A 72,089-nucleotide genomic window follows, 5' to 3' on the forward strand; every position below is an offset into this window, starting at 1 on the left:
CTGGGGGCTCACATGTATAAGCTTAGCTGCTCAAGAGGGGTTTGGAGTAGGAAAATCAGTGAGATTCTTACCTTCAACTAATCAGAAAAATGTTGGAAGTGAAGGTATGGTCAACTGAGAACTTGAGAATTCCAAGCCATGAGTTGAAACTCAGTTCTAGCACAGGAAAAAAAGAGATAGATTCTAGTATTAGTGGTAGTTGCACTGGGAATAGAATCATCAATCATGGCTATTGACATGAAAAATACAGAGAATACCTTTAATTGGTACAAAGAATGTGTATAGGAATTTGAGAGAATCAGCTTACTTTCAGTAAAGTTGAAAAAGTAACAATTCATGAAGAAAAATGCATTTGAGTAGGGTCCTAAAAAATGTGTTCCTTTTCCACTAAATCTGTGAAGAAAAATGCAATTTGCAGAATAGGGTGCCAGAGGGAACAAGGATATTGCTGAAGAAATTTGGTGAAATTTGACCTGAAATGCAGTGCCAATTAAGACAAATAGCAAGCTGATAAAAGTTATAAATGAGGGCTAGGGACTTGGCTCAGTATTGAGTGCTTGTTTAGCAATTACAAGAAGTTAATTCCAGCATCATGCACAGAAATCTTAAAATTGAGTAGTCTATGATTTATAAATAAATGACTGTGGTTCTTGTTTTGCTGTATGGGGAATGTGCTGTTCAGATGGGAGAGAACCTTGCCCAGGCCAGTGAGGAGCTGTTCAAAATTTGACCTCCTCTATCCTGAACAGGGAAGTGAAGAAGCTTTGAAGGGGGAGTTTATAGTTTCCTGACACTTTGAAGCACATGGATAGATTTATTTCTACTTCCTCTAAGGGAGAACTTCTCCTAACTCATTTTTCAGGACATAAGGAGTTAGAAATTACCCTGCTTATGGAACCAGACTTATTCTCACTTTTTATTTATTTCAGAGCCCAGTTTCTGACATTTGTATTTGCTCTTTATTTGAGGGCTTGTGAAATCTTATCTCTTTGGTTTGCTTGACTTAATCGCCCATTTTAGAACATGGATCTGCTTTTTCCCCCTGATTTTGAGGCTTCCTATGGAAGTTGACTCCTGCCTCATGGAACCTCTAGTCAAACAAAGCCCTGGATTCTCTTTTTAGCTTGATCCCAGGAGAACCTCAAGCGATGGAACTGTGGGATAATCTTTAAATGGGACAGACCAACTGTATCCAAATTTGTGTTTGTCAGCGAATGCTTGAATGACCTCATCTAGAACACTCAGTGTCTGTATATCTCAGACTGTCTTATTTGAAAATTGATTATAATAATCATAGTACCAGCCTCATGAGGTTATTGTTAGGATTTAATTGAGTAAAACTATGTCTAGAAAATCATTTCTTAATAATGTTAATGTGTTAGAATTTATTATCTATTGTAAGGGGTTCCTGTGGGTACAAGAAGATCAACATTAATTTGACCTAGGGGAGCAAAGAAGACCTCTAAAGAGATAATGATCTTTGAACATAAATTTGATCAACAGATCATTTCCTAAGGGATGCAATGAAGGGAAGGCAATCCAAGAAGAGAGAAAGCTGATGAAATGGTTCAGGTATGAAAAATTTAAGAAGTGTATTATGTGTGGAGCTCTGGATAAATTGTGGAAATGGGGTGAGGATGGAGAAGTTAGGGCAAATGATGTAGCTGAAGAGGGTGGGACAAAGGGAAACTGGGAAGGATTTTCAGGTTAAACCAGTGATTTGTAGTTTAGTTCTGGAGAAGCAGGATGCTAGTGACATTATTTAGGTAGGGAAATAACCATGATGAGGTTTGTAAGGTTCCCCTGGTTACAGTGTGAAAGATCGATTGCATTGAGCTTGAATGTTGGCAGGGAGTCACATTTAAGGAGTTATTTCATTTACTCATGGAGATAAATTAATGTGAGTTCTGTACAGTGGGTCATTAATATCACCTATGCTTTCTTTCCTTTGTTGTGGTGATAATTGCAATTCTCATACATTGCTTTTGTTCCACGTAGTCATTAGTCATTAGTTGACTTGAAAACCTTTATGCAAGCAAAGGATTTTAAAGTGTTGAAATGTATTTGACATGGTACTGAAGCTTTAATTGTGGCTATGATTCAAATCACCCCAGAATTAAGTCCATCCTTTGCTTTACTTGTCCCACCATTAGTAGTATCTCCGGGTGAGTGACCTCTTGGCATTTTTCTGCATGTGTTGGTTGGATTTAGACAGATTTCATTAAACATTTCGTTTTACTTGGCTTGCTTCAGGGTAAAGTCCAAAAGAACTCTCGATATTTGTTCCTTCCCCCCCTCTTCAGCTAACCTATGATTATTTTCTCAAATGGATCCTTTCACACATAGAGTCATTTAAAGAATTTTACCATCTTTTGATTCTATCAGTCTATCAAAAACTTTGTACAAGCTCTAAACAAGTCTGGAATTTGAAGTTACATGTCCTGTCAAAACATTTTTTTTATTTATAAACTCATTTTTCTTTGCTGTGTACTTCTGAAAAAATAGCATTAGCTCTCTATGGTTTTAGAAATTCCTTTTCTTTCAGAACAGCTAGGAAAAAACTACAAATAATAAAACAAAATAATCTGTAACAGACTGTTTTTTTTTTAATAAAAGGGGGGGGGAACCTCATTTCAGAGAGGTAAGGTTGGTCAAGCATTTTAGGTAATGAGAAAGGGAATTTTTCTTAGCCAAACAGAAATGAGGGTTTTAGTGCTTTTAAGGGACTTCCAGAAAGTATTGGTGACTCCTCTTCGTTTTGATGTCTTTTCTGAGTCTCTCTGAATATGTTAGAAAGATCCAAGTAATTAAAGATCTTCAGTGTCTCAGATGATAAGGATTATCACTAAACTTTCTTTTTCCCACCTATATTGCCAACTTCTTTTAGAAAAGAAATAGTATGTGCATCTAACCTTTAGAGGGTCTTAAAGGAATAGGAGGGATTTCTTCACAAATCTGGACAAATTTAAAATACGAAATACAAAGCTCTATGGAATATTACTGGGATAAATGTATAACTAAAGAAAAGAAGTAAAAATTTCCCCACGTTTCTGTAGGTCAGTGAAATGTTAATAAATGTTGAGGGTAGCCTGTGGAAAGTTAATATGGTTAGGTGAGTTAAGGAATGTTCTACCCATCTTAAACAGAAAGCTAATGAGGATTATAGACAAAGAGGATTATAGATACCCAAAAGGAATAGATTTTCTGCTTATTTGACCACACAATGTTTTTCATGGGGTAGGTCAGAGGACCAGAACTCCTCATTTGGAGCACTAAGAAAATGTTTGGGTACATAAAACTAACATGTTTTAACATTAGAAGTTAAGAGTTTTCAGGCATAAATTCTAGTTGAAATCAAATACAGTGGGATACTGCAAAGCCATTGAAATTCAGGTTATTTTTAAGACATAAAAAATGAATATTCTTGGGCTGGGAAGGTGGCTCAGTGGTAGAGCACTTGCCTTGCATGCATGAGGCCCTGGGTTCGATTCCTCAGCACTACATAAGCAAAAAGAAAAAAGACAGAAGTGGCGCTGTGGCTCAAGTGGTAGAGTGCTAGCCTTGAGCTGAAGAGCTGAGGGACCGTGCCCAGGCCTAGAGTTCAGGCCCCATGACCGGATTCCCCCCACCAAAAAAAATGAATAATCTTGGGGGACTTACTGGCTCTGAATTGCTGTGGATGGCTTTAGGATATATTGTACTCTGACTCTTCCCATCACACTTTAACTAGACCTTACTTGCTTGGCACAGAGCATGAAGACTTTATGCTGGTTGTTGAGTATTTATCAACGACTTCTAGAATCTTACCAAAAATCATATGTGTCTTCTGAAATTGAACATGACATTGTAATCATTAATATGATTTACATGATGAAGTTAATAATAGAACTAATTTTATTTCTATATATGTTGACATACTCTGCTAATTCATAGATTAATTCCAAAGAAGGTGTACATAGTTTTGTTAGATTAACAATATGTGACTAAATTTAGAATTTCAAAGGCTAATAGAGTCTTAATATTAAGATCCATAGCAGTTGAAAGCTACTTATTATTGTATTTTTAAAAATAGTATTTTTAGACATATATAATGGACTTTTAGAAAAGGCAAAAACCACAGAAAACCAATGTTTTCTAAAACACACACACACACACACACACACACACACACACACACACACGAATGTTTTACCTATTTATGCAAATCTAACTCCGTAAGTTTAAATAGTGACTTACTTATATTTTTAATGCTGGATTACGGAATTTGAATTTCAAGAAATTTGAACAGGATGAAATGACTAAATTTTGTAGAGGTAAATGTTATATTCTCTATTTAGAACTGTTAACTATCTCACTCACTGTGGAGCAGAATAATTTTACTTAGCACCAAGTATCAAAAATATCCTGGGCTTACCCATACAGTAAATGTGCACTCAAGTTACAAAAATGAGTCTAATAGGTGAAAGGGATGGCATCAGGTTCAACCCAACAATAGCTTTTAGTGAAGAAGTATAAGGTTGTCTCAGAATATTCAGAGGAATGAAATCAAGATAGGAAGAAATTTCCTATTGTGCTATAGGAAACGAAGCTAAAATTTTATGTTTTCTGAAACTCTAGGAAAACAAAGTTATAGAACACGATATATGCTTCAAATGGCAAGATTCAATCAGTAGATAGAAGCTCTCAGGGAATGGATTATATAGCTCTTTCAAAATAGTCTGACACTAGAACATTGAGGAAGTAATTAGGTTGGCAAAAGATTAGAGATTTCCCTGATATTATTGCTTCCATAGTGTGTAGTTCAATTTTAGGAAAATGTATTGAACATCTATAACATCTCTTCTAAATTTATGATTATAGGCTCGTAAACGTAGAATTAGGTGCATTAACTAATAGTTTTAATTAGGTGACAATCAAAGGACAAGGGAAAATTTTGGAAGGAACTTGGAAATAGTACTGAGGAGAAATGAAACAAAATATTATTAAAATGAGTTTTAAGAGTTTTCTTGAGCATAGTCTGACCTTGCTGTGGAATTTTCTTGAGAGCTATTTGCCTACTTTATGGATATCCACCAATGTGCAGCCATGGGTAAGGTTTTGAGGATAGATGTGTTTGAAATGGGATACATGAAGAAAAGTCTAACTACAGGACTATTAACACCATCTCTTATTTGTATACGCATCCTATGTGCCTTCTATATGTAACACCTAGGATATTATAGTAGTGAAATAATTCAGTGAGACTGTAAGAATTTCTTGTATGCCAGAAAAGTTCTACACTGAAATTGGCTTTGTCTTCTAGAGTAGTGTAGACAATAGTTTTCACTCATAATTTCTTTTGGGGGGGAGGAGAGGGTCCGGTCATGGGACCTGAACTCTGGGCCTGGACGCTGTCCCTCAACTCTTCAGCTCAAGGCTACTGCTCTACCACTTGAGCCACAGTGCCACTTCCGGCTTTTTTCTTTTTGCTTATGTGGTGCTGAGGAATCGAACACAGGGCCTCATGAATGCAAGGCAAGTGCTCTACCACTGAGCCACCTTCCCAGCCCCTTCACTCATAATTTCTTTGAGGTTGATTTTAATTCGTTTCATTAATCCGTCATTCTAAAAGGAAGGATTTTCTTTCTTCAATTGAGATATGTCACAGTGCTCTAATTTACTTGGTTTTTTATTAACTTGTGAAGAAAGAGGGCAAACAAATGTTTCAATATTAGTTTCAATAGTTAAACATTATTAAACTGGTTGCATTAATTTACATTCATTAATAGCAAATGCTTTTATTGCAAGCCATGCATTTTCTAATTAGGAATCTGAGGTTAATATGTTACTTAGGACTTAGGTAGGGATTTTAAATTTTATTAACTGCTTAATTCATCCTATTCTCTGGCTACAGTTGCCTTTCAAAGGTTTAGAACCAGAAGCTGTGACTGTTTTCTATGGAGGGACACTAGTCACTCACCTACTTAGAACGTCGAATAGAACTGTTTTCTATTGTGGTTGGAACAGTGTTGGCCTTTGATGCTGACATTACTGTGACCTTTGGAAATCATGTTAAGTGAGGTAAGGCAAGAACAAAAAAGCAAATGCTGCATAATCTCACTCGTGGTAGGACTTAAATGTTCAGAAATTGAGAATAGAACAGTGATTTTATAAGAAATAGAAGTTAGGAATGGGAATGGAGAGATGGAAAAATATTGCTCCGTATGTAGAGAGTTATAATTCAGTAGAAGTAACTTGTAGTGTTCATGGTAGACTGACTACGGAAATATATACATGTTTCCAAAAGAGCAATGAGAGGAGTTTGATTGCTTTAACAGAAAGAAAGTATAACTATTTGAGGATATAGGGTTACTCTCATTGTTGGCATACAGAAAAGCCACGGAATTTTGAGGGTTAATTTATATACCTTTCCATTTTGCCAAAGTTTCAGATCAGCTCGAATAACTTGAGGGTGGAGTCTAGGGGATTATTTAAATACAAGATCATGTCATCTACTAAGAGGAAGAGTTTTTCTATTTAGATCCCCTTAAAGTTTGCATCTTGTTTTATTGTTCTAGCTAGGTATTCTAATATTATACTGAAGAGGAATGGAGAGAGTGGACAATCTGTCTCCTTCCTGAAATTTGAGGAAATGGCTTTACTTTTGCCATTAAGTATAATACTAGTTATAGTATAAGTTATAATGTAAGTTTGTCATACACAGCTTTTCTTATATTGAGGAATGTTCATTCCATGGATTCCTAGTTTCTGCAGAGCTTTCTTAATAAAGTGGTGTTGGATCTTGTCAAATCTTTTTTCTGCATCTATTGAGATTACTATGTAATTCTTATCCTTGCTCCTGTTGATGTGATGTATTACATTTATTGTTTTGTGTATATTGAACCAACTTTGCATCCATGGAATGAATCCTGTTTGATCATAGTGTATGATTTTTTTGATGAATTGTTGAAGTTGATTGGCCAGGATTTTGTAGTTTTGCATTAATGGTCATCTGAGAAATGGGTCTTGAGTTCTGTTTCTTTGATGATTCCCTGTCTGTTTTGAGGATGAGGGTTGTGCAGGCTTCCTAGAATGAGATTAGTAGTGAACTTTCATTTGCATTGAAGAGTTGGAGTAGTATCAATTGAGTTCTGCTTCAAAGGCCTTGTAGAATTCAGCTGTGAATGCATCTAGTCCTGGACTTTTCTCTTACTCTCCAGTTTTGAATTTATTTATTTTTAACATCCTGCAGCATGGAGAGCTGCTGCTGCCATGCCGCAGAGGGTGGGGCCACCTCTGGCTCTGTTTACTCTGTGAAGAAAGTTGCCCTGCCTTGGATGGTCCTTCCCCCATCTGGAAAGGTCAACTTTCCCCAGTATGGAGCTGAGTGCCAGTGGTTGGGTTGCTTTGCACTGTTGAATGGCTCAGCAGTGTCTAATTCTAAGGCCTGAGGTATCTACTGGCTGCCCTGGCTCCGTCTTTGCCAATATGAAAGATGACATTCTTCTGGGATGATAGGGGAAGAGCTACCTTCCAAACTCTGTTTTGTGAGAAGGAATGGGAATGCCTTTTTGGGTACTTACCTTCCCTTGGTTTTTCAGGCTATCTGTGATCTGCATCCATCTGTGGTCAGCAGGATGAAGATTTTTGCTCCTGGTAAATTCAGACTGGTAGTGAATAGAAGCTGCTTGCACTCTGTTTCTGTCACCTTTTCCTCAGGCTCGGTCTACTGTTATGTTGGCAGCCACAGCCACTGCCACCTCGGTCACTGGTGTATGCTCAAATCTGCCTCCTTAAACAGGCTGCCTGAAATTTTCCTCTCTGGCCAAACTCTCTGTACTATGATGGCTCACTTGGGTGACTCTGAGCCTTGGATTTTTCACTGGAACACTAAAACTGGTTTCTTCATGATATCTCAGTTAGCTCCTAGGTGCGCCTCTGCAATCTTTGAAGTCCAAATTTTTTTTTAATTTTTTTATTGTGAAAATACTGTACAGAGGGGTTACAATTACATGGGTAAGATAGTGAGTACATTTCTTATCAATCATTGTAGCCTCCTCCTTTGTTTACCTTTCCCATCCATACCCATCCTCTCTCTCCCCCCAATTCTCCCCCCCCCCAAGTTGTAAAGTTCGTTTTCTACATGACGACTTGTACTTCTCATTGTTGCAACAGGTCCACCTGTATCCTTATTTAAACAACTTGTTTTTCCCCTTCCCCTCCACAAACTATACCGACATCAAATACAGTGAAAGCAGGGTTTATACTGTGGGGGAGGGACATACAAAGCAACAAAGAAATAATCTTATATATGCATTAGAAACAAATGGATGAAAGAAAAAAACATTAAAATACATATCTAAGGGTTCATTTTCCTCACATCATATTATCTGACCTTTTCTGCTTCACTCATACATATACTAGATATTACAAATAAGGGAAACCATGGGACCTATGTTTTTTTGGGCTTGGCTTACTTCACTTAATATAAGTTTTTTCCAAGTCTTTCCATTTCCTAACAAATGGGGCAATGCCATTCTTTCCGATGGAGGCATAGAATTCCATTGTGTATATATACCACATTTTCTTGATCCATTCCTCTGCTGAGGGGCATCTGGGTTGGTTCCATATCTTAGCTATGGTAAATAATGTTGCAATAAACATAGTTGTGCTGGTAGCTTTAGTGTGGTCTTGTTTGTGAGCATTTGGGTAAATGCCCAAATGTGGGATTGCTGGGTCATAGGGGAGCTCTATGTGAAGTCTTTTGAGGAACCTCCATACTGCTTTTCAAAGTGGTTGAACAAGCTTACACTCCCACCAACAATGCAGTATGGTTCGCTTCTGTCCACATCCCCTCTAGCATCTGTTGTTGTTAGAGTTCTTGATTTTTGCCATTTTAACTGGAGTGAGGAGAAAACCAGCAAGACCACAAAAAAGGCCAAGACATTGCACCCAAACTGAGAATCCAAGAACCATAGGAAGAACCCAGTTTTTGCAGCCCCCAAGAAGGTGGATAACATGGCAGGAACTCCCAAATACCTCTCAGTCCTATCTATCAACATTAACGGACTTAACGATCCAATTAAGTGACATAGACTGTCTAGTTGGATTAAAAAACAAGATCCTTCTATCTGCTGCCTTCAGGAGTCACATCTTGCCCATAAAAACAAACACATTTTCAATGTTAAAGGCTGGAGAAAAATCTACCAAGCAAACGGCCCCCATAAACAGGCGGGAGTTGCAATCCTAATATCAGATAAAATAGACTTAAAATTAAAATTTGTGAGAAGAGATAAAGAAGGTTGCCACATACTAATTAAGGGATCTCTCCTTCAGGAGGATATTACAATTTTAAATATCTATATGCCAAACAACGGAGCACCCAAATTTATCCAAGAAACACTACTTTCCCTCAAATCCCACATAGATCCAAAGACATTAATTGTTGGGGATTTTAACACACCACTCTCCTCACTAGATAGATCAACTTGGCAAACACTCAACAGAGAAACCACAGATCTAAACAACTGCATAGATCAACTAGATTTAACAGACATCTAACAAATATTTCACCCAACCGCATCAGAATACACGTTTTTCTCAGCAGCACATGGAACGTTTTCTAAAATAGACCACATTTTAGGCTACAAAGCAAACTTGTCTAAATTCAGAAACATTGAAGTTATTCCTTGCATTCTCTCAGACCACAAGGGAATAAAATTAGAACTCAACACCAAAAGCCACCAAAGAAAGTCCGGTAACACATGGATGTTGAACAACACACTGCTGAATCATGAGTGGGTCATGGAAGAGATTAGAAAGGAAATTCACAGGTTAATGCTATTCAACAAAAATGAGCACACAAATTACCAGCTCTTCTGGGACACAGGAAAGGCAGTACTCAGAGGCAAGTTTATAGCTCTGAGTTCCTACATCAACAAATTGGAGAGATCTGAAACCAACAATTTAATGAGACATCTGAACCTCCTTGAAAAAGAGCAGCAAGATAATCCCCAATCCAGTAGACAGAAAGAAATAATTAAAATTAAATTAGAATTAAATGAATTAGAATCCAAAAAAACTATAGAAAGAATCAACAAAACAAAGAGTTGGTTCTTCAAAAAAATTAACAAAATTGAAGTCTAAACATTTTTTTTGATTAAAAAGCAACTTCAGGAGAAGATATAGATGTATGAATATATGTATATGTATATATGTGTGTATACATGTATATATGTGTATATACACACATGTTTATGTATGTATGCACATATACACACGTTTATGCATGCATGTATATATGTATATAACATATATCCATGTATGTATAACATATATACATGTATATAACACATGCAACATATATGTAGATATACATACATAATATATAACATGTATATACATGCATATGTTGTATATGTATACATGTATATGTATATGTATGTATATATATGGAAGTGGTGCTGTAGCTCAAGTGGTAGAGTGCTATCCTTGAGCTGAAGAGCTGAGGGACAATGCCCAGGCCCAGAGTTCAAGCCCCACGACCGACCAAAAAAAAAAGAAAGAAAGTAAAAATGACTTGTACATTTACAGGACACTCACAGTCTGCAGTTTATGTTTATATATATCGAAATCCCCTTCTGAGAATATAGTGAAAGAACCAAGATATGGGAATTTAGTTTTCTTCTTTCTTCTGTTAGATAATATAGTAGCTTTCAAGTCTCTTACAGTTCAGAATACTCTGAATAAGTGAGAGAACATCTAAAGATAAAAATTACTAGAATGAAAGCAACTGGTTTTTCAATGTGTGTGTGTGTAAGTGTGTGTACTTGTGCACATAGTGGTGTGTATCATGCATTAAGCATGTTAGAAAGTACAGACATAGCTGGTGCTTGGACAGCAAGCCTTCTGACCTCTGAAATAACAGTGTTGCTGTGTTCGTTCACCTGACAAACTTCCTTCTGTTTGGTTTAAGAATAAGCACCTTGCTAGATTCGTTTAGGTCTTTCCATGTCACCTAGCTGTTTAATTTGTATCACTGGCTAAATGTCACGCTGAGCTGCTGAAACCTGCCTGTGTTGCATTACATTCTGTACCCTTTCATTCCATATACCTAGTTTATAAGTGGTTAGTAAATTTCAGGTACTACTGATTCATTCTGTGCAGCCAGAGGTGAAAAGTTTAAACTCTGGAATCTTTGTGAAATAGATGGTCATTCAAAAGGCAGTTTTAAATCTTTTATGCAAAGCTAAAAGATTAAGCCATTACTAGAATAGCATAAAATTGATAAAGGACCTCCCCAAACTGTAGTAAATAGCTTTTTCACTGTTTTATGATATAGGCGACTCTGAGTTCCTGTGTGTAGCCTGTGCTGACCTGGTAGATAGGTAAACATTTATTACTGGGTTTTTTTTCAGTTCCAATTAGGATGAAGAGACATTGATCTGTTAAGTTTATCTTAACCTGTCAAGTCTCCAGCTGACAAAGATATATCTGGATGGAAACTCTTTCCTCTGTTTATGTGAAGTTCTCACTTTGCATATTCTATAAACCAATACAGTCAACCCTATGTCACTTAGTTCCTGTTTCTTCTCTTTTTATTTTTATTTTTATTTTATTTTATTTGAGAACATACTGTACAGAGGGGCTACAATTACATGGGCAGGATAATGCATACATTTCTTACCAAGCATTGCAGCCTCCTCCTTTGTTTACCCTTCACCTCCCTTCCCCGCCTCCCCCCTCCCCCCACCCAATTATACCCCCCTCCCCCCACCCAATTATACCCCCCTCCCCCCCACACCGACATTGTAAAGCTGGTTTTGACATGACATTTTGTACTTCTCATTGTTGCAACAGGTCCACCTGAATCCTTAAACGACTTGTTTGTCCCCATCTCCTCCACATGTTATACTGACATCAAATATAGTGAAAGCGGGGGTTACACTGTGGGGGAGGGACATACAAAGCAACAAAGAAATAATCTTATAAATGCGTTAGAAACACATGCATGAAAGAAACGAAAACATTAAAATACATATTTAAGGGTTCATTTTCCTAACATCACATTATCTGACCTTTTCCGCTTGACTCATACCTATACTAGATATTGCAAATAAGGGAAACCATGGGACCTATGCTTTTTTGGGCCTGGCTTACTTCACTTAATATAATTTTTTCCAAACCTTTCAATTTCCTAACAAATGGGGAAATGTCATTCTTTCTGATGGAGGCATAGAAAAATTCCATTGTGTATATATACCACATTTTCTTGATCCATTCATCTACTGAGGGGCATCTGGGTTGGTTCCATAACTTAGCTATGGTAAATAATGCTGCAATAAACATAGTTGTGCTGGTAGCTTTAGTGTGGTCTTGTTTGTAAACATTTGGGTAAATGCCCAAAAGTGGGATTGCTGGATCATAGGGGAGATCTATGTGAAGTCTTTTGAGGAACCTCCATACTGCTTTCCAAAGTGGTTGAACAAGTTTACATTCCCACCAACAATGAAGTAAGGTTCCTTTCTGTCCACATCCCCTCCAGCATCTGTTGTTGTTAGAGTTCTTGATTTTTGCTGTTCTAACTGGAGTGAGGTGATATCTCAATGTTGTTTTGATTTGCATTTCTTTTATGGCTAGGGATGTTGAACATTTCTTCATGTGTCTATTGGCCATCCTTGTTTCTTCTTCAGAGAAGCTTCTCTTTAAGTCTTTCGCCCACTTATTTATTGGGCAGTTGTTTCTTTGAGGATTTGTTGTTGGGTGGTTTAATTTTTTGAGTTCCAAGTATATTTTAGATATGAGACCCTTGTCCGTTGTATGGCTAGTAAAGATCTTCTCCCAAACGGTGGGCTTTCTATTGATCTTGCTAGCTATGTCATTTGCCCTGCAGAAGCTCTGCAACCGTATACAATCCCATTTGTCCAATCTTTCTTTGATTTGTTGTGCTTCCGGGTCTCTATTCAGAAAATTTCGGCCTGAGCCAAGGAGACCTAAGGTTTCTCCTATTCCATCCTGTAATGTTTTCAGAGTGTCTGCTTTGAGTTCAAGGTCTTTGATCCATTTGGAGTTGATTCTGGTGCAGGGTGATATATAAGGATCTAGCTTTAGTTTTCTACATGTAGTTAACCAATTTTGCCAGCACCATTTACTGAAGAGGCTGTCTTTCTTCCATTCTATTGTTTTAGCTTCCTTATCGAAGATTAGATGGCTATAGGTCTGTAGGTTCATTTCTGGGTTTTCAATTCTATTCCATTGGTCCTGAGGTCTGTTCTTATGCCAATACCAAGCTGTTTTGATTACTATGGCTTTATAGTAGAGTTTGAAATTTGGTATTGATATTCCTCCAGCAGTGTTCTTTCCGTTGAGGAGCGTTTTTGCTATTCGGGGTCTTTTATTGTTCCATATGAATTTTTGGATTGCCTCCTCTATTTCCTTGAAGAATGAGGGTGTAATTTTGATAGGTATCGCATTGAATTTGTAGATAGCCTTGGGAAGTATTGCCATTTTCACGATGTTAATCTTGCCAATCCAGGAGCATGGGAGGTTTTGCCATTTTTTAAGTTCTGTGTTGATTTCCTTTTTCAAGATTTTAAAGTTTTCATCATAGAGGTCCTTCACTTCTTTGGTTAAGTTAATTCCTAGGTATTTTATTTTTTGTGGGGCTATTACAAATGGAGTTGCTTTCCTAATTTCAGCCACACTTTTCTCATTGTTGGCATATAGAAAAGCCATTGATTTTGGGGGGTTAATTTTATAACCTGCTACTTTGCCAAAGTTTTGAATCAGCTTGAGTAATTTGGGAGTGGAGTCTATGGGATTCTTTAAATACAAGATCATGTCATATGCAAAGAGGGAGAGTTTTATTTCTTCTTTCCCTATTTGGATCCCCTTTATGTCTGCATCTTGTCTTATTGCTGTAGCTAGGCATTCTAATACTAGATTGAAGAGAAGTGGAGAGAGTGGGCATCCTTGTCTTGTTCCTGAGTTAAGAGGAAATGGCTTTAGTTTTTCACCATTGAGTATAATGCTGGCTGTAGGTTTGTCATATACAGCCTTTATTGTATTGAGGAATGTTCCATGGATTCCTAATTTTTCCAGAACCTTCATCATAAAGGGGTGTTGGATCTTGTCAAATGCTTTTTCTGCATCTATTGAGATAACCATGTGGTTCTTATTCTTGCTCCTGTTGATGTGATGAATAATATTAATTGATTTGCATATATTGAACCAGCTTTGCATCCCTGAAATGAATCCTGTTTGATCATGGTGTATGATTTTTTGGATGAATTGTTGAAGTCGATTGGCCAAAATTTTGTTGAGAAGTTTTGCATCAATGTTCATCAAAGAAATGGATCTATAGTTCTCTTTCTTTGATGAGTCCCTGCCTGGTTTTGGGATGAGGGTTATGATGGCTTCATAGAATGTGTTCGGTAGTGAGCTTTCTCTTTCAATTTCATTGAAGAGTTGGAGGAGTATTGGTGTGAGCTCTGCTTTGAAGGCCTTGTAAAATTCCGCTGTAAAACCATCTGGTCCTGGACTTTTCTTAGCTGGGAGGTCTCTTATTGCTGTTTCTATTTCAATGCTTGATATGGGCCTGTTAAGCTGGTTTAACTCATCTTGGTTTAGTTTTGGCATGTCAATATTTGCTAGGAAAAGGTCCATTTCTGTCAAGTTCTCAAACTTATTAGCATAAAGTTTTGAGAAGTATTCCCTTATAATGTTCTGAATCTTGGTTGTTTCCGTGGTGATGTTTCCATTCTCATCTCTGAGTTTATTAATTTGGGTGTGTTCTCTCCTTTTTCTGATAAGGTTTGCTAAGGGTCTATCAATTTTGTTAAGTTTTTCGAAGAACCAACTCTTTGTTTTGTTGATTCTTTCTATAGTTTTTTTGGATTCTAATTCATTTAATTCTGATTTAATTTTGATTATTTCTTTCCGTCTACTGGATTGGGGTTTATCTTGCTGCTCTTTTTCAAGGAGGTTTAGATGTGTCATTAAATTGTTAGTTTCCGATCTCTCCAATTTGTTGATGTAGGAGCTCAGAGCTATAAACTTGCCTCTGAGTACTGCCTTTGCTGTGTCCCAGAGGAGCTGGTAATTTGTGTGTTCATTTTTGTTGAATAGCATGAACATTTGAATTTCCTTTCTAATCTCTTCCATGACCCACTCATGATTCAGCTGTGTGTTGATCAGCCTCCATGTGATACCGGACTTTCTTTGGTGGCTTTTGGTGTTGAGTTCTAATTTTATTCCCTTGTGGTCAGAGAGAATGCAAGGTATAACTTCAATGTTTCTGAATTTAGACAAGTTTGCTTTGTGGCCTAAAATGTGATCTATTTTAGAAAACGTTCCATGTGCTGCTGAGAAGAACGTGTATTCTGATGCTGCTGGGTGAAATGTTCGGTAAATGTCTGTTAAGTCTAGTTGATCTATGCAGCTGTTTAGATCTGCGGTTTCTCTGTTGAGTTTTTGCCGAGTTGATCTATCTAGTGGGGAGAGTGGTGTGTTAAAATCCCCAACAATTAATGTCTTTGGATCTATATTGGATTTGAGGGAAAGTAGTGTTTCTTTGATAAATTTGGGTGCTCCATTGTTTGGCGAATAGATATTTAGAATTGTAATATCCTCCTGAAGGAGAGATCCTTTAATTAGTATGTAGCGACCTTCTTTATCTCTTCTCACGAATTTTAATTTGAAGTCTATTTTATCTGATATTAGGATTGCAACTCCCGCCTGTTTATGAGGGCCGTTTGCTTGGTAGATTTTGTTCCAGCCTTTAACCTTGAAAATGTGTTTGTTTTTACGGGCAAGATGTGACTCCTGCAGGCAGCAGATAGAAGGGTCTTGTTTTTTAATCCAACTAGACAGTCTATGTCGCTTAATTGGAGAGTTCAGTCCGTTAACGTGAAGAGATAGGACTGAGAGGTATTTGGGAGTTCCTGCCATGTTATCCACCTTCTTGGGGGCTGTGAAATCTGGGTTCTTCCTAAGGTTCTTGGATTCTCAGTTTGGGTGCAGTTTCTTGGCCTTTGTTGCGTTCTTGTTGGTTTTCTATGTGTAGGACATCTTTAAGAATCTTTTGCAGGGCTGGTTTGGTGGAGATGTATTGTTTCAATTTTTCTTTGCTATGGAAGGTTTTTATTTGGCCTTCAGTTATGAAGGAGAGTTTAGCTGGGTACAGTATTCTTGGTTGATAGTTGTTTGTTTTTAGGGCATGGCATACGTCATTCCAGGCTCTTCTTGCTTTGATTGTCTCTGCTGAGAAATCTGAGGTAATTCTAATTCGTTTCCCTTTATAGGTGATTAACCTTTTCTCCTTGACAGCTTTAAGGATCTTTTCCTTGGTCTGGGTTGATCCTGTGTGGATTATAATGTGACGGTGGGATGTCCTATTCTGGTCTGGTCTATTTGGGGTTCTAAAAGCTTCTTGTATCTGAATAGGCCTCTCTTTTTGTATGTTTGGGAAGTTCTCTGCTAGGATCCTGTTAAACAAATTTCCTAGACCATTAACTTCTGTTTCTAGGTGCTCCTCTACACCCATTATCCTTAGATTGGGCCTCCTGATGGTGTCTTCCAGGTGTTGGATAGACCTATCATATTTCTTGGACTTGTCTTGGATGGTTGTATGTTCTTTCTCTATAATATCTAGGCTGTCTTCAATCCCTGAGATTCGATCTTGTGCATGGTCTAACCTGTTGTCAAGACTCTCTACTTTGTTTTTTATCTCTTTTCCTTCTAATTGGTCAGCTTTGATGGCTTCAAGTTCTTTGTTGAAGCTCTGTTTTAGGTCTTGTATGAATTTCTTTACTTCCTTAATTTGGTGTTCAGTGTTTGTTCTCAAATCACTTAGTTGATTGGTTATGGTTTCTTTGGACTCCCATTCCTTCTGTTGGGTTCCATTCAGCATTCCCTTTGTGGTCTCCCTGACTTCCTTCAGCTCTTTGTTAATGGATTCCATGAATGTCTTTAGTGATCTTTGTGTATTCTCTACCTGGTCTCTTAATTCGTGAATTACTCTTTGATTAGTTTCCTCCCTTCTGTGGGATTCCTGCAGTTCTCTTTGAGTGTTCTCTGCCTGCTCACGCCATTCCTCCCTTTCTCTTTGAGTATTCTCAAGTTGTTCACGCAAATCCTGTATCAGTTTTTGAGAAGCTTCCTCACGCTTATGATATTCCTGTATAATCTTCTGGGATGCCTCCTCTCTCTCCCTATCACGCTCATACAGAGTCCTTTGTACATTGTCAAACTTCTCATTTATCATGTTTGCTCTTAGTGTTTGTAGAGCTATTTGGGAACTCTCCTCTGGATTATTCTTTATCTGTTCTAATCCCTGATTATCAAGGTTGGGAATTGAGATACCCGAATTTGCCATTTTTCTTGTGTTTTTCCGGCTTACTCGGCCCATTTGAGATAAAGATTGCACCAGTTTTGTGCTAGAACACTATCTTAAGGCAACCATCAACCAAAGTTTGCATTTGTACAGTCAATAGTCTACAGATACAATCTAGTTCAACAGATACATCTATTCAACATCAAACGACTATATGTTAAAGGACTTCGAACCGCAGAAAAGAATTTGGAAAACCAGAAATTATTAGGATTAGGGAGAGATGTGGGTAAAAAATAGGAATAGATTGGTGTGGGGAGGCACAGGGAGAGTTAACTATGTCCTAATCACAGTGCAGGAAATGAGTTGGGTAGGATGCAAGTAGAGAGAGAGAGAAAAAGAAGAGACGGAAAGGGGAATAAAGAGAGACTAGAAAAAGAATAGAAATGTAAAAATTAATGTTATTATAGAGGTTAAAAGACCGTCTATTTAGAGAGGAATGTGAATATGTTCAGAGAAGGGGAGGGACATAGAGGAGTTGTGAAAAGCTTTAAGGATGGGAACGGGAGAAGAATATATCAGAAGTTCAGTAGAGCTAGATAAAAAACAAAAAGATAATTAAGAAAGAAAGAAAAAGAGAAAGAAGACAAGAAAAGAAAGGAAAACTCTTATTCACGTATTCCTAAAATAAAAATTATAAGATGAGAAAAAAAAAAAGGTTACTGGAAAACAATTATTTTTTCAGAAGAGGCAAAGATTAAAGATTAATAAAAGTTTTAGAAGGGAAAAAAATTTATATATATATATATATATATATATGGTAACAAAAAACAAAAAACAAGCAAAAAAAAAAGAAAAGAAGAAGAAGAAGAAAAAAAGAAAAAAGAAAGAAAAAGAAAAAAAAAAGAAAAAGAAAAAGAAAAAAAAGTCTTTTGATTTTTTTTTTTGGGGGGGGAGGAGTGGGAAGAATCCTGTATCTCCCTTTTGTCTGCAACCAGTCTCTTGTTGGAGTCTCTGGTCAGCTTGAGGTCCTGTGGCTTGATTGGTTTCTTAAGTCGGTTGGTTGGAAGAGGCAGAAAAATGCTCTGCTTTACCCAAGATTTTGAGATCCCCCTCCCAGGTTAGTTTTCTGGGAGGGTGGTCTGCTTTGAGAGTCACAAAAGAGGGGGATGTGGTGATGAGGCTAGGTTCTGGGTAGAGTTGAGGCCTTTCAATATACAGTAGCTTTTCCCTGGGGCTATTTTGTGATAAAGCTCACAGCGCCCAGCCTGGAGCCATTCTCAGGGTTTCTGTTTTTCAATTGATTGTCGAGGCTGCTAGAGGGAGGGGCAGCCTCTGGCTCTGGTTACCCAGTGAAGCAAGGCACTCCGATGGCTGGAGCCTGAGCTGGGTGACTTTTCCCTGGATGGAGCTGAGTCTGGCAGGTCACTTCGCCGTTAAGTTCTTGTGACCTGCTAAATGACTCATTTTATTCCAAGGCCTGAGGTGGAGCTAGCAGCTCCTCCGAACTTTGTCGGTATCCAAGATGCAGATCACCGGTGCTGGGGGGGGAGGGGTGGCCTTCCCTCCTCTGCTCCCTGAGGAGTGAGGATGTCGGGCTTGTACTCACGCCGAGTCTTGGATCCTGGGTCGTCTCTGGTCTGCAAACAGCAGGATGAAGATGTTCGCTCCTTGTCGGTTCTTGTTGGTGTTGAGTAGAATCTGCTCGTCCGCTGCGTCTGGCTCCTTCGTCCCCGACTCTCTGTGTCTCAGGTATGTCTCCGCGGCGGTGGTCGCCGCCGCCGCGGCGCCGCCGCCGGAGCGGCAGCTGCTGCGTTTCCTTGGTGCCGCGGCCCCGCCGCCGGAGCGGCAGCTGCTGCGTTTCCTTGGTTTCCCCTCTCTTGTCTAACTCTCTGTCCTGTGATGACACACTTGGTGTGATTCTCTGGCTTAGGACTGTTCACTGGAACTCTAAAACTCCTTTCTATGCGAGAGCTTGTTCAGATTCCAGCTTCTCCTCCGCCATCTTCCCTTAACATCTCTCTTTAAATCTTTAGCCCACTTATTTATTGGACAGTTGTTTCTTTGAAGATTTTTTGTTGGGGGACAATCCCCCTTTTTAAAATCTTTTACTTGAAAAAATCTGTGAAATGTTGGTAGAATTTGCAACATTCTAATATAGGCTGATAATAGTTTTGATTATAAACAAAATGGGGTGATTATAATTTTGTACTATATTGTAATATGCTGTATATAATATGGTTATGTCAGTGTGTTTTACAAAGCCAAAATTAAGGTATTAACAGAAGTAGTGAAGTAGTATAATGAACCACATCTCTCAGCTAACATGAAGACTTAACTATCTTTTAGGACTTAACTCTTGGTTAACCTTCCTCTCTACCCTATCACTTCCCTTCACCTGGCTTCTGCCATGTAACAAATTACCCAAATCCTAGCAGTTTAAAACAACTATTTGCTCATAATTTTATGAATCAGAAATTCAAGACAGGTATTATTTAATACTTTAGTGAGTTTCTAGACAATGGCTATCAGATATTTTCTGGGCTACATCATCTGAAAGCTTTGTCAGCATAGATGTACATAATGGAGCGTTTGAGGTTCTGGATCACTAATGCTGGCTGATACACACTGTGATGACTGAAAGCCCTATGTGTAATCATCTAAAGACTTATTTACTCACTGTGTAGTATCTGTGCTGAACTAGACAGAGATCATTCTTTTATCTAAACTATTACCATAGGGGCCCTCCAGCTGAGGTGGGGAACAACTAATGCCTTTTGTTTGCTGTTCATTTTAGTACAAGGTCTCAATTATTTCTAGTTTCTCAGCTTTTTGTGCACCTGGGACTATAGGAACACCCCTACCATGTTAGGCTCAATCCAGTTTTTTGGTGTGTGTGTGTGTGTGTGTTTATGTGTTTGTGTGTGTGTGTGTGTGTGTGTGTGTGTGTGTGTGTGTGTGTGTGTGTGTGTGTGTGTGTGTGTGTGTGGGTATGTTGGTCTTAGAGATTAATCTCAGACCTTGGGCACTGTCCCTCAACTATTTTGGTCAGGACTAGTGCTCTACCACTTGAATCACAGCTCTACATCCAGCCATTTGGTGGTTAATTGGAGATCAGGTTCTTACAGACTGGGCTGGTTTAGAATGTTGATCCTTAGATTTCAGTCTCCTAAGTAGCTAAGATTACAAGTTTGAGCTACTGGTGCCTGGTTCCCTTTGGCATGTTTGTGTGGGGCATTAGTGGAAGGGGGTGTAGAGTGGGGTGAGGCAGGGGAGTAGGAGGGCAAGGATGGTAAGGGGAAACAAAGGAGGAGGCAACAATGCTTGATAAGAAACATACTCATTACCTTTACCTTGCTCATGTAATTGTAACCCCTCTGTACAGTATTTTCACAAAAAAAAACTTATTAATAGCCGGGTGCTGGTGGCTCAGACCTGTAATCCTAGCTACTCAGGAGGCTGAGATCTGAGGATCGCGGTTCAAAGCCAGCCCGGGCAAAAGGGACCGTGAGACTCCTATCTCCAATAAACCACCAGAAAACCAGAAGTGGCTCTGTAGCTCAAGTGGTAGAGTGCTCGCCTTGAGCTGAAGAGCTGAGGGACAGCGCCCAGGCCCAGAGTTCAAGCCCCACGACTGACAAAAAAAAATTAATAAAAGAATTCTTTTTAATCATTCTATAATATGATCTTATGTTCATTGTAGCCAATCCCCATTTGCACATAGGCAAATAGACAGCTGTCTATTGGTTCCTCCATAGTACAGCATTTATACAGGGTTGTACTTCATGGCTGTAAGCACATTCCACTGATGAGAAACCAGTCTTCACCTTATTTCTTTTTTTTTTAATTTAATTTAATTTTATTTGTGAACATACTATACAGAGGGGTTACAATTACATGGGCAGGATAATGCGCACATTTCTTACCAAGCATTGCAGCCTCCTCCTTTGTTTACCCTTCACATCCCTTCCCAGCCTCCCCCTCCCCCCATTCCCAATTCTTCCCCTCCCCTCCCCCCACCCCTGCACCGACATTGTAAAGCTCATTTTCGACATGACAATTTGTACTTCTCATTGTTGCAACAGGTCCACCTGTATCCTTAAACGACTTGTTTTTCCCCATCTCCTTCACAAGTTATACTGACATCAAATATAGTGAAAGCAGGGGTTATACTGTGGGGGAGGGACATACAAAGCAACAAGGAAATAATATTATAAATGCGTTAGAAACACATGCATGAAAGAAAAAAAACATTAAAATACATATCTAAGGGTTCATTTTCCTAACATCACTTTATCTGATCTTTTCTGCTTGACTCATATATATATTATATATTGCAAATAAGGGAAACCATGGGACTTCACATTATTTCTTAACACACTTTTCCTCTGACCTATTTTGTCCTCTCTCCTTAAAGGAAACTGGCAGTCCTTTTTCTGGCAAAAGTCGTGCCCTTGCTCCTGACTCATGGCTTCTCTATCGACTGGGGAATAGGCAAAACTGAGTTCACCTTAGAGAAGCCTGGATAGTGAAGCACAACAAGGAAAGGATTTCTTACTTATGTTTTGTGTTGGATTTTGTGTAGCTGTCCTCCAGCTATGCAAGTATCATGAGAAAAGGTATTTCTTTTTTTGTTACTGAAGTTTTATTATGTTTTGAATATAATTGCTGTAAAAGATGCAGGAGGCATGGTCCTTCCTCCTTCAAATACTGCCTGCTCAGCCTCCACACATTCCCTGGCTGTAGAGTTGTTCAGTGTTGAGGATAACTGAAAAAGATATTTCTGATCTGAAGGTATTACATTGGACTACTGACGTTTCTTTTTTATTTGTTGTTGGTTGTGGGGCCTGAACTCTGGGCCTGGGTGTTGTCCTTCAGCTCTTCAGCTTGAGTGGCTTGAGCCACAGCACCACTTCCAGCTTTTTTCTGCTTATGTGGTGCTGATGAGATGAAACCAGGGACTCATGCATGCAAGGCAAACACTCTACCACTGAGTCAACTTCCCAGACCTATTCAAGGTACTTGATAACACTACTGGAAAACTATAGAAGGTATCTGTGAACATTCTATTCCTTTGTGAATCACCTAACCCATTAGGTTTTCTGTAATTAGTCATAGCATTCTTCAGAGCAAGAAGGAAGATGTGATACTTAACTGTGCCTACCCATAAGAGGTTGCTATTGGGAAGTTTCTTGGGTCTCCTGTTTGGTCTTCTGGGAACACTTTTTCACCAACTTGTTCTTAGACTGTGGATCTGAATAGGTGAGTACCTTCTTTTCCTTCCTTGCTGTGTAACAATGTCAGTCATGTGGGTTGTGTGATATTTTTTTGTGCCTCTTATTTCTTTCTTTCTTTAGTACCATTATTGGGGCTTGAACTAAGGATTGGAAAAGTGTCCCTGAGGTTGTTGTGTGTGTGTGTGTGTGTGTGTGTGTGTGTGTGTGTGTGTGTGTGTGTGTGTGTGTGTGTGTGTGTGTGTGTGATGTCTAGTTCTCTACCACATGAGGCTTTGAGTAGCTAGGACCATAGGCATGAGCTACCAGCATAGTGTCTCTTTTCCATACAAAACTTTACAGCTCACAAGACTAGAAATAACCTTTGTCTTGGTCATCATTGTTTCTTTAGCCCTTAGCAGAGGCTATGTATATAAAACTGCCTAAAATAATTTGTTAATTGAATTGTGAATGAATAGCTCTCATTTAGTGGTAGCTTATTTGTTTTATTATTTTAACACTGGAATATTTTTCACTATATCAATACTCAGTATAGAATAGTTAAAGAGTGTGTCAGGATATGAGTATAGCAAAGGAACTTCCAAGTTGAATAATTCTAAAGTAATCTGGATTTGAGGTGATTACACAAAGAATAATACAGTATCCCTAATGGTATAGAAGGGCCAGAAAACAGCAAAACAAAAATTTCATGCCTTCTACAATATGCACCAGTCATGTTTTAAGAACTTCTGATGAAGAATAACCAATGTTTGATTTAAAGGCAATTGATTGATTTTTTATTAATAAGTTTTGTTTTTACTGTGAAAATACCATACCAGAGGGGTTACAATTACATGAGCATGGTAATGAGTACATTTCTTATCAAGCATTTACCTCAAGATAAGGACTTAAATTGTTTTTCTTTCTTGCTATTGTTTCTAACATATTTATAAGATGATTGATTTCTAGTTTAGTCTGCCAGTTATAATTTTTTAAAAGCTCCAGAAGCCATTTCAGTTATATATTAATTTCCTTCAAGAATTTTCTACTTTACCTCATTGTTTTTCATATCCAGCTTGGCTTTATAATTAAACTTTATTTTGGGGCCTATTGGCTTTATGCCTAATAAACTTGAAGCACTTTTTATATATCTATGTGAACTTCAACATAGATTTCCTTTTTTCCCCCTCACAGAACTCTGGTGCCTAGACAAATCATGCTAAACAACTTGAAATACATTTTTATCATCTAATCTTTTCTTTTTACTGTGAAAATACTGTACAGAGGGGATACAATTACATGGGCAAGACAATGAGTACATTTCTTATCAAGTATTGTAGCCTCCTCCTTTGTTTCCCCTTCCCATCCCTTCCCATCCTCCCCCCATCCCCCACCCAATGCTCCCTGCTACCCCCCTGCACCAAAGTTGTAAAGTTCCTTTTCGACATAATTACTTGTACATCTCACTGTTGCAATGGGTCCACCTGTATCCCTATTTAAATGATTTGTTTTTATCCTTTCCCTCCACAAATTATACCGACATCAAATACAGTGAAAGCAGGGGTTATACTATGGGGGAGGGGGACATACAAAGCAACAAAGAAATAATCTTATAAATGTGTTAGAAACAATCGCATGAAAGAAAAAAAACATTTGAATACATATCTTAGGGTTCATTTCCCTAACATCACCTTAATCGACCTTTTCTGCGTGACTCAGACATATACTAGGTATTGCAAATAAGGGATACCATGGGACCTATGTTTCTTTGGGCCTGGCTTACTTCACATAATATAATTTTTTTCCAAGTTTTTCCATTTCCTAACAAATGGGGCAATGTTGTTCTTTCTGCTGGAGGCATAGAATTCCATTGTGTATATATACCACATTTTCTTGATCCATTCATCTACTGTGGTGCATCTGGGTTGGTTCCATATCTTAGCTATAGTAAATAATGCTGCAATAAACATAGTTGTGCTGGTAGCTTTAGTGTGGTCTTGTTTGTAAACATTTGGTTAAATGCCCAAAAGTGAGATTGCTGGGTCATAGGGGAGCTCTATGTGGAGTCTTTTGAGGAACCTCCATACTACTTGCCAAAGTGGTTGAACAAGTTTACAATCCCACCAACAATGCAGTAACGTAATCTTTTCAACATCATAACAATCCTGGTGATTTTTCCAAGTTCTTAGACAGTAACCTACAATTTGACTCTTATTGGCTTTCAATCTATTAGTTTGATTTGTGGATTATAGAGTCATACTTGATATATGTTAAAATCTCAGTTTGTAGAGCTTTCTGTCCAACTAAAATGACTAGAGTTATTTAAGAATCATTCTAGAAAACCAAGTACAGGGATTATGTAATGGAACAACATCCTAAAACATTTTTAACAATGGAAATATGATTTAACTGCATCAAAAATTATTTAACATTATAGAAAAAAACAGAAGTAAGCAAAAGAGTAACTCCTAAATCAGTTATTCTTATTTTAAAGGGGATTAAATTGAGGTTGGAAGCTTGGATTAGTTGGTAGAGCCAATGAGCGAAAGCAGAATATACTGATTTAGAGTTCCAGTCTTGGACATAAAATTAAAAGAAATCAAAGGGATTTGACAACTTAGACAAATTCACCATATAAACAATGAAAAATCACTAGATTTTTTTTAGTGTATCAATTTAGAACCAATTTATAAAGACTGGGTATTGTGTGACAAATTTGTTTGATTTGCTTAACATAGAACAACAATGGATTTTTAACTTTCAATAGATATGTTTTTCTATGCGTTCAACATGATGTATATATTTAAAAGGGCTGTTTACCAGGTCTTTTTACAAAGACTGTCAGGATGAAGTGAGTGTAGTCATTCAAGAAACAAAAGCAAACATGGCCCATTTTCCAATGGTTTTAGAAAAAAAATACAAAGCTCATAACAAAGTTATGCACAACTCCTACATTGGAGAAGAATCAAGATAATTCATAAATATTTATGCTCTACATAATTCAGACTGAAATATTTAATACTACCCAGAAATATTTGTAGTTTAAATTAAAAGTCTGATTTCCCTTTTTCTTTTACTTTGCTCTAAGAATGAACTGAGTAATAAATACATGGAAGTTTTTGGAAAAAAATAGATATAAGTATGTATTTTTATGGGTCTGACTTTTCCATATGCAGTGCAAGAATCCTAAGACCCACCAGCTTAGGAGAAATGGGATCTGTAAGGATCCCATCCAGACAAGTCAGTTGATCTTCTTTCTCCTCTATAGAAGGTTCTGTATACGAACTTCTGAGAGAGTACATAGACTGAGAAGATCTTTCGTTACAAAATATAAGGCAATGTAGTCAGAAAAAACAACTTTTTCCTTCTATTTCATTCCTTTATCATTTCTACCCCAGATGGCTCCCTCATCTATTTATGAACTTGCTACTGAGATAATAAATAAGAATACAAAAGTGGAGCATGTGTTTATTTGAATTTCTTTTCTGTATTTTTAAAAATATTTTTGCTCTCTGAAAGCTTATCTGGATTAGATGTATATAATGGTGCAGTTTTATTACTGGTCATGCATTTTAGGTGCTACATGCTGTGATAATTCAGGCCAAATCTTCACAGATCGAAAGGCTTCATTACTCTCATGTGTGGTCCCTGGACTGGAACAATTAAAGACAAGGACTGGTACCTGTACTGCCTCCATGAAGCCTCTTTACCCTGCCAGTTGGGGAGCTACTAATGCTTTTTTGTTTGCTGTTTGTCTGGCTTATGTTATATTTGGCTAGGCTTATGTTCCTGGGCTCAAGTAATTCTTTCTGCCTCTAATTTTTTAATAGCCTAGATTACAGACATACCCTACCATGCCATACCCCATGCAATTATGATGCATCCCATCTTGGGGTCAATGTGGCAAACCCCATTCTGATACTTGGCCCCAAGAGAGACTACTTACTGGTTCTATATATGCATATAGCTTTTCTGTACACATTACAAAAAAGATATGATGTATGATAGCATTTGTAACATTTCTTGTCATGTTTTGGAGTTCCTGCAGTGCAGCATGTATCAGTGGCTTGTCCCATGATGCTGCTGAGCTTGTGCCACTGATGAGAAGCCACACTCTTCTAAGTCTTACTAAAATACATTTTTCACCCTAAAGTGAATGGGCAATTTCTTTTTGGCAAAATTCCTGCTGATTCTCCGGTTTCATGGCTCTTCCACCCACTTGTCCAAAACTGAACCTACTCTAGAGAGGCTAGACCTTTGAAAACTATGGGGAGAAGCTTCCTTGCTAACAGCAAGTGCAGATAAATGTCTTCTAGCTTACTGAATATTGTCTTATCTCATTATGTCTATAGACCTCCAGCTGCTCCAGGACAGTATAAAAAAGACATCCCTCACCTGAGGTTATAACATGGGATACTCAGGGTTCTTGATCACTACTAGGAAACAAGGCTCTCTGAGACCAATCCATTCCTTTGTGACTCACCTAACTCCTCAGAGATAAAGGGTTTAGACCAAAAGCATCTTTAGAGGAAACAGGAAAGTGCTGATATTCAACTCTACCTATCTAAAGGAAGTTGTTATTCACAGGCTTCCTGGGTTCCTGTAAACTTTCCTTGTCTGTTGGGAAAACTTTTTGTATCAGCTTGCCCTTCAATTGTGGACTTGAATAGGTGAGTACAATTGCTTTGCACCTTGTGGAATTAATGCTATTCTTTACTTGTTTTGTGTGGTAATTGTCTAATGACCCTTTTCTGTAGAAGACTTACAGTTTATAAGACTAGATATAATGTTTTTGCTCAACACTATATCTCTAGCTCTCAGCTCGGCCCAATAGTTCATTCTTGCAATCCTAGCCACTCTGGAGTCTGAGATCCGAGAATTACAATTTAAAGCCAGACTGAGCAGGAAAGCCTGTGAGACCCTTATATCTAATTAACTTATGTAAAAGTCAGAAGTGGCTCAAGTAGTAGAGCTTTAGCTTTAAGCAAAATAGCTCAGGGACAGCACCCAGGCCTGGAATTCAAGCTCCAGTACAGCAGATATACCCATGTCCCCCAACCCACAAAACTGTTCAAAATATATTTGTTAAATGATTAATGAATGAATAGCATTGTATGAGTGATAATTGTTTTCTGTTCTTTATTTTGAAAGTGGCATATCATAACTTATATTGATATTCAGTAAAATAATTGAATAATCATTCAGAATAAGAGTAGCAAAATAACTTCCATGATTAGTGATTTCTGAATGTAGCTGTAGGTTGAGGTGATAACACATCTCAAAATGTCCAAAATGGAATTAGGTGAACCAGATGAAGGGAAAGCAAGGCAGCCATTTCTGTCTGTCCTGTCTACCAGTCATTAAAAAAAAAAAAAAAACTTCAAAAGCAAGGCAGCCATTTCTGTCTGTCCTGTCTACCAGTCATTAAAAAAAAACTTCATGAAAAATAATAACCAATTATCATATACCTTTGATGCCTTATTTTTTTATACAGATTGTTTTGAGGTTTGGAGAACTGGGAAGGCATATATTTGACTTAACAGAAAGAAGAAAAGGAAATCTAAGATCACACATCTCTGATTATTCATCTGTAAGATGTACTATTGAATTACATTGTACTGAGAAATCATTCAGGTGAGCAAGAAAACTAGCTAAGTTAGTTCTTAATACTTATGTCTGGGAAGAAAGATGAGACAGATGAGGGAACCATATATGGCCTAAAATTGGTCTCACCTCAGGGGATACATGATACCCCACAGAGAAGATTAGAAAAAAGATAAGAGCAATAGTACCAGAAGATTATGGTTAACAGATCCTAATAAGGTAAGTGAAGTAGTACATAAAGCACCAAGAGAATAGATTTCTAAGATATTGTTTAAAAGCCTGTCCAAATTCTTGAGGACAGAAGAATGGGCAAATTTATAAAGTATTTTGAAGGCATAGTGCTGTAAATTAATATAAAAGTAGGCAATATAAACAGAGTTCTGAATGATTTGCTTGAAATTTGGATCTCTGAAACCTTGGATCTCAAAATCCTTGGGGGTAGGATACACAATTATACCTAGAAAAAGACAATAGATTTCCAAGGAAAATCCTCAAGGAATGGCCAAGAAAAGCCTCAATACTAATAATGTTATTATAATATGATTATATTATATTGTAATATTAATATTAAGTTCTGATATTAATAAAAAATTCTTCTTAAGAGAAAAATGTAAATATAAGCCACGGATTACTGAGGATCTCAACTAACCACCCAATGAGTTTTCATCATTGTGGGAATTCATGGCAGTTAGACGGGAAATAAAACACCCTTGGCTCTGACAACCAAAAAATTTGGAGGTACCATAAAATGACCATGTAATGAGGAACCCTAAGAAATTAGCCATACTTGCAATGATATATGGTCAGACAAATGCATATGTAGCTATACTTGAAGACAGTAAAAAAAACTTTACAAGTAAGTACACAAGAGAGATTAAAAAACTTTACTAATAAGTACATCAGAAATCTCAGTCATTAATGTACACCAGAAGTATGTCATTAATACATTAGCTGCTTGCTATATGATGCATGATACATCACAGATCTTTAAATATTTATTGTAACTATTTTGACAGCACAAGATAACATTCTGGACAAAGTTAATTCCATTTCAGAGCCCCATACTCTTCACAGTTACCTCTTCAACTCAAGAGAGAAAACACATCAAACTAAAACCTAGGTAAGTTAAACCTATAGATACGTAGACATGAAGTTAATTGCAGGAAAAATAGAGATAATTTTGAAAGAAATTATCCTCAGGGTAACCAACATACAAACATTTAACATGATGGAAACAGGAACAATTGCTTTTTCCAATCCTGGGTATGGCTCAGCACTTTTGTTCCTTATGAGAAATCTATGAATCCTCCTGCTTATAGTGTCAGCAGAAATAACAGAATAAGGTCATGCTTTTCTACCAGTTTCACAGTGAATAATATGATGCTTTACTTCTGCTTTCTCTTCCTTTTTATCCTTCTGCACACCCATTACACCCTTTCTGCCTACATCTTCCTCCTCCACCTTCTCTTGGGCTACTGAGGATCAAACTCAGGACCTCTCACTTGTGCTAGGCAAATGTTCTACTATCCAGATGTTCTTTTGAAATCATGCATTTGACTTATTCTTATAACTGCTGATAACAAAAAATCAACTCTAGAAGAAAGACAATAAACTTCAAATCTCATGATGAAGTAGCCAATTGAAGAAATTAGCATTTAAAGGAAAGCTTTACTTTTCAGATAAATATTCTATTTGTATAAGAACATAAGTTCTTTTAAGAGTCAGACTTCTTTTGATGATCATCAAAATTAGAGATGTAAGATAAACATTGCTAAAACTTACTAGTAATAAGTTTTTATTATTGTGAAAATACCATACAGAGGGGTTACAATTACATGAGCAAGGTAATGAGTACAATTCTTTTTTTTGGGTGGGTGGTCCGGTCATGGGGCCTGAACTCTGGGCCTGGCACTGTCCCTCAGCTCTTCAGCTCACAGCTAGTGCTCTACCACTTGAGCCACAGCACCACTTCCGGCTTTATTCTTTTTGTTTATGTGGTGCTGAGTAATCAAACCCAGGGCCTCATGCATGCAAGGCAAGCTCTCTACCACTAAGCCACCTTCTCAGCCCATGAGTACAATTCTTATTAAGCATTGTTGCCTCCACCTTACCATCCCTGCCCTCCCATCCCGTGCTCTCGCACCCCCGCCAAAGTTGTAAGATTCATTTTTCGACATAATGTCTTGTACATAATGTCATTGTAAGAAATTCTAAATCCATAACCACCTTAATCTTTTCCCCCAAACTGAGTCAAATTTTATTGGCTCTACCAGGTAATTATTTAACTGTATTTTCCCATTATGTATTTTAAATTTGAAGGATGTGAATAAGTTGCAAATGAAAAAAAATGTGCTACTTTCCTATTTTTTATATTGTATCAATTTACTTCTTAATTCTAAACATTGTAGATCTGAGCTTTCAGAGACTGAGCAGCCATAATAACTAGGATAGAACTAAATGTAGAAGGGTTGACCAAGTCAATAGGATACTTCGATGTATTTTGATAGGCTTCAGTTTTTTAATGTGTTGATTCTTTTACTTATAATATTTTCTTAGCCCTTCCCTTATTCGTTCTTGTTTACTTCCTTTGTTTCTTGTTCCCTCTTTAACTCTGCCAAGTTATACTGCTCTATTTTTGATTCTTGATTCCAAAGATCTGGTTTTACTCCATGCCTCAAAATTTTAAGTTGTACAGAATCAATTGCGCAATATTTACTAAAATCTGTTCCATGTATTAGAAGAAGACAGTGGCTGAAAAACACCATTATCTCCTAATGAAACAATACTCTTGTTACAGTCTTTAGACCAATGAGGCTTCTCTTGTATTTCTGAAGACTTGCAGTAAAATAAAAGGGAGATTTCTATTTCACTGGTTTTCAGTGCCCTTGCCATGGTATTTTATTTTTTTTTTTTTTATTTTTGTGAACATACTGTACAGAGGGGTTACAATTACATGCGCAGGATAATTCGTGCATTTCTTATCAAGCATTGCAGCCTCCTCCTTTGTTTACACTTCACATCCCTTCCCAGCCTCCTCCCCACCCTCCAACCCAATCCTCCCACCTCCCACCCCCACACCAACGTTGTAAAGCTCATTTTCGACATGACAACTTGTACTTCTCATTGTTGCAACAGGTCCACCTGTATCCTTAAACGACTTGTTTTTCTCCATCTCCTCCACAAGTTATACTGACATCAAATATAGTGAAAGCAGGGGTTATCCTGTGGGGGAGGGACATACAAAGCAACAAAGAAATAATCTTACAAATGCATTAGAAACAAATGCATGAAAGAAAAAAAACATTAAAATACATATCTAAGGGTTCATTTTCCTAACATCACATTATCTGACCTTTTCCGCTTGACTCATATATATACTAGATATTGCAAATAAGGGAAACCATGGGACCTATGTTTCTTTGTACCTGGCTTGCTTCACTTAATATAATTTTCCCAAGTTTTTCCATTTCCTAACAAATGGGGCAATGTCATTCTTTCTGATGGAGGCATAGAATTCCATTGTTTATATATACCACATTTTCTTGATCTTTTCATCTACTGAGAGACATCTGGGTTGGTTCCATATCTGAGCTATGGTAAATAATGCTGCAATAAACATAGTTGTGCTGGTAGCTTTAGTGTGGTCTTGTTTGTAAACATTTGGGTAAATGCCCAAAAGTGGGATTGCTGGATCATAGGGGAGCTCTATGTGAAGTCTTTTGAGGAACCTCCATACTGCTTTCCAAAGTGGTTGAACAAGTTTACATTCCCACCAACAATGAAGTAAGGATCCCTTCTGTCCACATCCCTTCTAGCATCTGTTGTTGTTAGAGTTCTTGATTTTTGCCATTCTAACTGGAGTGAGGTGGTATCTCAATGTTGTTTGATGTGCATTTCTTTTATGGCTAGGGATGTTGAGCATTTCTTCATGTGTCTATTGGCCATCCTTCTTTCTTCTTCAGAGAAGTTTCTCTTTAAGTCTTTAGCCCACTTATTTATTGGACAGTTGTTTCTTTGAGGATTTGTTGTGGGGGTTTAATTTGTTGAGTTCCAAGTATATTTTAGATATGAGACCCTTGTCTGTTGTATGGCTAGTGAAGACCTTCTCCCAATCGGTGGGCTTTCTATTGATCTTGCTAGCTATGTCCTTTGCCATGCAGAAGCTCTGCAACTTCATGCAATCCCATTTGTCCAAACTTTCTTTGATTTGTTGTGTTTCCAGGTCTCTATTCAGAAAATTTTGGCCTGCTTTCTTCAAGGAAATAGAAGAGGCAATCCAAAAATTCATATGGAACAATAAAAGACCCCGAATAGCAAAAACGCTCCTCAACGGAAAGAACACTGCTGGAGGAATATCAATACTAAATTTCAAACTCTACTATAAAGACATAGTAATCAAAACAGCTTGGTATTGGCATAAGAACAGACCTCAGGACCAATAAAATAGAATTGAAAACCCAGAAATGAACCTACAGACCTATAGCCATCTAATCTTTGAAAAGGGAGCTAAAAAAATAGAATGGAAGAAAGACAGCCTCTTCAGTAAATGTTGCTGGCAAAATTGGTTAACTACTTGTAGAAAACTAAAGCAAGATCCTTATATATCACCCTACACCAGAATCAATTCCAAATGGATCAAAGACCTCGAAGTCAAAGCAGACACTCCGAAAACATTACAGGATGGAATAGGAGAAACCCTAGGTCTCCTTGGCTCATGCCGAAATTTTCTGAATTGCCATGGTATTTTCATGCACTGAAAAACTGCAGAGAACCCATGTCCAGAATTCCTTCCCAGCCAACTCTTGGAAACTTTCACCTTAAAACCAGTGTTCAGATGCCTCAAATATCTATCTTTAAGTCCCCTTTTTCAAAGGATAGTCAATTGAAAGTTGCTATATTATCATCATTTAAAGTATTTTTTCTCTGGAAATACTAGGATTTGAAATCAAGTCTTTGACATGGTAGTCAATTACTCTCTCTTTTTTTTTTTGGTCCGGTTGTGCGGCCTGAACTCTGGGCCTGGGAGCTGTTCCTCAGCTCTTCAGCTCAAGGCTAGCGCTTTACCACTTGAGCCACAGTGCCACTTCCGGATTTTTTTCTTTTTGCTTATGTGGTGCTGAGGAATCGAACCCAGGGCCTCAGGCATGCAAGGCAAGCGCTTTACCACTGAGCCACCTTCCCAGCCCCCTCAATTACTCTCTTATGAGCACAGAAGTGCTTGTGAGTTTTGAGATAAAAATCTCTGGTTTTGGCATGAGCCAGCATAGGCTGTAATCCTCTTGTTCTTGTGTGTGTGTGTGTGTGTGTGTGTGTGTGTGTGTGTGTGTGTGTGTGTGTGTGTATGTGTGTGTGTGTGTGTGTGTGTGTGTGTGTTTGTGTCTACGTGCCCTAGCTGAGATGATAGGTGTACACCTCTACACTCTTTCTGGTTGAGAATAGGGTCTTGTAAAGTTTTGTCTCATATTGACCTTGAACAATGATCTTCCTCAGTCTAATGAGTAGGGATTGCAGATGTGAATCACCATGCCTACCTTTTCTTTTCTTTTTAAAAATGCCTTGATGATTGTACTGTTTTATTATTCCCATTGGAAACATTATGTGACAAATTCTATTCAGTTACTGATTCATCTTACTCATTTAGGTTTTGAAATTTCAATATCATTTCCTATAACAATAGATGGCAACATTTTGCATTAAGATTACAGACATTCTGTTTTTTTTCTTGTGTTTTGCAGCATGAACTGCCCTTACTCAACCCTATGCTAACAAAGTAGGCAGCAGAACTCAAAATGCAAGCAAGCAAAAGAATACTGAGTGAAATCCACTTTGAGTGAAATGCATCAGTATAGCATTTTTGAATGAGAAAATAGCAAGCAAGTTTAAATGAACTAATTTGTAGAGATTACCTTTGTCTCACTGCATTTGCATTCTTTTCATATTGTCATTCTGCACCATAGTTTGAGGAACTGTAACAATTTAGAAAATGAGTCAAGTTAGATTAAAAATGCACTAAATGATACCAGGAGGAAATCAACTGTTGTGTTGGGAATGTTTTGATATCTTCCTCTTACATTTCTATTTCCCTAAGAAAGGAAGACAAACTTCAGATCTATCATTGGATTCTTTCCAAACTATAACCATAACTTTTGCTTATATATCTTCAGAATTGTATTCTTGGAAGATGTATGGTGAATCTGAATTTGACAGTGTTAATCTCCACCTCTCAAGATACAGGCTTCAGTATAGTAGTACTTGTTTATTGTTTATGTCTAGGTTAATCAAAGCCTTTTTTCTCTATTTTACCTCTCTTATTCCCAAATATCTATTGATACTTGATATATTTATATAGACATATTGTTATCAAATATTTAAAACATGCATAAGACATTGTTGAGCTATTTTTGGGAATTTGAGCTAATATACATACTATTGTGAGGATAATAATATATCAATAACCTATTGATACTTCTACTCCACTTCCCAATTTTCCCAAGCACTAGTCATATTTATACATGAACATATTTCATGATTTTTGAGATCCAAACACAGTATTGTATTGTCCTGCTGTCATGCAGTAAGTACATAGAAAATGTTAATGGAATAAATTTATTTGGTACATGTTTTGTATAAGGCTCTGCTTTGAGAGCTGGACGCTTTCTTTTGGAAATAAAGTGAGGCTGGGCACTGGTGGCTCACACCTGTAATCCTAGTTACTCAGGAGGCTGAGATCTGAGGATCACGGTTCAAAGCCAACCCAGGCAGGAAAGGCCATAAGACTCTTATCTCCAATAAACCACTCAGAAAACTGGAAGTGGCACTGTGCATCAAGTGTTAAGAGTGCTAACCTTGAACTGAAGAGCTGAGGGACAGCATCCAAGCCCCATGACCAACAACAACAACAAAAAGAATGGAAATAAAGTAAGACTAAGAAGGTGATTGGGTCCTGGCTTCAATGAGCGTATTTAAAAAACATGATGACCATTTACACTTTTAGTTGTCACGAGAGAGGAGGGGGGAGAAGTGTAAGAATTCTAGCCTCAAATTTAAAAAGGAGATATGTAAATTTAAAAAGTAGAGGGCTTGACTGTGTGGTGAAAGATGGAGTGACCTGTTTGAGAAGATTGTGCTCAGTTCCTGTAAAAGTAAAATGCTAGTTATGGATGTTTATTTTCCTTTTATGTTGAGGCAGGAGACAAGAACTTAGAATAGGAATATATAAATGCTTGTGGAGGCTTTTAATATTGAATAATTAGCAGCAAATATATTTCTGCTCATATATCTACCTATCTAGCTATTTATCATCTATCTACATAAATATATACGTAGACTAACATTGTATGTCTGAATGTCATGATAAAAAGTATTGTATTATTCAATCACCTACTAGCTAGTTTATATGTTTCTTCACTTTTTAAGTTATGAATTAGCATGGTAAACATCATCTTAGCTTATCAATTGCCTCTCTTTTATTGTTTTGTTACAGCCAGTGGGTTAAAGGGTACTAGTACTTTTAGTGCTTTTTGTATATATTTTCAAAAGGTCTTTTTGACAATTTATATTACTCTGAGTATAATATATGATGTTATTTGACTGAAACAAGTTTTGTTTTGCCTTTTGTGCCTGTATTGTGTATTGCCACAGCCCCTCTTCTGGTTTTTTATTATTTATTTACATATAAGGCTCAAGGATCTTCTTGCTTGGATTGTCTTTGAACTAAGTGCCTCAGATATCAAGCTGAGTAGCTCGGATTAGAGGTGTGAGTCACTACTACCAGCCTAGGAAGATTTCTTTTTAGTGAGTTTTGAGACATGTGTGTGTGTGTGTGTGTGTGTGTGTGTGTGTGTGTGTGTGTGTGTGTGTGTGTGTGTGTGTGTGTGTGTGTGTGTGTCTGTTGGTACAGGGCTTGAACAATGGGGTCTGGGCACTATTTTTGAACTCTTTTTGCTTGGGGCTAGTGCTCTACCACTTGAGCCAGAACTTTTATTTCTGACATTTTGGTGATTAATTAGAGGTGAAAATCTCATGGATTTTCCTGCCCAGATTGGCTTCAATACTCAAATCCTCCTAAGAAGCTAGAGTTACAGTTGTAGCCACTGGCACCCAGCTAAATTTTTTTTGTTTTTTATATTTTGATTATCTTCAAGTAGTTGTACAAAGGGTTTATCTGTCAATGTACCAGTTTATAAGTACAAAGTATCTTACTCAATATCAATCCTATCATCATTCTACCACCTCCCTCTCACCAACCCAAGCCATTTCTTCAACTTTCCTCATTTCATAGGATATGCATTGAATATTATCACTGCATACTGCCATTACTACCCACTCTTCATTCATTTACACTCCTCCCCTTTACTTTCCCCTGTTATATTTCAATTTCCAGCTTCATTTTGTTGAGCTACCACTCTGCATCTGAAAGCTTAAAAATATTTTTACAACATATATTACCTATCAAATATGTTGCAGATTATTTTTTTTCAAATATGTTATTCTAGTTTTTGTTAGTGATATATACCAACATACTATTTTATGCCAAAATTAGTCCATCTTTTTTTCTTGTTTCTGATATTTACATTTTGCTTTAAAGTTCCTCCCTGACTCCACAGTTAGAAAACATAATCTCTGTTTCCTCCATATACATTCATAATTTCATTTAAATAACATCAATTTATTTATATTTAAGCTCTAAAATGCTGATGTAATGGCACTACCTTCCCTATTATTTTCATCGAGATAATAATAGTTTTATTTTATTTTTTGTGCTAGTACTGGGGTTTGAAGTCAGGAACTTGCTTTTCTTACTTGGCTTTTTGTTAAAGGCTTGAGGTCTACCTCTTGTATCACACCTTCACTTGTGGCTATTTTCTGCCTAATTGGCAATGAAAACAAGCAGATAGACAAGGTTGGCCCATATAATGCTGTACTATAAGTAAGCTTATAGGAGATACATAGTGTAAATGGGATCATTTTTCTTGGTCTTGTTTGAATATTTTCAGTTCTTTACATAATATGTTATGGCTTACATCTTTGCTGTTTTTGTATCATATTGCAGACTATTTATGTGCTGCTGCTATCTTTTGATGGAATTACTTGTACTTTATGAATAGAAAGGAAGTTTTAGAGGGTGCCTTCTTAGAATGAAAATGTAAATGTAAGCCATCTTTCTAGAGATGGTGTTTTGTGTCCTTTTCTTAAATATCTGTAAAGCTTCCCCAATGCTTTGTCTTTAATCAACTTGTCATGAAAAAATATCCAGGCCTTTGTTACCTATAGAAATCTCGGGCTGTCGTTAATGATTTCTCAAAGACACAGTATTAGTATTGGCCAGCAAGAAAGTCCGTAAGACTATAATCTTCAGAAGACCGGAATTGACCCTGTTTCTAGTGGTAGAATTTTGAAGAGACAACACCCAAGCCCAAAGTTCAAGGCCCACAACCGACAAAAAATAATAAAATCCGAAGTGTAGCCGGGTGCTAGTGGCGCACTCATGAACAGTCCTCAAAACCTGAAATTAGAGATGTGGCTCAAAATGGTAGACCACTATCCTCGAACTAAAGAGCTCAGTGACAGCACCCAGGCTGAGTCCAAGCTTCATGACATCAGTGATGAAGAACAACAATCCAAAGACAAAACTAAAACCACAAACAAAAAACCCCACTAAAGTGTACACAGAGGTCATTTTCAAAGCAACACAAATACATGAAGTTTCATGTGCTTTCATTTAAAGTGTTGTAGTTTGTGGGTTATGTTTAGACCTATGAGGTTTTTTTTTTAACTTGGCATATTTAAAAATATTTTTATAATTATATAGTTGATGTACAGAATGGTTACAATTTCATAAGGCAATTAATGAGTCCATTTCTTTTGGACAATATCACCCCTTCCTCTGCTCCCTCCCAATTTTCCCATGCCACATTTTATAACTACAAGTGCCAACTCCTAGGACATCATTTATTGTAAAATTATTTACTGTGTCAAAATCACCTGACAGAATTCTTCAGTGAAAAAAAAATTTGGTCTAGAGGTTTTAGGAGGAATTAAAAACTTTTTTAAAAAATTAATTATATATTGAAGATTTTTATACATACTAATGTTTCTTGAAACCAGATTTTGCAGATGTGATGTTTCCTTTGTAGTTTTCCCCCCTGCCAGATTCTATTGTGCACCATTTTAGTTGGTTTCTTTCTTGGTTTTTATTTATATAGGCCATTTCTTTTTTTTTAATATTTTTTGGCATTTTAATTAATTTATTTATTTTTGGGTCCAGTCGTGGGGCCTGAACTCTGGGCCTGGGCGCTGTCCCTCAGCTCTTCAGCTCAAGGCTAGCACTCTACCACTTGAGCCACAGTGCCACTTCCGGGTTTTTTTTCTTTTTGCTTATGTGGTGCTGAGGAATCGAAACCAGGGCCTCATGCATGCAAGGCAAGCGCTCTACCACTGAGCCACCTTCCCAGCCCTATATAGGCCATTTCTTTCAGTAATTATCACTGTAAATTAATTATACAAAGACTAGTTCTTGTTGTTGTTGTTTTGTTTTGTTTTGTGCTAGAGATCTAACCCAGAACCTCACATGGTCTATCAAGACCTGTAACATCCATATCCTTTTTTTGTTTTTTTGAGACAAAAAATTTTACTGTAGAGATGGCTTTGAACTTGCAGTCCCCTTGCTTCTGCCTCCACAGTGCTGAGTATTACCATTCCCCATTATACATAGCTTTAAAAAATTACTTTATTGATGTTTTAGATGTGATATACAGTGAGGTTACATTTACATATGTCAGGTGATAAGTACATTTCTTTCCTTTTCCTTAGTATCATCTGTTCCCTCATTCTCTCTTGCCTTTCTTTCCATCTCCTCCACTAGTTGCTTGGTTCACTTACATCAATGTCCAATGCAGTTGATGAGCCCCACTGCTATCTATTTTTACTTGTCTTCCACTGATTCTGTGCTCTGTCCCCACCTTCTTTCACATATGCATGTGAATACACCATATATGAGGTAAAAAAATAGAGTCATCTAAAAATGATAAAACAAATTAAGAAAAGGTCCTTTGTTTTCTTTGGAGTTCTTTTCAATATGTGTATGATTTTATATATATGTCTATGATTTATATATATATACATATATATATATATATATATATATATATATGAAGAGCTGCTTGTGTATTACATTTTGGTGCTTTTCTCCTAAGGCTATCCTCTTTTGGTCTCACTATATATCTGTGTCTAGAACCCTGTATACTTGATCATATCTTGTTGTGCTTTAAATCTAACATCTGCATATCAGAGAGAACATGCACCTTTTTTGTTGCTGTTGTTGGTCATGAGGCTTGAACTTTGGGCTTGGTCGCTGTCCCTCAGCTCTTCAGCTCAAGGCGAGTGCTCTACCACTTGAGCTACAGCGCCACTTCCATTTTTCTAGTGGTTTATTGGAGATAGGAGTCTCACAGTCTTTCCTGCCCGGGCTGGCTTTGAACTGTGATCCTCCTGAGTAGCTAGGATTACAGGCGTGAGCCACTGACGCCCAGCTCATGCACCTTTTGTCTCCATAATCTTGGCTTACCTTGCTCAACATGATTTGTTCTAGTTACATCCATTCCCCTACAAATGCCATTATTTTATCCTTTGTAATGGCTGTTTAAAATTCCATTGGCTATAGGTACCACATTTTTTGTATCCATTCATCTGTTGTGGGACATCTGAGTGCTTCTTGTGGGAGGTTGTGAATATTGCAGCAATGAATTTGGATGTGCAGGTATCCTGTTCATATTCTGGTTCATGATGCTCAGAGTAAATGCCTAGGAGTGGTATGGCTGGATTTTGGGAAGGTCTATGTTTAGTTTTTTGAGGAACCTCCAGACTGCTTTCCAGAGTGGTTGTATTAGTTTACACCCTCCAGTAGTGCAATAGGTTCCTTTTTCTCCACATCCCCGCCAGCATTTGTTTTTGTCTGAATTCAGAATATTGACCAGTCTAACTGGGGTGAGATGGTATCTCAGGACTGTTTTGATTTAAATTTCCTTTATGGCCAGGGATGACAGTTTCTTTGCCATTTTTACCTTGTATTCTAAGAAACCTCCTTTGAGGTCCATTGCCCATTTAGTGATTGGTTTATTAGACTTGGGAGGGGCTTAGTTTCTTGAGTTCCCTGTTTATATGGAATATTAGGCCTTGTCTGATGTATTGCTGGTAGAGATTTTTCCCAATTGATTGGCTGTCTTCCTTGTTTAGTACCTATGTCTTTTCATTTGTCCAGTCTTTCTCCAATCTGTAGTTCCCCTGGGATTTGATTTAGGAAATTCCTGCCTGAGCCTATAAGTTCTAAAGTCTCTCCTACACTGTCTTACAGTAGTTTCAGAGTTTTGAGTCTGAGGTTGAGGTCTTTAATCCATTTTGAATTGATGTTAGTGCATGTTGACAAACATGCATGTGGCTTCCTGGTTTTTCCAGCACCAATAGTTGAAGAGGCTATGTTTTCCCTACTGTATGTATTTGGATCCATTGTTGAATATCAGATAACTGAAAGTATGTGGTGTTATTTCTAGGTCTTCTAATCTCATTGGTCTTTGGTTCTATTTTGGTACTAATACCAAGCTGTTTTTATTACCATGGCTCCTTGTAGAACTTGAATTTCTTTGCCTATTTTAGGTCTTTTGTTGTTCCACATGAATTTTTTTATTTGTTTTCTCTATTTCAGTAAAGAACACCATTGGGATTTTGGTGGGGATTTCATTGAATGTTTATATTATTGGGCCATTTTTTTTTCATTTTTTTTTTGGTTGGTCATGGGGCTTGAACTCGGGGCCTTGGTCCTGCCTGAGCTGGCTTTGAACTGTGATCCTCAGATCTCAGCCTCCTGAGTAGCTAGGATTACAAGTGTGAGCTACTGGTGCTTGGCAGTATAGCCTTTTTCACAATATTGATTGTACCTCTCCAAGAACATGAGAGGTCTTTCACTTTCCTAGTGTCTGATTTCTTTTTTAGATGTATATAGTTTTTACTAAATAGATCTTTTACATCTTTGGTTAGGTTAATTCCTATATATATATATATATATTTGAGGCTATTGCAAATTGTGTTGTTTTCATGATTTCCCTTTCTGCTTGAGCATTGTTGGCATACACAAAGGTTGCTCATTTTTGTGGATTAATTTTGTATCCTGCTACTTTGCTGAAGTGGTCTATTATGAGTTTGGGAGTGGAGTATTTGGGGTCCTTCAGGTATAACAGCATGTCATCTGCAAATAAGGATAGTTTCATTTCTTCTGTCCTTATGTGGATCCCTTGAATGTGCTTTTCTTGCCTTACTTCTCTGGCTAAGGATCCTGTAACCATATTGAAGCAGAATGGAGAAAGTGGGCATCTATGCATTGTTTCTGATTTTAGGGAAAATGGTTTTAGTTTTTCCCCATGTAGTATTCTTTTGGCTGTTGGTCTATGATATATTACTTTTGTTGCTTTAAAGAATTTTCCTTCTGTTCTTTGAATATAAGTGCCTTATATTCTTTGAATAGGAGTGGATGGATTTTGTCAAAGGCTGTTTGTACATCGGTTGAGATGATCATGTGGTTCTTGATCTTGGCTCTGTTGATGTGCTGAATTGCATTTATGGATTTGCATATGTGGCATGTAGGTATGTATGTATATATCTTGTGTATGTTTCTTGCATCTGTGGGATGAAGCCTACTTTGTAATTTTTCATGTGGCATCCCAGATCTTGTTGTTTTGTCTCCCCTCCTCCTCCTCCTCCTCCTCCTCCTCCTCCTCCTCCTCCTCCTCCTCCTCCTCCTCCTCCTCCTCCTCCTCCTCCTCCTCCTCCTCCTTCTTCATTTTTGGTAACCTCACAAGTGGTCTGTCAATTTAATCACTTTTTAAAGAAGAAGCTTTTTGTTGTATTAATTTCAGGTATATTTAAAAAATTTCTATCTCGATTTCTGCCATAACCTTTTTTAACATCTCTCTCCCTTTAGATTTAACTTTTTTCTTCCTTTTCTAGCAATTTTAATTATATCATGAGATTATTTACTTGAGCTGCTTCTGTTTTCTTTATGCTTAGGTCTTTCCCTTCAGCACTGTTATTGCTGTATCCCAGAGGTGCTGTTGTGATGTGTTTCCATTTTCATTGAATTGGAAGAACTTTCTAATTTCTTCTGTGACCCAGGTCTTACTCAGTAGTGTGCTGTTCAGCCTCCCTGTATTTGACTAATTTCTACAGTATGCTTTGTTCTTACAAACTAGTTTAATTCCACTATGGTCTAATAGGATGCAAGGGATTATGTCAATTCTCTTTATTTGTTTAGGTTCTTTATGTGAACTATAAAATTATCTATTTTGGAGAATGTTCCACAAGCTACTGAGAAGAGGTTATGGTATCATTTAGTTCAGAGGCTTCTTGGCTTGTTTTGTTTGATTGACCTGTCCTTTGGTGAGAATGGAGTGTGAAACTCTCCCACTATTATTTTGTTTGGGTCTTTCTTGTTCTGTAAATCCAAGAGTTTTTGTTTAACACATTTAGATGCGCTATTGTTTGGTGCACAGACATTGACCACTATGATTTTCTCTTTATGGATCATTCCCTTTATTAATATGTAGGGACCTACATTGTCTTTTTGTACTGATTTTAATGAGAAGTCTGTTTTTTATCAGATATCCATATGGTGACTACTGCCTTCTTACAGGGTACATTTGGGTGGAAGATCTTTTCCATAACATGACTTGGAGTTTGTTTTTACTTTGGCTGTGAGATGGGTCTCTTGGAGACAATAAATTAATAGATCTTGTTTTCTTTCTTTTTTTGCTATTTATTTATTTATATTGTGAAAATACTGTACAGAGGGGTTACAATTACATGGGCAAAGTAATGAGTACATTTATTATCAAGTATTGTTGCCTCCTCCTTTGTTTCCCCTTCCCATCCCTTCCCATTCCTTCCCATCTCCCCTCACCCCCTAACTCCCCCATGGATCTTCTTTTCTGAGCCAGTCTGTAGTTCTTTTTCTTTTGATTGGAGAATTTGAGTGTGTTAATGTTTAGGATTATTAGAGAGAGATGTGTTATGTTATCTGCCATTTTCTTGTTTTCTTGTTGCTTCTTTCCTTTCCCTGCACTTACTAAATTGATCTTCTAGTGATTTCTGTCTGATATGATTCCCTGATCTTAATTGTTTTCTTCAGATTTTATTCTTCTTTTATTATTTTTTGCAGTGTGGGTTTAGTGTTCATGAATTTCTTTAATTTTTGTCATGAAAGGTTTTCATTTCGATAGCTTCTCTGGGTACACCAATTTGAGTAGGCAGTTGTTGGAAACTACATTATCAGGCTCTTTGCATTGAGGGTTTATGTGGAAAGGTCCTCAGCGATTTTGATTTTTCCATTGTAATGTAATTCCTTCTTTGATTTTGTGGCATTTAAAATCAGTTCCTTGCTACTCAGGTCTAATGGTTTTACTATGATATGTATAGAAGTGTTCTAGGATCGTGTCTACTAGGTGTTCTATATGCTTCTGTTATGCAGGTGAGATTTTCTCTCTTAAGATTGGGGAAATTTTCTGTAATGATCTTATTGAATAGGTGTTCCATTACTCTTTTGAAATTTTTCCATCTCACCTATCCCAGTTTATATGTTGATTTGAGTTCTTGGCTTTTTCTGCCAATTCTTGGATTTCCTTTTGGTAATTTTTGAGTTCTTTTTTCCATACCTATTAATTGCTGTTCCAGATTCTCTGTTTTATCCTCAACTCCTGATATTCTATTTTCCATCTCACTTATTATGTTACCTATAGCTTCCATTATGGTTTGCATTGTGGAAATTGACAACTTATGGTTCCTATATCAGGTCTCATTGTTAATTCTATCTTTTAATGAGGTATATACTGTGTCTATTTTTGTCTGTATCTTTTTTGAAGTGTTGGAATTTCTTTGATATTTCTTTTTGTGTTCTTGAAATTGCTTTTCCATCTTCCCTTTTATTTCATTGGCCAATTTGGCCATCATTTCTTTACTGGTTCCTTTGTCCTCCATTTCTTCTTCCTTGTTACTGTAGTTCTTTCCTGGATTGCTGCTGGCTTTTGGATTTGGTTTGTTTTCTTGACTGTCCATGACTCTTGTAATCTTTCCTTTTGGTATATGCATTTGGGTTCAGGGATTGTCGGTGCTGTAGTCTAATCTTTGTCTGTTGGCCCAATTTTTGCCTGTCAGGTACCAACAGCCTTCACTTTGCCTGGGCTGGTTTACACTGGGTAGGGTAACTGAAGCAGGGTCCCCAAGCTGGCTAGCACCTGTGTGCATAATCAGCCCTGGGATAACTGAAAGGAGCTTGGTCTGGTCTGCAGCGGGGACTGAAGTTAGCTTCAGGAGTCTGGGTTAGGCATTGGCTTCAGAAGGATTGGGGTCCTCACTGTGCACAGGGCTTTTTTTGTGCCTTGGCCCTGGGTTGGTTCTCTTCCAACAAGTGACCAGCAGTTGGTCTGGTGCATCTTGTATGTGTTTACATGTGCTCTGCCTGTTACTCATACATTTACTCTTTTTGCAGTTCCAGACAGGGACCAGTGGGTCCTGGCAGGGTTCAGTGCTGCAGCTACCAACAAGGGTGTGCTCTGTTGGTGGACAGCATGTACCTGTGATTTGACCTGCAAATGTTTAATGGGCCTGCAGTTCTCGTCAGGGTTTGGCACCTAGGCAGCTTGCACTCCTGTATAGGGCTGGTGCATGCATTCACTTGGCTGTTCCTGGTGGAAATGCTCTACAGGTGGCTGGTTAGCACACATGTTTGTGTTTTCTGACAGGAGAGCCCTCTACCAGTGCCTGACTTGTCTGTTAGGGAGGGCCGAGATTTGGACTACTCTGGGATGAGGGGGCATGTCCCTGTGGGTGAGTGAACGTTGGTTCTCACACTGACCTTTCTCTGGATAGCCAGTGCTATGGGGGATACAGGGTCCTAGCACCTGTCTAGTTGGAGTTCCTGTAGCCTTCCACTGGAAGCCAGCAGTTGGGGTGGTGGGAATATGGAAGGGCTCAGGCCTCTTTGTGTGCTTCAAGTGTGTTGTTCCTTCTTAGCAGGGAGAGAGGTCCAGATCAACCTCTGTGGGTCACTAACCAGTGCTGCAGTACTGGTCTCCTGTGTGGGGTGAGTGGCTCCAGCCTGATACTTACTGATCCTAGAACTGGTTTTGGATGACTGTCAGTGCTGTGGCAGATTTCTGTATCTATTGTTGCAGATTTCAGGTTGGTAGGCCACTATGTTCCTTCATATCAATTGTGGGCTGAGCAGTGGGGCAGTGGGAGCTGTCTCTGACTGGGTGTTGCTGTGCCTGGTCTCTGGTCTTGGTCTCTGCCCGGTCTGTGTCCAGTGCTATGGGAGTTTTCTGTGTCTGCCTTTTGAGATTGGCTGGTGTTCCTGAAGACACAAGCAGTGGGCCCCTTTCAATGCTTAACAGCACTGCCATGAGGGGTCAGGGGGTGGACTTTGAGATTTTCCATCTTTGTGTGTGCAAATTCCTGTGATTCTCTGCATGTTTGTTTATTCGTTATTGTCTATCTCTTGGGGGAACTGCATATGGGACCCTAAGTCTATTTGGTTAGAGAGAACTAGGGCCATTCTCTATTGCTTCAGTGCCATTTTTATACATTCAAAACTTAATTTCAGTAGTAAATACATGATTATCTAGGTTATTCTTTAAGTAATATGAGTCTTTCAAAGGATTGTTTTAATTTAATTGTTGACCTTATAGTCATCTCTTTTTGTTGTATGAGAACCATTTTTTTAAATTTTGGGTCTGGTCGTTGGGCCTGAACTCTGGGCCGGGGCGCTGTCCCTCAGCTCTTCAGCTCAAGGATAGCGCTCTACCACTTAAGCCACAGCACCACTTCCAGATTTTTTTCTTTTTGCTTATGTGGTGCTGAGGAATAGAACACAGGGTCTCATGCATGCAGGCAAGCACTCTACCACTGAGCCACCTTCCCAGCCCCATATGAGAACCATTTTAGACAACTATAACATCTTATACTTCTCCAAGGATTATTATTTCTTTTGCCTGTAGCAGTTTAGATATGATAAAGAACAGAAGAGAAGTACAGTTTATCATATTTACTTAATGTTCCAGGGCAGGGGGTTGTGTTTTGTCAGTCAATCTGCATCAGAGGTTGGCCCAGTAAATTCCTTAGCTTCTTTGAACTTCTGTCTCCTCTTCTACCAAGTGGGAGAAGTTAATGCCTACAATTCAAAAGAATCCATTGAGAGAAGGTGCTGAAATCATCCTAAATTCTACTAAATAATGGCTGTTATGATCAATAAAGTTAATGATACACATTCTTTCTGGGACAGGGGGTGAAATGTCAGACAGACAGGAAAATATCAATCTGCCTTTATTTCCCCTTTTGGCTGGAAGAATGGAGCAAGCCTTGCTGTAGTTAGAACCCTCAGAAGAATCTGGATCATGCTAAGCAGATGATCTGCTCAGGGATGCAGGCAGCAAACTCCACTGAGCCATATGGGTGAGTGGAGATGAAGTTCCAAGAAATGTAGCGCCCCCTTTCCCCTGCCCCCCCCAATCACCTTTCTGGCCTTTCAAATGGTGGGAAGTTGGAGGCATAGAAATGGAGGGACAAAGGGTGAACCAATGCTGTAACAGTACTCAATGGACACTTTTAAATGAACTATCCAACTTACTGGTGGAGATGGGAGTGGAGGAAACACTGCAAGAGAGCATGGGAAGGGGTGACCACTGGCTAAGAAGAATTGTCCTCATGACTTGACTTATGGAACTGTAACCCCTCTGTGCATCATTTATTTTATAATTACAAGGATGTTTTTTCTTTTTTTGTCAGTCATGGGGCTTGAACTCTGGGCCTGGGCGCTGTCCCTCAGCTCTTCAGCTCAAGGCTAGCGCTCTACCACTTGAGCTACAGCGCCACTTCCGGTTTTCGGGTGGTTTATTGGAGATAGGAGTCTCACAGACTTTCCTGCCCCGGCTTGCTTTGAACCGAGATCCTCAGATCTCAGCCCCCTGAGTAGCTAGGATTACAGATGTGAGCCACCAGCTCCCAGCTAGAATGACATTTTTTAATGGTAGCAATTTTCAACTCCAGCTATCTATTCCTCCAGATGCAGAATGAAACCATCTATTCTTTAAATGTTGAAAACTAATTTGTGTGTGGTAGTGGGCACTGAAACTTGAACTCAGGTTTTCATGCTCTGATTTAGCTTTTTAAAAAATTCAAGATTGGTGCTCTACCAACTTGAACCACACCTCTTCCTCTGTCTTTTTTGCTGATTAATTGGAGATAAGAGCCTCTCCAGTTGGTCTGCTCAGGCTTGCTTTGAACCTTGATCCTCAGATCTCAGCCTCTTGAGTATCTGGGATGACATGTGTGAGCCACAGGCACCAGACCTGACAAACTAATTTGAAAGTCTAAAATCTTCTGTGGGTCAAGCAAAACCGTCTGTGGGTACTAATCTGGGGGATCTATAGCACAATATAATATCATCATAATATTGTCTCTTTTAAACACACACACACACACACACACACACACACACACACACACACACACACACACAAGCGAAGGCAGAGAGACTCATGTGGATGAAATAATCATGGAGTTTTCTCCTTGATCTCTTTGCTACTCTACATTTGGCAATGGTCAAGGCTCTTAGTCTAGTTGCCTATGTTCTGCATTTGTGTATTTTCTGTCCCACTAAACTCTTCAAGAATCATTTCCAATGCAGTTTATGCCCAGTGTTTACTGGCAATAATCATAGTTCAAAGTGAGACATGCAGCTCAATTCTAACATGTTGAGGGAGCGACAGGCATGGGGTGACCAAACAACTCGAGCCCCCAAGCAGGAGAGAGACCCAGTCTGAGCAACAACCTTTTGCTGATGACCTCCTTCTGAACAGCAACAGCATATGATCATGCTTCTCTGCTTATGAAAATAGTACTGTTTGGGACCAAAATACACTTTCAGATAGGAAAAAGAATACAGTGTATTGAGCACTGTTAGAGGCAGGGCCTAGACCAGAGACTTCCCATGAGTTAGCTTTGCAATCACCCTGTGAGGTAAACATTATCTTTGTTCCCATTAGGTAGACCAGAAAACTGAAGAACAAGCAAACATTATCTCAAGATTTGTGATGCTGGAAAGGAGTAGAGACAGAAGGAATGAGTCAGCCTGATGCAGAAACCAATGTGGTTCCCCATCCCACGTGTCTGCTATCTTTGGAGCAGCGAAAGAGACGTGTGGTCACACGGTCACATGATCTTCTGGTCATGTAATTATGTGGTCTCCTTCCTGAAGATGTGGAGGAGAGATCAACAGAAAGCATCAGCTGACTTGTGCCAACTTTGTCTGTGAAACAAGATTAGGCAGGTGACCTATTCCAGGATTTAGGCAGCATGGATTCTGGAGCAAAATTCCATGGAAGGAATTTGGGGACTATATTTCTCAGTACTTGCCTCAGTCCTTGGTATTTCTTCATTTGACTCTCCTGGGAGTCTGGCCTCAAAGGGCATGCCCAAATCCCCCCTATGGCAAGAAAGAAGGGCCAGCATTGGACTTGTGCTTATGATATTACAGGATTATGAATGAATTAATGCATTAGGGAATGAATGAAATGATATAAACACATGGTAAATTGGTTCCAACTCTCCAGTGACATTTGACACATAAGCGAAGATTTCAAAGAGAAGCTTTTCCATTTTAAGCTTAAAATATAATCAGCAGAGCCAGGAGCCTGTGGCTCACCGCTGTCATCCTAACTACTCAGGAGGCTGAGATCTAAGGATCGCAGTTCAAAGCCAGCTTGGGTAGGAAAGCCTGTGAGACTCTTCTTTTTTAATTAACTACCAAAAGAAACCACCAGGGCTGGGAAGGTGGTTCAGTGGTAGAGCGCTTGCCTTGCATGCCTGAGGCTCTGGGTTCAATTCCTAAGCACAACATAAGCAAAAAGAAAAAAAGCCAGAAAGTGGCACTGTGGATCAAGTGGTAGAGCGCTAGCCTTGAGCTGAAGAGCTGAGGGACAGCACCCAGGCCCAGAGTTCAGGCCCCATGACCGGACCCCCCCAAAAAATTTAACAAAAGAAACCACCAGAATTGGAGCTGTGACTCAAGTGGTAGAGTGCCAGCCTTGAGCAAAAAATAATTCAGAGACAGTGTCCAGGACTGGTACAAAAAGGAAAAGCAAGAAAACAAAACAAAACAACAAAAAAAACAACCAATAATAAGCAGAAAGCCCACAAGGGTGAAAACAAAGATTGGGTGAAAAAATCTTTTCACTGCTAACAAAGCAATTGTTCCCAGAGAAGGATAAATGAGTAGATAAATCTATTGGGAGCTTCTATTCTGGATGCTTGGGTCTCTGCAGAGAACAGAAACTTTAGAAGAAGAAAAAGTAAAGAAAGATGGAAAAGGAAGTAGGAGGCGGGCTTCACTCTGAAGCTACACCTCTTCCTCTTCCTCCCTGTCACTCTAATGCCTTCCTCCGAGTCCATTCATTCCCAGGACCTAGGTTTGCTCAGATAAGGGATTTGCAGAGAAAGAACTCTCCCTATCTCTCCCCTGAAGAAGAAAAGTTCTACCCACTTTCCTCTCTGCCAGTGTCCCAGATGTGATCTGCTTGACAAACAAAAATACACAGTGAATTTTTAAAAAGGGCAGTGGCAGCCCAAACAGCTATCTGTTCAACCCCAGAGAATTTTTCTCAGCCAGGGCTTGTTTTCTAAATTCCTCTTATCAATGATTGGCTCAGCAATTGGCCAGGTGATGCAGTTCTGGCGAATGAGGGAATGCATGTCAAGGGTGTAAGGGAGGAGGGGAGAAGTTTCCTGTCTCTGTGAAGCAACAGCAGACAATGTCTCCTAGAGCAAGGCCACCATCTTATTCCCAAAGATGGACTTAATATGTTGAATAGATATGCCAAAATAAACCATGATGCATCCCCACCCAGCTACTGTCTGCGTCTTATCTTGACACATCCCTCCTTCTGTACCTGCACGTGGTATATATCTGATGTTGTTTATTTAAATTCATTTGTGCCACAGGGTTCTGTTCATGGTAGCCAGAAGCCTCCAAAGTGATGAAACAACTCCTTTCCCCTCCATTCCACATGGATCCACTCACTGGCCCTAAAAGTGTGGGTAGCAGGGCTATCACCAAAGACTGTGAACAACAGAAGTGGTACCAAAAAAAAAAAAAGGAGGAAAGTGATAAAGCAGCATTGGGGGGAGGGGTGCGGCTATGCTCTGAGCCTCTCTCTCAAATTGAGAAAATGGTGAGTCTTTCCAATTTTGTATTCCAAGACAAGTTCCAGGTAAGCCTCTAGCAGGGGACAAATCTTCATCACAATGGACAGAGCTCTCTGAAGGAATGACTGAAGAGCTTCCAGCAGCTCTGCTGTACCCACTGAATAGCCCGGAGTCTGTGAATCACTGTCTCCACATGATTTCTTCTCTTACTCATAGATGCAAAGGTTGAGGCAAGACTGGTCACGATTTTGCTTGAAATGTGTCCCCAAAGTGTCTGGTAGATACATTTTGTTTTTTCTACCTTAGGCCTGAGTAAATGAGCTGTGATTTGAGACCAGAGGTAGTAGCCCCATCAGACTGTTGGTGTGAGCTAGTGATAATCCTTGCATTGTTAAAGCAGTGTTCAAAAGAAGAGGAAGGAAGAAGAGTAGGTCCAGAGATCCTAGGATCCACAAAATCTAAGAAGTTTCTTGTCTGTGCTTCTTAGTGGATTAACTTTGTTGGTCCTGACTAATAGCCTACGTTCATCTGTCATAAGCAACCATCAAAGATAAATAAAGCCAGGTGCCAGTGCCTCACACCTGTAATCCTAGCTACTCAGGAAGCTGAGATCTGAGGGTCACAGTTCAGAGCCAGCCTAGGCTGGCATATCTTCCATAAACCACCAGAAAACCAGAAGTGGCACTGTGGCTCAAGTGGTAGAGCACTTGGCTTGAGCTGAAATGCTGAGGGACAGTGTTCAGGCCCAGAGTTCAAGCCCCACAACCGGCCAAAAAAAGAGATAAATGAAAGAGTCCTGTGTGCTGAAATGAAAGCAAAAATGTTAAGCAAAAATTGAAGAGGTCTGCACACACCATGAGTGGCCTAATTACTGTTGTGTTAAAATACTGGGGGAGAAAGAATTTATTAGATTCATCCAAATAAAATGTTGAAGTAAGCACTCAGGAATCTTAACAACGATCATCTCTGAGGTAAATGAGATGCCATAACATAGAGATGCAGAGAAAGCCTTGTCTTTTGTGTCAGTACTAGGATTTGAACTCAGGATCTTGCACTTTTTGTTTCTTTTGCTCAAAGTTGGCACTCTACCACTTGAGCCACAGGGCCACTTCATATTATGTAAACAATGCCTACTCTGTCTGTGGAGGAGGCTGTGTGACTCTGATAAAGTCACACACCTTATCTGGGCCTCATGTACTTACTTCTAAGGTTAAATGATTGCCTGGATCAGGTGTCATAAATGATTGGGCCATCAAGTATTAAAATGGCTAGACAGGTCAAGAGGTCTGGAACTAGAGAGCTCTGGGCAAGTGCAAAGCAAGGTGTATACTCATTCATATGTACACACACATATGCACACACATGCATGCATGCACAAACACACACACACACAAACCAATTTCTCATAGTATACTACTGAAGACGTATAAGGATCAATATTGGCTTGAAATGTGACTTAATGATAGAGTGCTTGCCTATCATGCATGAAGTCCTGGGTTCAATTCCTCAGTACCACATAAATAGAAAAGCCGGAAGTGGTGCCATGGCTCAAGTGGTAGCATGCTAGCCTTGATCAAAAGAAGCTCAGGGACAGTGTCCTAAGTTCAAGCCCCAGGACTGGCAAAAAAAGACCAATGTTATCAAAAAAATCTGGTGTCCCAGAGGAGCCAGAAACACATGTGAATTGCATGTGAAAATATCTCATTTTTAAGTCAGGCACCAGTGGCTCATGCCTGTAATCCTAGCTACTCAGGAGGCTGAGATCTGAGGACCATGATTCAAAGCCATCCTGAAAATTCATGAGACTCTCATCTCCAATTAACCAAAAGGCTGGAGGTAGACTTGAGGCTCAAGTGATAGAGCAGCAGCCCGGAGCACAAAAACTCAGGGACAGCACCCAAGCTCCAAGCTTAAGTTCCAGGAACAATTCGCTGGTACTAAACCAAACCCATCTAACAAGTCATCTACCTACAGGCTGCCTATAGCTACCTCTCACTAAACAGTCATTGTAAGCTGGGCACTGGTGGCTCAGGCCTGTAATCCAAGCTACTCAGGAAACTGAGATCTGAGGCTCAAGGTTCAAAGCTAGCCTAAGCAGGAAAATTTATAAGACTCTTATCTCCAATTTACACCAAAATGATGGGAGTGGAGCTATGGCTCATGTAGTAGAGTGCTAGCCTAAAGATCAATATCCAGGCCCTGAGTTCAATCCCCACTTACAGCCCCCCCAAAAAGTGATTGTGGATACTGGAAGTCCAAAGCATTGAAGCCCTGATGGAGATAAAGAACTCCATCTTCCAGAAAGTTCTAGCTTCACTAGCCCCCTCCACCAAAAGCTCACATTCCTTTTCCCACTGGTGTCTCCTCCTCCCCCAGACAAATGAGAGCTGGCAGAAGACCCTTGGGATAAAAATTCTGAGCAAAGCCAAGCATGGGTGGCTCACACTTTTAATCTGAGCTGAGATCTGATGATCTTAGTTCAAAGCCCAGGTTAGAAAAAAGCCTGTCATATGACCATATAATATGATGCTAAGTGAAATTAACTCCGCCTCCCCCCCCCCAAGATAGGGAAACAAGAGGTTTTATCTTTCTTGCTGTTATTTTAATGTATGTATAATGTACTATGTGATTTTTTTGTTTGTTTTGTCTGTTCTTTCCCCATTGGTATAACCCCTGGTTCATTGATTGTAGTGCCCTGCATCTTGTATATACAATTTTCTAATTTGGGGAAGGGAAGGGAAATAACAAAATGCTGAAATAAAGATACAGGTTGACCCATTGTGACAATGAGGTGTACAAGAAATTGTGTTGAAAATGAAGTTTACAACTTCTGGGGGGGGTGGGAGGAGTGGGCCGGTAGGGAGGGAAGGGATGGTATGGGAAAAACAGAGGAGGAAGTAACAATGCTTCCATGGGAAATGTACTCATTACCTTACTCATGTAACTGTAACCCTCTGTACAGTATCTTTACAAAAATATATTAAATAAATAAAGTTTTCATAATATATATTTGAATATATATCTGTATATATACATATACATGTATTTGTACATATGTATATACACATATATACAGATATAAATACATATGTGTATATATATATCTGAAAGCGGAGCTTTGGCTCAAATGGTAAGGCACCAGCTGCCTGGAGCACAGGAAAATCTAAAGGATAACACCTAGGCACTGAGTTCAAGCCCCAATACTGGGGCACCCACAAAAGGAGGAAGAGGGAAGTCATCGGGAGCCTCTTTGTACCCTCAGGGAGCAGAAGGGACAGAAGCTTTCCTTGCCCACAGACAATTCCCTGATGTGGAGAGGTAGCTCTCTTTCCCCATCCCCCCTGTCCAGGCGATGGGTACCTCCTTTCAGTCCCCATAACCAACATCTTGCCATTTTTTCCCCAAGTGATTTCCCCCACCCCAACCTTCCATTTAAAAGCCACACACCCCTCCTCCAGGCGACCCTGACAACCAGGCTCAATGTTCATTTTTTAGGGGGGGGAAGTCCTGTCGTGGGACCTGAACTCTGGGCCTGGGCACTGTCCCTTAGCTCTTCAGCTCAAGGCTAGCACTTTACCACTTGCCCCACAGCACCACTTCCAGCTTTTTTCTTTTTGCTTATGTGGTGCTGAGGAATCAAACCCAGGGCCTCAGGCAAGCACTCTATCACTGAGCCACCTTCCCAGCCCTCAATGTTCATTTTTGCCATGGCTGGGAGCCACACTGTGTTCCCTGGTGACAATACTAAGGTGAATGGAATACTGAAAATGTTGACGGTGGGCATGTCTGTGTGCACATGCATGCTAGGAACAGCTATCACTGGTGGGGCGGGCAGAATTGTCAGCCTTTGCATCCCAGTTATAAAGAAACACGCCATACAGAGAACTGGAAGGAGAAAATGGCCTCGTTCTGTATCCAGTCAGGGCCCCCTCAGTCCATGCAGGAATCAGCTACACCCTGCACTGAAAGCTGCCCATCTGCTAGCACCAGACTCCTTGCCACCTGTGTGCCATAGCTTGAAGCCTAAGCATCAGTCACTCAAACAATCTCCCAGAACTCTCTGCACCCCTCCCTCTCACTCAGAATCCCCTTCCCTGGAAGGAGGGCACACTTCCATATTTAATTAGAAGACTTTGGATGTTCTACAGTGTCTATTTGTGCAAGACACTGTTGAAAATGAACTTTATTCTAGAACTCTTGACAGAACCGCTGGCAATGCCTTCCAGTGAATCCACATGGCCAGTCCTAGAAGGAATAAGACATTTTACTGACTGAGCACCTTCTATCAGTCAGACATGATGCTGAACTTTTTCCCTACTTCAAATGCTTGAGATCTCTCAAACCAGCATGTTGTCAACCAAAGACACTGACACAGACAGGTGGAGAGCCCTGGCTTTCCTCCCTCTGCTCCTCCACCTCACATTGGCTAGAAGTTGGGCCTGAGATAACAACAGTGAACTATTCGATGTGAGATGCTTGAGAAGATGGCTAGCACCAAGGCTGCTTTTATGGCACCATCATAACGGGGAAATCTGGGAAAAGTAAATCATCAGCAGAGTTCCTCCCATGAGACACTTGAGAAAAGGAAACAGGTGTTCAGAGAGATGCTTCAATTTGAGGAAAATAGGAAAAAAATCATGATAAAATCACCTTAAAATTTTTTTGGTGTCAGTACTGAGGCTTGAACTCAGGACCTGGATGTTGTGTCTCAGCTTTTTCACTCAAAGCTTGTGCTCTACCACTAGCTCCACGAGCCACACAGCTCCACTTCTGGCTTTCTGGGTGATTCATTAGAGATTTTTAAGTCTCTCAGACTTTCTTGCCCTACACTGGCTTTGAACTACAATCCTCACATCTCAGCCTCCTGAGTAGCTCAGATGACAGACACGAGTCATGGGCTCATGGAGAAGATGTCATTGGAAGAGGATTTTCCCAAAGGGAATCAGGAGACCATTGTGAAGCAGGTCTTAGGCAGAACACCAGCCACTGATGGGAAGGTAAATTCGGGCCACCTCTGCGTTCTCATCTAGAACAAGACTGGCTGCCAAGATGACTCAAAATGCCTTCCAAGGCTTTCTTTTTACGTACTTTTCTGGCCCTTGGACTATGTATCTGCATTCTTGAGTTTCCTTCCAATTAGTAATATGGCTCCTGTCACACAGTCTCTCCACCCAACTCCTATAGAAGATTTCCCATGAACCAGCTTCCCTCACCTAGCAAGAAACCAACACCAGCTGCTCAATAGAGGCTCCACCCCCACATTCCTGCTTTCTGCAGAAAATGGCTGTAGAGATATGCAGATGTTAGTGTCCTGAATTGCAATTCTGAAGATCCCAAACAAACCCCTTTCTTCTTTTGCAAATAATAGTAACAACAACAACCCTATACACAGCTTTTACATAACAAAGTCAAACCCAGGACCCAGGACTCCAAAGTATGGGTCAGGATCACTTTATAGGAAAATATTCTCACATCTGTGGGGAAACAAAATGAGAGACCAAGATGGAGTTCTCAGTAAACACGTGAACGCAGGGAGAACAGATGCATATCATTCCCCAGACACAGAGTTCATTTCTTTGGGATATCCTTTCAGGGGGTCTGTTTGTGACTGAAAAGATCTGAGGTTCCTTATCATTTGTTCTTTTTTTTCTTTTAATGAATGAATCATGGTAGTTCCTATTTAAGCCCCCTAAAAGTTCTCATTCAGAAGGTTTAATCCCAGCTGGTAAAAGGGCTTTGGGGTCTGAAGAAACGTGGGTGTTGATCCGCTAGTGTCCAGCAGAGGGCACCCACATCCACACACTCAGCAGCAACAAAGGGAATGAAGTGGGCAATCACAGCTTTCAGACAGACAGCCCCATCCTTACCAGGTCATGGTCAGACTTCAGTGGGGACTGGAAAACACCAAGGAATAGAAAGAGCTTTTGAAAAGCAAAGCTCATTTTCACATGCCTGTGGGTTTCCAAGTGAAGCCACCATCACCCCTACTGCCCTCTCCAGATGGAGACTGCAAAGCCAAGACCTCTTCTGCCTGCATGGCACCATGGCTGCCCCATTTCTGGCAACTCTAGGGGGATCGCTGACACTGGTGGACAGAGATTTCTCTGTATCCAATCACAGGCCTCCTGGGAATTAGTCTCAGAGACCATTACCACCTAGTGGGTGCTGAAGTATGTTCTCATTAGACTCAATATGTTATTTAGTTAATTAAATGCTCTCCTTTTGATGACATTAATTAGACCTACTGCTAACTCCTCAGAAACCAAAATCAAAACAAAAAGGGAAAACTTTGCTTCTAACCCAAGAAGGCTCAGTGGAGCCAAAGAGAAGTCATTCTCTCTCTCTTTATCTTTGTCTCTATCTCTGTCTTTCCTTCTATCTCTGTCTGTCTGTCTGTCTGTCTGTCTGTCCGTCCCTCTCTCTGTCTCTCTGTCTCTCTCTGTCTCTCTCTGTCTCTCTCTGTCTCTCTGTCTCTCTGTCTCTCTGTCTCTGTCTCTGTCTCTGTCTCTGTCTCTGTCTCTGTCTCTGTCTCTCTCTCTCTCTCTCTCTCTCTCTCTCTCTCTCTCTCTCTCTTAGACAGAATTAGTTCAAATGGGGCCAGAGCCAGGTGCTAGTGGCTCACACCTGTAATCCTAGCTACTCAGGAGGCTTAGATCTGAAGATCACAGTTCAAAGCCAGCCCAGGTAGGAGAGTCTGTAAGAATTTTATTTCTCAATGAATCACCAAAAATACTCCAAAATACTCCTGCAGATGTGAGGCATATGGCTCAAGTTGTAGAGTACTGAGCTTTGAGTGAAAAAGCTAAGGGACAGTGCCTAGGCCCTTAGTTCAAGCCCCAGGAGTCATACACACAAACACACACAGTTCAAATAGAACTTGAAGCAAATTAGACTTCATGAAGTCATTTTTCCTGTGAAGATGTGATAAGATGTTGTGACTGAGATGAATGTGGCATTCTGTGTAGTATTTTAGAGGTTGCAATGGAATGGAATACGATCTCTCTCTCTCTGAAGGAATGACAGATCTAAGATCTAAGAGTCAAAATGTTGAAAACAAAAGGCCAAACCTGAGGCAAACCCAAGGCTAGACAGACTTGACACTAGGTTCCCATGAAGAACCAATTTTCAGACATATGTGGCCAAGTCTACAAGACAAATTTTCTTGTGTGTATGTGCCAGTAATGGGGCTTGAACTCAAGACCTCAAACTCTCATTTGGCTGTTTTGCTCCAGGCTGTCATTCTACTGCTTGAGACACACCTCCACTGCTAGCTTTTGAGTGGTTTATTGGAGATGAGTCTTACGGACTTTTCTGCCCAAGCTGGTTTGGAAACCATGATCCTCAAGTCTCAGATTCCTGAGTAGCTAGGATGACAGGTGTGAGCCCCAAGAAGATAAGGAAGGCTGGAAGATAATTTATTGAAAGAAGGAAGGAAGGTCTGTCTCACTTGTCTGGTGATGTTGATTAAAAGATCCCTTAAAAGGACCAAGTGAGCCCTCAAAGAGGTTCAGTCCTGATGCTAACAAAACAAAGATGGAAGCAACATTTGAGATTCTAGCCCAGTAGGTCTTTCTGCACAGCAGAACCGAGATCTGAGTGTTCAAAACCACCGTGGATGATGTGGGGACAATGTTATCATTTAATGGAAGACGTGTTGGAGAGTGTAAGTAGGAACAAGTCACACCAGATCCAGGAGCCTCTGGCTCACAGGGGAGAGGGGTCAGCAAACATGGACAGGGCCCTGTGCTCTGCAGCTTGACATCCACCTGCTGCCATCTGCCAACACTACCCTCCACAGCTGACTCCTGTTTGCTGAGAGTTTCCAGAAGAGTCCTAATTCTCAGCAAAGGAACCGAATGGGACAGCTAGTCTGTATTCCTAGCAACTCAGGAGGCTGAGATGTGAGGATCTCAGTTTGAAGCCAATCCTGGGCAGGAAAGCCCATGAGATTCTTATCTCCAATAAACTACTCCAAAAAATGCTCAGATGTAGAGCTGTGGCTCAAGTGGTAGAGCACTAGCCTTGAGCACACACAGGTTCAAAGACAGCTCCCAGGCCCTAAGTTCAAGCCCCAAAACTGGCAAAAAAAAAAGACAGCTAGTTTCATCTTCAAGAGGCTATTATTATCAACCCTATTTCCACCCCAGTTGCAGCAAAAATATAGAAGTAAAAAAAAGCTGATTCCATTAAGATCAAGAAATCTACATTACAACACCAGATATGTCATAGAATTTCTGTATATTTGGGTGGGAGAGGCAATCACTACTTTTTAAGTCTCGATTTAATCCTCTATGAAACCATTGGAGTTTGGAGTGGGGGTGTGTAGTACACTGACATTTTTCTACCCTAGTATCATATTCTTTAATGGTTCTGTACAGTGAGATTCCTCTAAAATTCTAATGAGACCTGGAGGCGGTCTCATCAAAGCCATCAATTAGGAAGACAATGATCATCTAGGCAGGTGGTCACAGAAGAATTTCAACAGCCTAATAACTCATGGGTCAATTCCAGTAGTTGTATTTACCTTGGGTGATCAAAAGTACAATAAGACTTTTAATGCTAAGAAATCATGATATTGAGTACCTGGATCAAGCCATACTTGAAGCCAAAATAGTCTAGATCTTATCATTACATGTGTCAGTCAACTTCCCCTGCTTTTAACTTCTGTGGGTTTAAAAGTTCCCCATTCTTGATTAATCCTGCTGCTTTCCATTTGTTTGTAATTGCAAAAGACCTGGGACTGTGCCATCCATCCAGAAAGGAAAATTACTTCTGCAGCCATGATCTCGATTTAGATGTTTGTATCAGGTTTTCATTTATATAGGTCAAGAGGCACAAAGTGGTCTATGTCAAGAACCTACAAGTCTGGATTGCAGAACTGAGATGACCTTTGGGAGAGTCACACTGAGCAGTTCTAATGAGCAAATGTTCATTCCTCACAGGTTTAATGGCAGAAAGCTGTTTCTGCATCCCATAATATAGCATTGTGGAAGTTGGCAGAGAGGCCTCTCTGCCAGCTCCTCAACAGACAGACATCTCAGAGAGGTTCTGGTGGAATGTTGTGGACAACAGATACTTGGAGAGGAGGAACAGCCATCAACTGAAATCCTACTGTGTGCTGCCCATCCACACAATGATCCTGATATGCACCAGGCTCATTCACACACTGTAAAGGTGACGTTCAAAGTCAGAGATATTAAGTAATTTCCCAAAGTCAGTGGTTAAGACTGCATCCGATGAGCATTCTGTCATTCAAGCCACTTTCCTCCATGAATGAAAATAACTCTTCTTATAGTTCTCTTCCTTCTTTCTTTCCTCCCTTCCTTTCTTCCTCCTTTCCTTCCTCTCTTCCTTCCTTCCTTTCTTTCTTCCTTTCTTCCTCCCTCCCTCCCTCCCTTCCTCCCTTCCTTCCTTCCTTCCTTCCTTCCTTCCTTCCTTCCTTCCTTCCTTCCTTCCTTCCTTCCTTTTTTCCTTTCTTTCTCCCTTCCCCCACTTTCTCTTTTCTTTTGTCAGTCTCAGGGCTTAAACTAAGGGCCTAGGTGCTGCCCTTGAGCTCTTTAGGTCAAGGTTAGTACTCTACCGCTTTAAGCCACAGATACACTTCCTTTTGCTGGTGGTTCATTGGAGATAAGAGTCTTACGGGCTATCTTGCCTGGGCTGTCTTTGAACCTCGATTCTCAGATCTCAGGCTTCTGAGTAGCTAGGATGATAAGCATGAGACACAAGCATCCAGCCAAACTGTTATTATTACACCTCTCAAACATAACTGTGTAAAAAGAGTGCCTTCCAAATTGTACCTCACCTCTGCAGCTCAGATGGTTTGGTTAAGCTTTAGATAAATACCCCTGGCACTATGGCTTTGGGCCAGCCAGAGTTGGAACTTCCATGTCTTTCCTCACTGCAAGAATTACCCCCAGCAATATTTACTGTTTATCTATCTTCAAATTTTAATGACAGAGAATGCCTGCCCCCATTGTGATTCAAGGCACAAACACTCCCCTTGACAAACACTCTGATCAACTTAATACTGCCCATAGAAATGCTTAGATTTTTTTTTTTTTTTTGGCAGAACTGAGATTTGAACTCAGGGTCTTACATTTGACAGGCAGGTACTGTATCACTAGAGCCACACTTCCAGCTCTGGTACACAGATTCCTAACAGGTTCACCTCTTCATCCTTTTCAGGTTTTCGGTAGAAAGCAATCACTGCTTCTTAATATATTCTTTTTTTTTTCATTTGTGTGTGCAACTATTGGGGCTTGAACTTGAAACTTGAGCACTGTATCTGAGGAGTTCTATGTTGTTGTTGTTCAAAGTTGGCATGCTAACATTTGAGCTAAATCTCCACAACCAGTTTTCTTCTGATTCATTAGAGAAAAGAGTCTCATGGACTTTCCTGCCTGGGATGTTTTCAAACTATGATCATCAAATCTCAGTCTCCTGAACAGCTAGGATTACAGGTGTGAGCTACTGGTGCTTGACTCTGTTTTTCTTTTTTGTGTGTGGGGGTCCGCTTGTGGGTCCTGAACTCTGGGCTGGATGCTGTCCCTCAGCTCAAGGCTAACACTAACACTTGAGCCACAGTGCCACTTCCAGCTTTTTTCTTTTTGCTTATGTGGCACTGAGGAATTGAACCCAGGGCCTCATGCATGCAAGGCAAGCACTCTACCACTGAGCCACCTTCCCAGCCCCTGACTCTGTTCTTTTCTTTTTTCTCTTTTTTTTGGGGTGGGTCTGGCTGTGGGGCCTGAACTCTGGGCCTTTGTGCTGTCCCTCAGCTCTTCAGCTCAAGGTTAGCGCTCTACCACTTGAGCCACAGCGCCACTTCCATCTTTTTTCTTTTTGCTTATGTGGTGCTGAGGAATTGAACCCAGGGCTTCATGCATGCAAGGCAAGTGCTCTACCACTGAGCCACCTTCCCAGCCACTGACTCTGTTCTTATAGTAAGAAATTCTAAGCTGGACGCTGGCAGCTCACACCTGTAATCCTAGCTACTCAGGAGGCTGAGATATGAGAATTGTGGTTTAGAACCAGCCAGGGAAGGAAAGTCCTTGAGACTCTTATCTTCAATGAACCAGCAAAAAACCAGAGTGGTGCTGTGGCTCTAAGTGGTAGAGTGCTAATTAGCCTTGAACAAAAGAGTTTAGAGACAGAGCCTGGGCCTTGAGTTCAAGCCCCATCACTGACCCAAAAAAAAAAGAAGAAAGAGAAAAAGAGAAAGAAAGAAAGAAAGAAAGAAAGAAAGAAAGAAAGAAAGAAAGAAAGAAAGAAAGAAAGAAAGAAAGAAAGAAAAAAAGAAAGAAAGAAAGAAAGAAAGAAAGAAAGAAAGAAAGAAAGAAAGAAAGAAAGAAAGAAAGAAAGAAAGATTGAAGGAAGGAAGGAAGGGAGTGAAAGGAACAGAAAGGAAGGGAAAGGTAGGGAACGGAAGGGAGGGAGGGAGGGAGGGTGGGAGGGAGGAAGGAAGGAAGGAAGGAAGGAAAGCAAGGAAGCAAGCAAGCAAGCGAGGAAGTTTCCACATAGGTTCTGAAGTCTCTCCTGTTCTTGTCTCTGCTCTGGGATTGCATTCTATTTCTCTGAAACAGAGGCATGTCTATTCTCTCCTCTCCTATTCTCTTCTCTGCCTCTGCTCTCCTTGGATTTAGGAGTATATCTGGAATGTTCTCTGCCCCTGGCTGAGCAGATCAACACAGCCCTCTGCTTTTTCAAGGTGATCTCAACCCCTCAGTGCCTCAGATTAAGAAAAGAGAAGATGAGAGAACAGAGGCACCTCTCAGGAGCTCAGTTTCCCCATCAGAAGGGGATGGGGGTTAGACTACACAAGGCCAAAGGCCCTCACTTGCTCTCCCAGGCTTTCCCATGACTATCACCACGCCTAGCTATTCACTCATAAAAGCTGCTGTCAGTCAAGAATGATGCATGGTGGGAGAAGTAGATGTTTACCTGGGCTTTGGGCCAGACAATCTTCTCCTCCCATGAAGACACAGCCCAATGGAGGGCCACATCTCTCCCCTCACAGAAGAACATGATGGCGTCCTTCCTGGAGCAGCATTCCGAGCTCCTCTACTCTCATCTCTAGTGTGAGCAAGCCAGAAGAAGGGCTTTCTTTAGAGGCTGGCTAGCAGAGGCCATGCTTCCATCATTTCCTAGATCTTGGCAAAGCCATTACTCTGAAGACAATGCTCTATGTCCCATCTTACAGTCAATAAATCTATTTATAGGTAAGAATGGAAATGAATACTATCTACTGGGAACCGTGGCTTATGTCTGTCATCCTAGATACTCAGGAAGATGAGGTCTGAGGATCCTGGTTCAAAACCAGACCAGGCAGGAAAGTCTGTGAGATTCTTATCTCCATTGAACCACCAAAAGAGCCAGAAGTGGAACTGTGGTTCAAGTGGTAGAATGCAAGTCTTGAGGGAAAAAGCTCAGAGTCAGTGTCTAGGGCGTGAGTTCAAGTCCTCATACCAGAACCAATATAGATAGATAGATTAGATAGATAGATAGATAGATAGATAGATAGATAGATAGATAGATAGATAGATAGATAGATAGATAGATAGATAGATAGATAGATAGATAGATAGATAAATAGATAGATGAAAAATTGAAAATTAGAGATAGACATTGGAACCTGGCATGCACTTCCTTTGCAGTTCACTCTTCATTCTGGCAATAGGGAGTTATTGAATACTTTGGAGGAAGGATGGGAGGGAGCTGTAGAAACTGGAGTCTGGCAATCATGCTCAGCTTATGACTGGAAGGTGCATGGAGACCAGAGGCATAGAAGCAGGCAGGAGGTTGCCTCATCTTCTCTCCCAGGACTCTGTAACAAGGCGTTGATTTAAGGCAGCACATAGCTGCCACTGTTGGGAGAAAACAGAGGGGGAAAATAGATGTGAGAGAATTCCAAATTCTTTATTCAATTTTTTTTAAGTGGGCTAAAAGTTAATGTGAGAATTAGGCACTGGTGGCTCACACCTGTAATCCTAGCTACTCAGGAGACTGAGACCTGAGGATCATGGTTCCAAGCTAGTTCTGGCAAGAAAGTTTGTGAGACTCACTTATCACAGATTAACAACCCAAAAGACAAGAAGGGGAGCTGTGGCAAGCACTAGCCTTGAGTTAAAAAAAATGAAGGGACAAGGCCCAGGTTTTGAGTTCAAGCCTTGAGACTGGCACACAGAAAGAAAGATGACGAGGAAGAACAAGAGAAGGAGAAGAAAATGAGGAGGAAGAGGAGGAGGAGAAGACAAAAGAGGGGAAGAAGGAGCAGGGAGTAAGAGAGAAGAGGAAGGAGAGAAAGGTGGGAGGAGGAGAAAGAAGGAGGAGGAGAAGGAAGAAGGAGGAAGGAGAAATAAGGAAAAAGAGAAAGGAAACAGGAAGAGGAAGGAGGAGGAGGAAGAGGAAAAACAAAGAAGGAAGGAAAGAATGAAGGAGGGATAGCAGAAGGGAGGGAAGGGAAGGGAGAAAAGCTAGGAAGGGAGGGAGGGAGGAAAGGAAGGAAGAAAGAGGAAGGGAGGGAGCGATGAAAGGGGAAGGGAGAAATGGAAGAAAGGAAGAAAGGGAGGAGAATGCTTTGTCTCCTTTTTTTCTTTTTTTTACTAGACCCACTATAAACCATAAATCAGTGTTGTGGAGCTGATCTGTGATCCTACAGGTGCCAGGTGCAACCCTGTCTGTCATGAGAAGACCCTGTAGGACGTCAAGTATTTTGTTGATAGAGATAGAAATCCAGCTTGCAGGTTTCCACCCTAGAGGAGCTGTTCATGGTGCAAGCCATCTGTCTCACTGCTTCAGACTCAGCCTGAGTGTTAGTATGCCCATATATTTACCTTCCCATAGGGTCAATGTGCTGGTGGAGGTGGTTTTGCATGGCTGTGTAAACCCCATTTCGAATTCACATGATGATAGAGATGAGGAGACCTCCTAAGAGCATGCACACTACCATCATTACCTGAAGAACTCAATGAATGCTTTGCACCCCTGAGAGGGAAGGCAAGGACTATAAAACTCACCCCACAACTCAGCCATCAAGGTTATGGAACTGAGTGTTGGGTCACACAAAAACGTTGAGAATGGCCTGACTTCTGTACTCCTCACCTCCTCACAGTATCCCCTAGTAGCTCAATCCCTTCATAAAGAGAATTCAAACAAGTAAGAGCTAATTCAGACATTAGAACCATGATTGCATCTATTTTTATTATTATTTTGTGCTTGTCCTGGGGCTTGAACTCAGGGCCTGGCTAGTATCCTTGGTCTTGTTTTTTTTTTCTTTTCTTTTTGGTCTATTGTGGAGCTTGAACTCAGGGACTAGATGCTGTCTCTGAGCTCTTTTTGCTCAAGGCTAGTGCTCTACCACTTTGTGCCACAGCACCACTTCCAGTTTTGTGGTGGTTCATGAGTCTCATCGACTTTCTTACCAGGGCTGGCTTTGAACTGCAATCCTCAGATCTCAGCCCCCTCAGTAGCTAGGATTACAAGCATAAGCCCCCAGGGCCTGGCTGACCAACAGAATTTTGAAGTCTCGAGTTCTGTCCATTTCATTTCCATATAGCTCACCTTAGTCTGGTGTCTAATTCTATGTGATTCCTGAGTGAAATACAAATTAGAATTCATAAACGAGCTTATGCTGTTTGAATGGACATCACCAAATATAGCTCCAAGCTATATATTTGGAAAGCTGGCTTCATGAATCTTTTTATCCCAGTTCTCAGAAATCACAATGGTGGCCTGGAAATAATACCAAGATACAGAGGACAAACTGACACTTTTGTTCACAGTGTGTTTAATTCTATTCAGCAAAAAGGGATAAAAATCCTAGAAAAGGCGGGCGCTGGTGGCTCACTTCTGTAACCCTAGATACTCAGGAGGCTGAGATCTGAGGATCACGATTCAAAACAAGCCCAGGCTGGAAAGTCTGTGAGAGTCTTGTCTCCAAAAAACTACTAGAAAAACAGGAAGTGGTGCTGTGGCTCAAGTGGTAGAGCACTAGCCTTGAGTTGAAAAGTACAAGGACAACGCCCAAGCCCAGAGTTCAGGCCCCATGACTGGCAAAAAAAAAAAAAATCCTAACCATCATCCCTTCTCCCTCTATCTAAAGTTCCTGGCATGTTTCCTGGTGCTCATATGATTTCACATGGAAGTCCTGAATATACTTGTTTAGCACTCAGAATGTTTTATATCAGAGATGCAGAAAGTGAGATCACTGTGATCTGAGTGCACACACATACACACACACACATACACACACACACACACACACACACACACACACACACACACACACACACGAGTTCACATGCTGAACAATTAATCCCCATTCTCTCAGTGTTAGAAGGTGGTGACTTGGGAAGGTGTTTAGGCCAGGAAGGCTCTGACCTTGTGGAGAGATTAATGCTAGCAGAAAGGAATCTAAGGGGAATCTGACCGTTGGTGTCCATGTTCAGCATGTGTCTGTCCCCATCCAAAGATGCTGTGTTCCAAGCACCATGTTGGAAGCCAAGTGTAGCATCATCTGACAATTGAGCCTCTGACAGCTGGGCCATGAACTTGTCTCCATTTTCAAGGCAATAAAACACAAGTTTCTCTTGTTAATAGCCTCTGGTATTTTGTTATAGTCATAACAATGGACTAAAACAACAAAAGATGGAGCCCAGAGCCATGGGGTACACTGTGGTGGCTCTCCTAAATATCTAACAATGTGGAAGTGGGTTTGGAGCTGGATACAGGGCCCAAGCTAGAAGGGTTTGGAGATGAATGCCATGAGGAGTCTTGCTTTTTTGTAAAGGAAGCATTAGGCAATGGGTTCTGTGAGAATAAAGTGGTAGGGAGGGAAAACAACTGTGTTCTCAGCAGTTGCAGTCAGGACTTAGAATCAGCTGAAATGGACCCTCAGTTAGACGTGCTGAGCAAAGTGTGAGAAAGAAACAAGAGGAAAGGCCAGCCTTGCTGTGACCTTGCAAAGATGCTGGGTGAATTCTGTCCCTCTCCTCAGAAGCTATAGAAGGCAGAATGTGTGGGGTGATGCTCTGGAATCAGGCAGGAGAAATCTCTCCAGGCAGCAAAGGTTCATGAATCTATGTGGCTTCTCTGAATAGCTTCTTGTAAAATGCAAGAAAAGAGGAATTATCAAATGATCTGAAGCCCAGTATTTACACTCAGGAGGGAATGAGCATGGAAAGATCTGGAAAGTTCTGAGACGGTCTATGTAAAGAGTCAAAAAAGAATGTTCAAGCTGAGCACTAGTGGCTCATACCTGTAATCCTAGCTACTCAGGGAGGCTGAGATCTGAGGATCACGATTCAAAGCAAGGCTGGTTATATACAAATCTATGAGACTCTTATCTTCATCTAATAAGCCAAAAAGCAAAGCCAGAAGTGGAGATGTGGCCCAAGTGTTAGAGCACCAGCCCTGAGCATAAAAGCTAAGCAAGAGTTCAAAGTCCTCAGTTCAAGTCCTAGTACCCATGCAAAGAGCCAAAAATGGAGGTGTGGCTCCAGTGCACCAGCCTTGAGCAAAATAGCTAAGGGAGAGCACAAAGTCTTGAGTTCAAACCCCAAGACCAGGATGCACACATGCATGCATACAAGTAAGTGTGCACGTACACACAAACACATACACACACATACACAAAGTGTGCTGAGGACAGAAAAGCAAAGTTGTGAACAAGTAATCATATGGAGATTAGCAAAGGCTAGAAAGAAGCTTCTAGAAGGCATGTCTGAGATTTCTAGGGTTACCCATCCCCTCACAGGCCCAGAGTACCTGTGGGACCTACGGGGCTCCTTGCCCAGAGGTGTTCTTGTGTCTGATCCCTACATTCTACCACAGCACTCCTCTGCCACACCCCCAGCTGTGGCTCCAAGGGCCAAGATTTGCCTCAGGCCAGCACAATGCAAGCCTTGTTTGTATAGTGTCCACATACAGTGAATTCCACAGGCAATTTGAAGGTGGGAGTTATGGAGGCATGGCTTCCTCCTGCCAGATTTCAAAGGATGCTTGCAAAAGCCTTGATGACCAGGCAGGGTCCTACTTCAGGGACAGAGCTGCTATAGAGAGCAGGCTGTGACACTGGAGTCTTATCAAGATCTCTGCTACGACAATATTGAAAGGACTGATGGAATACAAGACCTGGCTACACACACACACACACACACACACACACACACACACACACACACACACACACACACACACACAAGCACAGAGCTACAATGTACAGCCTCAGCCTAAACAAGTCATAGGCATGAAATTTCAGCATGAGCGAAACCTTGAGCATCACCTAGGAAAGTCTTCCTGAGGCCTTGAGTGTCCACGAAATGGAATCTCATAAAGATGACCCATCTCCAGCCTTGAGATTTAATGTTGCTTACTCTGTTGGATTTTGGAGACTTAATGGCTATTCCTTTCTTCTGTTCTATGTAACCCTCTAGAAATGAGGATGTGCATTATTTTTTGGGGGGGGTCCATTTATGGGGCCTGAACTCTGGGCCTGGGTGCTGTCCCTCAGCTCTTCAGCTCAAGGCTAGTGCTCTACCACTTGAGCCACAGTGCCACTTCTGGCTTTTTTCTTTTTGCTTTTGTAGTCCTAAGGAATCAAACCCAGGGCCTCAGGCATGCAAGGCAAGCTCTCTACCACTGAACCACCTTCCCAGCCTGAGGATGTGCATTCTATGCCAGTCTGCCATTGTATTTTATAACTATACATTGGGTTCTGCTGGCATACAGCCTCAAAAGGAAGCATGATTTAAAACTGGTCTGTATGTGACTTAGGTCACAATGGGGATTTTAGACAAAGTTGATGCTGGAATAAGTGGCAAAGTTGACTTTTTTGTGGGTGCAGGGATGGGGAATACTAGGATGAAGTTAATGTGTCTATTTTGTTTTCTTGGGGGTTTTTTGTGGTCATGGGGCTTGAACTCTAGGTCCAGACACTGTCCCTTAGCTCTTCAGCTGAAGGCAAGCACTTTATCATAGAACTGCTATAGAGAGCAGGCTGTGACACTGGAGTCTTATCAAGATCTCTGCTACGACAATATTGAGAGGACTGATGGAAGACCAGGCTATACACACACACACACACACACACACACACACACACACACACACACACACACACACACACACACACACACACACAAGCACAAAGCCACAATGTACAGCCTCAACCTAAAGAAGTCATAGGCATGAAATTTCAGCATGAGCAGAAACTTGAGCATCACCTAGGAAAGTCTTCCTGAGGCCTTAAGTGTCCATGAAATGGAATTTCATTAAGATGACACATCTCCATCCTTGAGATTTAATGTTGCTTACTCTGTTGGATTTGGGAGACTTAATGGCTATTCCTTTCTTCTGTTCTATGTAGCCCTCTAGAAATGGGGATGTCCATTCTATGCCAATTCGCCATTGTGTTTTAGAACTATACATTGGATTCCACTGGTGTACAAACTCAGAAGGAAGCATTATTTAAAGCTGTCTGTATGTGACTTTGGTCATACTGGGGATTTTAGACTTTAAAGTTGATGCTGGAATAAATGACAAAGTTTACTTTTTTGTGGATGGAGGGATGGGGAATACTACGATGAAGTTAATGTGTCTATTTTGTTTTCTTGGGGGTTTTTGGTGGTCATGGCACATGAACTCTAGGTCCAGGCACTGTCCCTCAGCTCTTCAGCTCAAGGCAAGCACTTTATCACTTGAGCCACAGCACCACTTTTGGTTTTCTGGTGGTTAATTGGAGATAAGAGTCTCATGGACTTTCCTGTCTGGGCTGGCTTTGAACCACGAACCTCAGATCTCATTCTGAACAGCTAAGATTACAAGTGTGAGCCACTGGTGCCAGGTGAGTTAATGTGTTTTGAAAGTAGAAAAGACATGAATTTAGGGGGATGATTGAGTGCCATTGTCTGAATGTCTGTCTTACAAAATATGTGTCTCCCTCGAGTCCCTCCCTGGTGTGTGGGGAGGGGGCTGTCACCTGTTAGGAACCATTTGGCCATAAGGGCTGCCATTATTAAGGGACTTGACAGAGTAGAAAGTTATATGATTGACAAAGAGACAGTCTAAGATGGAGGATTCATTATAGCACTTTATTGTCCAACATTGAAATTAATATTTTATGTATGTTTCACTTCATTTAGAGATATAATTGGTTGTTGGGCACTAATACCTCATATCTGTAATCCTAGCTACTCAAGAGGCTGAGACCTGAGGCTTGCTATCCAAAGCCAGTCTGGACAGAAAAGATTGTGCAATTCTTATCTCCAATTAATGAGTAACAAAAGGCCAAAAGTGAGGCTGTGGCTCAAGTGGTAGAGCACCAGCCTTGTGAGTAAAAGATAAACGACAGTGCCCAGGTCCTGAGTTCAAGTCCCATAACTGGCACCAGGAATAAACAAATTTTAAAAATGTCTTAAATAATTTGTTAGGAAATGGAAAGGTTTGGAAAAAACTATATTAAGTGAAGTAAGCCAGGCCCAAAGAAGCATAGGTCCCATGGTTTCCCTTATTTGCAATATCTAGTATAGGTATGAGTCAAGCGGAAAAGGCCAGATATTGTGATGTTAGGAAAATGAACCCTTAAATATGTATTTTAATGTTTTTGTTTCTTTCATGCATGTGTTTCTAATGCATTTATAAGATTATTTCTTTGTTGCTTTGTATGTCCCTCCCCCACAGTGTAACCCCCGCTTTCACTATATTTGAGGTCAGTATAACATGTGGAGGAGATGGGGACAAACAAGTCGTTTAAGGATTCAGGGGGACCTGTTGCAACAATGAGAAGTACAAAATGTCATGTCAAAACCAGCTTTACAATTTCGGTGTGGGGGGGGAGGGGGGTATGATTGGGTGGGGGGAGGGGGGTAAAATTGGGTGGGGGGAGGGGGGAGGCGGGGAAGGGAAGTGAAGGGTAAACAAAGGAGGAGGCTGCAATGCTTGGTAAGAAATGTATGCATTATCCTGCCCATGTAATTGTAACCCCTCTGTACAGTATGTTCTCAAATAAAATAAAATACAATTTAAAAAAAAATGTCTTAAATATATAGTAGAGAAGAAGGAGCCTGGGAAAAGCAAGAGGACAAGGCCAACGGGACTGGAGAAGAACATAGAGATTGCTAAGCAGGAACTCCATTGTTTGAATGGGCAAATGAACAGCCAGGAGATAGAGACAAGGTCACAGAGCTGATGGAGATTCTAGTCTAGCCCATGCTGTCTCCTGTCTCAGTACAAGTGCATTATGGTCAATTATAGAGCAACCTTGGTGTGCTCAGGACAGGCAGCAAGCCCTACCTCTTCTGTATGCATGCAGACTTCCAGGTTGTGTAGGTTAAGGACTTGTACAGTAAAGTGGATTTTCAGTTCCTGGGTATCTCAAACGGAACTCATCAAGACTAAGTTTATTTCTACAGAAGAATGCACCATCAGTCAAAAAGCTGGCAAGCAACTACACAGAGCAGGCAGGCTGGCTGTTCCCTTTCTATCCATGATCCAGCAGGCACCACCCCTCTGCTCCCATTGGCTGAGCTCAGGCTCACAATGTGGAAAGGGATGTAGATGTAATTAATATTCAAAGAGCTTCTCAGGTGCTCAGGAAAAGGAAGTTTGTAAGTAAAGTGTACTTAACGAGGGCCAAGCCACCTGGCCAAAGCAGGAACCCTTCAGAAAAACAATTCTCACCAGGCACCGGTGGCTCACACCTGTAATCCTAGCTACTCAGGAGGCTGAGATCTGAGGATCACAGTTCAAAGCCAGCCTGGGCAGTAAAGTCCATGAGACTCTTTATCTCCAATAAACCACTAGAAAACCAGAAGCACTGTGGCCCAATTGTAGAGCTCTCACCTTGAGCTGAAGAGCTCAGAGACAGTTCCCAGGCTCAGAGTTAAAGACCCATAGTGGACAAAATGGAAAAAGAAAAGAAAATCTCTCAATATTAACAAAAATGAAGAAAACTCCTTTGATAGAAAAGACTTTTTCTCACATTAGTGCTAATAGCTCATGTCTCTAATCCTAGCCACTCAAGAGGCTGAGATCTGAGGATCAAGGTTGAAAACCAGCCAGGGCAGACAAATCCATGGAAAATTTCTCTCCAATTAACCAGAAAAAGGTCAAAATTGGAGAGGTCAGTCGAATGGTGTGTAAAGCACTAGTCTGGAGCAAAACATGCTAAGCAAGAGCATGAGGTCCAGAGTTCAAGCCTCATTGCCAGCATAAGCATATTTCTGTGTCTGCACATTTAATAGATCTTTGGTGGAGAGAAGGGTGAAGGGCAAAGTCTGAGTTGCAAGTTGCCTGCTTCCTGCTTTAACAAAGCCTGATCCTTGGTCCTATGTGTGTGGATATCCTTGAGCTGCAGGATGAAGTGGGCCACAATGGTCACCTGTGTGTACAGACGTGTGGTGCACGCCATAGGAACTGCATTGCTTCTGCCCTTCTATGTGATGTCTCTGCAAAAGATCAGAAACAAAGGAAAGATGACAGGAGCAGGGAGAGAGAGAGAGAGAGAGAGAGAGAGAGAGAGAGAGAGAGAGAGAGAGAGAGAGAGAGAGAGAGAGAGAGAGAGAGAGCACTGCAAAAACAATGCCTGAGATGCAGAACATTAAAAGGCAAGTCATATAAACCGGCAAACCTGCATCACCACAGCCATAAAACACCCACGCCTGCCATCATACACAGCCATGCGCCCCGTCTGGCCACATTGCTCCAAATTCTGAACCAGACTGTTC

The 72,089-nt window shown here is 40.1% G+C and overlaps 1 long non-coding RNA gene across 15 annotated transcripts; it reads left to right on the forward strand.

Moving 5' to 3' along the window:
• The first annotated feature begins 5,886 nt into the window (after positions 1 to 5,886).
• On the forward strand, positions 5,887 to 50,279 carry LOC138826319 (uncharacterized). Of its 15 annotated transcripts, XR_011371665.1 has the most exons (10): positions 5,887 to 6,060; positions 21,726 to 21,927; positions 22,187 to 22,326; positions 22,421 to 22,570; positions 27,109 to 27,191; positions 28,016 to 28,155; positions 29,142 to 29,245; positions 41,642 to 41,760; positions 46,448 to 46,617; positions 48,210 to 50,064. It is a non-coding gene; the product is annotated as an uncharacterized lncRNA (long non-coding RNA). The 15 variants fall into 15 exon arrangements; XR_011371667.1 differs by lacking the exons at positions 41,642 to 41,760; positions 48,210 to 50,064 and adding an exon at positions 50,164 to 50,279; XR_011371661.1 differs by lacking the exons at positions 41,642 to 41,760; positions 46,448 to 46,617 and adding an exon at positions 7,581 to 7,635.
• The last annotated feature ends 21,810 nt before the right edge of the window (positions 50,280 to 72,089 follow it).

This window comes from Dipodomys merriami, unplaced genomic scaffold (genome assembly GCF_024711535.1).
Source record: "Dipodomys merriami isolate MVZ:Mamm:240054 unplaced genomic scaffold, mDipMer1.0.p SCAF_1410, whole genome shotgun sequence".
Lineage (NCBI taxonomy): Eukaryota > Metazoa > Chordata > Mammalia > Rodentia > Heteromyidae > Dipodomys > Dipodomys merriami.